This window comes from Pinus tabuliformis, chromosome 8 (genome assembly GCF_031772625.1).
Source record: "Pinus tabuliformis cultivar Carrire ecotype Pingquan chromosome 8, CPIR1, whole genome shotgun sequence".
In the NCBI taxonomy this organism is placed as follows: domain Eukaryota; kingdom Viridiplantae; phylum Streptophyta; class Pinopsida; order Pinales; family Pinaceae; genus Pinus; species Pinus tabuliformis.
This window is the reverse complement of record NC_142294.1, coordinates 426,049,243-426,121,331: the sequence shown is the minus strand read 5'-3', so window position 1 is coordinate 426,121,331 and position 72,089 is coordinate 426,049,243. Positions and strand designations below refer to the sequence as shown.

At 37.5% G+C, this 72,089-nt stretch overlaps 1 protein-coding gene, 1 long non-coding RNA gene and 2 pseudogenes across 2 annotated transcripts; all 4 read right to left on the bottom strand.

Annotated features, from left to right (window-relative positions):
• Positions 1-4,932: 4,932 nt before the first annotated feature.
• Positions 4,933-5,703, bottom strand: LOC149235873 (uncharacterized). The gene is made up of 2 exons (XR_016268352.1): positions 5,590-5,703; positions 4,933-5,510 (listed from the first exon to the last, which is right to left on the bottom strand). It is a non-coding gene; the product is annotated as an uncharacterized LOC149235873 (long non-coding RNA).
• A 25,811-nt stretch (positions 5,704-31,514) lies between these two features.
• Positions 31,515-33,215, bottom strand: LOC149235872 (uncharacterized). Its single transcript, XM_089368696.1, has 2 exons — positions 31,917-33,215; positions 31,515-31,802 (listed from the first exon to the last, which is right to left on the bottom strand). Exons 1-2 carry the CDS (start codon positions 33,213-33,215, stop codon positions 31,515-31,517), a joined length of 1,587 nt encoding a protein of 528 aa, XP_089224822.1.
• A 6,910-nt stretch (positions 33,216-40,125) lies between these two features.
• Positions 40,126-40,710, bottom strand: LOC149235871 (scarecrow-like protein 1 pseudogene; annotated as a pseudogene).
• Positions 40,711-44,864: 4,154 nt separating this feature from the next.
• Positions 44,865-65,803, bottom strand: LOC149235870 (putative potassium transporter 12 pseudogene; annotated as a pseudogene).
• Between the last annotated feature and the right edge of the window lie 6,286 nt (positions 65,804-72,089).

Genomic DNA, 72,089 nt, shown 5'->3' with positions numbered 1-72,089 from the left:
GATAACAATACCTAAAGGTTCACAATGGGAACCTTAACTAAAATAAAATCCCTTGATCATAAAACCCATTATTCAAGTACTTACATAGATAATTTTATTTTCTTCTTTTCATAAAATCACAATTACACATATCATTATGAAGACCGAACCTAGTTACACTTTTCAACAAAGCTGACTGAACATCACACAAGTTGGAGTGTCAAGAGGATGCAGATAACCTGGGAGGGCATTTGAAAGTTTGGTTGAGGACAACAGCAGAGCTCACCCAAGATCTAAGTAGACAATTCATGCATCCCTAGTGTGAGCAAAGAGTACGAGCTGGAGTGAATAGTGACGAGGAATTCTAGCATCGTTGGAGGGAGCTACACTATGAGAGTGCATTCCCAGAGATCTGCCTTGACGCAGTGGTTGAACGAAGTCAAAAAACACAAAGTAGAAGAAGAAAGGAGTTGAGCATGATAGCTCATAAGAAGCTAATAAATAAGTTGCCTTGTTACACCATTGACATCTTTGAAGGTCCCTGTGCACAATCTGACTTTCGTGTCTCAACTAATGGGTGGAGGTAGTTGGACATCTGGAACCCATGTTTCAACTGGCGGATTTGGTTTTAATCCTTTGAGCAAATCCCTCACTCATGCTCTGGAATCTGGCTCGAGGGTGATTGGAGTCTTGGATTGCAAGAAAGACCATAATGTAGCCCAATCTAAGGTTGGGTGGAGAGCTGGAGTCTCAGACTCAGTTGTCGGTCCATACTCCAAGATAAGTATCTATCCCATTTAGCATATGCCATGAAATTTCATGTTATATAACCTATTGTTATGATCACTAAATGCTTGAGCATGGTTTACTCGTGTTGGATTAAATTTAAGGTGATGGTTCATAGACTACTGATAATAGTATGATGGGTTCGATGTATAATGCTAACTTACTAACTTGCCTAGAAATTATGAAACACCCCATATGGAAGGTTATTAGTGTTATGGTTGGATCACATAAAGCAGACTCATGGTAGTAGAATCATAACATGTATATACATTATTAATCTCTACTCTATAGCAAGGATGATCATGTACTCATGGGCTTGGAATCCCTGTGCAATAGTTACAACTTACAACCCTGTGAGCTTAAACTTTGAAATATGCATATGCATTGATATGTGTGCAATTAAGGTGAACAAACTGTACTCCTTTCAATACCAGGGTAGTGACCATATCCCATAACTTGCAATGACTACCATGCTGAATTAGTTATAGGAAAATATATGTGTTTTCCCAATTAGACCTAGGCACATATGGCATGATGATGAGAGTCATGGGATATTATTGTCTGGCCACCGTAGTCGCTTTTATGTTAAGTGATTGGGAGTATTAAGAATCCTCCATTCATTATTTAAATCACGGAAATGATACTAGTAGATCTGAGTGAGATTCTGTAAATTAGACCTGCTTATCCAACTAACCTTGCTATTATTTATTCTCAAGCACCTGAGGATGTACTTCCTAACGGATAGAAATAATACCTTGTGAATTTTTGAAAGGCAGTCTCCCAGACAGGCCTGTTTCTACTTATGTTTTGGAGAACACATATCATCTGATTGTTCTAAACATCAAAACCCAATAGACAAACTCATTCCTATACCTCCTCAATATTTCTCCATTCCAACTAGGCTGAATGATCCTCAATTCAGAGGCAAAGTAGCAGTCTTCTCTTCATGCAATCTCAAAACAACTCCGAGGGCCAACCCACCTTCATTGGATGAACGGAAGGTATTAGCACATCTATTTAGGGTGCATCTTGATGTGAATTTGTGGCTTCTTCAGCACAGGCGTACACCACGGTGATGATTTGGTTCTGCGCTTGTGTGGAGGTGAGACATGGCATTTTATGAACAATGCTGCTCAGTGTTCCTGGAACAGAGTTTAGATTGTTATCATCCTTGCTGGCATGTGAAGGTTTGTCAGACCTTGTATATTCTCATCATGTAGATGTATTGATTAAGTTAGTGAAATTGGCACCTCCCCATTGACATCTTTTCATTACCAAATTGCCAAATGCTATAAAAAAGGTTGACCAAGGTTGCAGTGTGTGAACTCCAGTGTTTTTGCTGAGGCAGAAGCCATGCTTCTTTCAAGTCAAATGTCTAGTGCTACAATTCTCAGGGTACTTCAGGACTTGATCTCTCTTGCTTCCTCACTTAACAAGGCAAAGGATTATTAGTTACTACCTTATAGAGATCATGATGAAAGTGTTATTATAATCAGGAGTCTTAAATTAGCCGCTGAACTTCTATGGTAACAACTGGGTCTCTGCATCAGTAAGACAGAAAAACTGGTCATCTTCATTGTCTATTGTACCTGTGTCTTCTGGTGCTAATGGAGTTTTACTCCCTTTACCACCAGGAACACAGAAGATCTTTCCATATATTGACATATTTTTGTAATATGTGTAAAGTTGCAACCTCATCAAATGACACCTACACAGCTAGAATACACCAGTGCTACCTCTAGTGAGATAAAATCAGCTGCAAGTTCATCTGATTCCTTAGTGCTCAAGATCCTGGCCCATTGATTACACATAATCGAAGGGAATATCCTTCACTTTGACAAGTGAAACAACCAGTAAAATCAAGGCAGCAATATCAAGATGAGTCCACACATGCTATATTATTAGATTCACATGGTAAACTGATATCTTGTTTCCTGTTCAGATTGCTGGGGCTACCTTTAGATTCTTTCTTTTTTATTGTACAGACTTTAAACTAAACACATACCCAACCCATTTCCTTGTAAGCATTACTAAGCATAGGATGATAATATGGGGCATTTTCCTGGATCGGATTCCAGCTTAGCTATTGCCTCTGCTTTTGGGCATATGGAAAGTTAAGTGCATTCTAGGGGAATTTGATTTCTTGTTTCTTTGTGTCAAGATATCTACAAATGTCCTTGCTGACACTGTGACATCAATGTAAGAGAAGTCCTTATAATGAAATGGGTATTGATCCTAGGAGTTTATTCGTGTGCAATCTCACACTTTCAAAGCTTGCATATGTGCTAGAAATCATTGACAAGTACCTAGACTTGGAAGAAAACTCAAAGTTGCTATGTAGCGACCTAACCCAATTCCAATTCAAGAGGTACAAAACTTAATCAATAATAGCACTTGAAGGGTTATGCTGCTACTGAGCTCCATTCCATAGAAACAGAGATCTCAACGAGTTAAAACTCAATCCATGGACCATTGAAGAGTTAGATCCAGCATTCAGTATTGCAATGAGAATATATTAAATACACCAATCTTATCTATGCATTCATAAGCAACATCAGACAAACACCTTTGGCATCTAGCCCTTAGTTTTTACTAGAGATGCATGAAGCATCATTATATAAACAGAATGCAATCTTTTGGGAAGTCCATTCAAATGTGGAATCCAAGTTAAGCATTGATATTAGACCTTGCATGCAGATTTCATGGATTGCTGTAGTAGTGTCATAAAAATGGACTAGGTCAGTTATATCATATATGTCAAAGATAGTCTAACTCAGAGTATGAAACTGCGATCTAATCTATAAACCTGACTAAATGGTCCAAACCTGAAACTGTGACCCTTCTTTGCAAATTGCATGTGCTACCAATTAACCATACTTAAAAGGTTTTAAATTCAATACGAGAGTAATCTTATGGAGTAGCTGTTGTGTTTGGAAAGTCACCACAGAACAAAGGCCAGTGGGTTAATCTCCTGAAATAAGGTGTTAACATAGTCTTCCGAGAGGCACATTTTGCATCAGGAGGTTTGGAAAGTCACCACAGAACAAAGGCCAGTGGGTTAATCTCCTGAAACAAGGTGTTAACATAGTCTTCCGAGAGGCACATTCTGCATCAGGAGGTTTGGAAAGTCACCACAGAACAAAGGCCAGTGGGTTAATCTCCTGAAACAAGGTGTTAACATAGTCTTCTAAGAGGCACATTTTGCATCAGGAGAAACCCTAGACTGATCTCTTTTTATGAGGAAGCAAAAACATGACAAATGTTTGGTTAGGTAGGAATACAGCTTGTCAATTTGGTCTAGCTTGAGTGATTAAAAGAGAAGGTTGTTAGGCTCTCTACCATTTCATGGAGGCTCCCCCTTGAGACTTAACTAGGTCATTCATAACAGTTGTGGTGTTGGTGCCTTAACTTAGCCAGAAAATGCCAAAACTCTATTGATGCACAAAATTTATTACTGAATCGACCTCAGAATATGCCATAGTCACTGAATATGACATGCATGTCTGTACCAAGGAGGCCCTAAACTTTTGAACAATGGAACCTTACATTGGTATCATCAACCTACATGGGGAGAAACAAAAGATTTTAATAAGATGCCAGCAAAACCTAGACACTATTGTGTGAGATTATTGCTTGGTAACTGCAGATTGCACAACGATGTCTGTGGTTGAGCCAGCAAGAAGTGATCCCTTCAGGTGGATCTTACCAATAAAATATACGTAGCGGTCTCCGATTTCCGGGGTCTGTGAACCACATAGACATAAACCAAATGAAAAATAAATAAATTTACAACAACAACAAAAAATCATAGGTCTAACCAGAATATATATATATATATATATATATATATATATATATATATATATATATATATATATATACACACGTCCCATTTCAATGGTGTACATGCCCAAAACTCATGTCCGTCTGTCCCAGTGTTAGTGTCATGTGTGACTTAGATTGAGCATAAACAAATATATGTGAGAAAGAAAAAGCATTTACTATGGAAGCCAAGTTAAGCATTGATATTAGGCCTTGCATGCACATTTCATGGATTGCTGTAGTAGTGACATAAAAATGGACTAGGTCAGTTATATCACATATGTCAAAAGATAGTCTAACTTGAAGTATGAAACTGCCATCTAAGCTTTAAACTTGACTAAATGGTTCAAACCTGAAACTGTGACCCTTCCTTGCAAATTGCACGTGCTAACCAATTAATCATAGTTAAAAGGTTTTAGATTCAATACATGAGTAATCTTATGGAGGAGCTGTTGGGTTTGGAAAGTCACCACAGAACAAAGGCCAGTGGGTTAATCTCCTGAAACAAGGTGTTAACATAGTCTTCTGAGAGGCACATTTTGCATCAGGAGAAACCCTAGACTGATCTCTTTTTATGAGGAAGCAAAAACATGACAAATGTTTGGTTAGGTAGGAATACAGCTTGTCAATTTGGTCTAGCTTGAGTGATTAAAAGAGAAGGTTGTTAGGCTCTCCACCATTTCATGGATTGATATAGTGATGAGACAAAAGAGGCTCCCCCTTGAGACTTGACTAGGTCATTCATAATAGTTGTGGTGTTGGTGCTTTAGCTTAGCCAGAAAATGCCAAAACTCTATTGATGCACAAAATTTATTACTGAATCGACCTCAGAGTATGCCATAGTCACTGAATATGACATGCATGGCTGCACCAAGGAGGCCCTAAACTTTTGAACAATGGAACCTTACATTGGTATGGTCAACCTACATGGGGAGAAATAAAAGATTTTAATAAGATGTCAGCAAAACCTGGACACTGTTGTGTGAGATTATTGCTTGGTACCTGCAGATTGCATAACGACCTTTGTGGTTGAGCCAGCAAGAAGTGATCTCTTCAGGTGTATCTTCCCAATACAAATATTCTGTGGACATAGCGGTCACCGATCTTTGGGGTCTGTGAACCACATAGACATAAACCAAATGAAAAATAAATAAATAAAAAATACTTCATAGGTCTAACTAAAATATATATATATATATATATATATATATATATATAATATATAATATATATATATATATATATATATATATATATATATATATATATATATATATATATATATATATATATATATATATATATATATATATATATATATATATATATATATATATATATATATATATATATATATACACACATCCCATTTCAATGGTCTACATGCCCAAAACTCATGTCCGTCTGTCCCAGTGTCAGTGTCATGTGTGACTTAGATTGAGCATAAACAAATACATGTGAGAAAGCAAAAGCACAACTACTAATTGCAGAGGAAATACAGGGGACACAAAAAAAGGTACAAAAATTTATATTTTACTAATTAACTAATTCAATTGAATTACTTCTTGTGCCCCACAATGATTGATTGAGACACTTAGTATTTGGGAATCTTTGTATATTATTCCTAAAACTGCATTGGTTCATTTTACTGCAGTAGTGATAGTTTATTGGTTGGCTAGGGCACAATGATTGGTGTTATTTTCTAAAATTCAGTCATAAGCTGATGTTTTTCAATATTCCGTGTCACCCGATTCACCAAATTGAGATGAATGCTTCTCATGGAGCGTTGGGTCCCACTCTTTAGGTGATAAGAATTTATTCTTATGTAAGCAATTCTCTACTTGTAAGGCTACGTGGGCTAGAAAGATAGCAAGAAAGTTTCATACCATCATATTTGTCATTTACTGTCGTTACCTTGACATCTTCTCATCCTTCCTGATAAATATGATGACATCATCTTCCCAGCCTTGCTGTAAACATTATAATATCATCTTCTTATCCTTGCTGGAATTTACTTTGCCCAACTTGAGGTGTATTTTTTCAATGGCTTGTTTTTCTAGTTTATTTCAAAATTTTGGAGACTTTCTTCATCCATTTCAAACAGTTCTAAAATATCCAGTTAATTCCTCTCAATGATATCAAAATCGAAACAATCATTGAACTGACCGACAACAGAAATCAAAACTAAACAAAAACCGAAAACAGAATTGGGCCACAAAACCAGTCAACCAAAAAATAGATAAAATATTCAACTTTTGGAAAAATTACAAATTCATGTGCATCCATATGAATCCAAGCCATCATACACAAATATGAAAAGTTTTCATGTATGTAGCAAGCAAGGGTGCATATAACCAAAAAAGCACCAAGTACAATCCATATCTGAACCAAAATACATCAACAAAGATGTTCTCAAACTCTCCAAATCAACCCAAGATACTCAGCTCAAAATTTCCAAATTGCTGCAATGAATTGTGAGTCAAATGGAGGGTGGGGAGCTCTTTAAATAGCATTAGGGTGGGCCTCAGGTTAGGTTTTCATGTTCAACCTTTTTATATTTTATCAATTTTTTTTAAATATTCAAGTCATCCCCATCACCAGCTATATGGCTTTGACAGAATGGAGTTGGACGGTTCTGTACAGAACCAGTCAGTTTTGACATTTATCACCAATTCCAGTATGGAACCAGCCATTTCCAGTGTGGAACATTCAATAGAACCAATACAGACCCCTAACCGATTGGTTCAGGCTAGTTTAACCAAAAATAATCTAGTTCTGATAACATTGATTTCTCTGGCTAATGATTTTGTGTCTGGCTTCTGTCAGCATAACTTAGAACTTTTCATTTCCAAACTTTCAATACTAGGTCTAAGAATTTAGAAAAAGACTTTTTTACTGTTTGTAAGATTGAAATAGTCCATGCATCTAAATCCATGCACATGTGCATGGAGAAATTGAAACTACAGTTTTAAGTTTGTAGGACATTTCAACTAGCAATTCATGTCGCAAGGGTGTTGTTATAGGTTTAAAGATTTCAAAAAAGATAAAAGTTATGTTACATAATCATAGCTTTGGTTTAGAGCACCTGAAACAATCACAAACTATTTTATGATAGTTTTGCGGCATTTGGGGGTGCTCACGGTTAGAGTACTCGCTCTGCAGGGGTTTTTTCTTTCCACAGTTTGCGGCTTGAGTGACATTGGTTACACTTGAAGGGGGTAGTTTACAAACCACTATTTTTTGGTTTACCTCCTGTCTTCATACTCTAACTACAGTTTCCACATTGCAACCAAGGGTGGACTTCTGAGGTCACGAGTTTTCTGCTGAAAGCTTACGGGACTGTGGGTCAGTCTGGCAGGAGCATTAAAATAAACCCTTGTCTTTTTTGTGTCAAAGCAAAATCCGTTTTTTGCAAGAGGGTTTGAAGCAGAGCACAAGGGCATTTTGCCAAGAACGGCGGTCTTGGGCAAGTGTAACCCCAACAGGAAGACGCGGCGGAACGACGCACTGTTTTCTTGGGCAACTGGCTCCCGGATGGATGAACAGCTACTTGACTACACTTCTGACTCCCTTGCTGTTGAGGATATTTGGGTCAATTTCTCCCGACCAGCTCCAACTTTGACTACGCCGGTGATAGCCAGTTTACCGGTCACAGGGGTTGAGGCAGTTATAACTCAAATGGAAGATATGGCGGTCTCTCTGCAAACCCTAGAATCGACTCCACCCCCGACAGTTACGGAAGGAATATTCATCCCGGAAGAAGGCCCAGAGTTACCCTTCCTACCCATTCCTTCCCCGTCGGACCTGAACATATGGTCGCCGGCCTTCCCGGCAACAACAATTACCCAAGGTGGTGCGAGTGTTTCAGGAGAAGGACTGAGTAACTTGGGTCAAACAACACAAGGATTGTTGCCTGAACAAGTAGGAATCCTCAGGACTGCCCCTTTCTATACAGCATTCCAACCAGTCGGCTCAGCCCCTCCTTTAGGCAACTTCATTGGCATTCCCGGACTAGACCACGCTTCGGAAGGAAATCGTTCTGATTCAGAAGACATTGGCCTTGAGGAAGGAGAGCAAGCAGCTAAAGCACGGCCAAAACATCCAAAAAAATCAAGGAATTCAAAAATCAGAGAAAGGGACAGGTGATTAATCTTTGGAGAAGGAATCTCTATGGCTCAAGCGGCCCTCACGGAGAGCACGGTGTTAGTTGGAAGGGTGAGAGGCTGAAATTACTCCCCGATATGCCTTCGAAAGTGGACAGCGGAAATTTGGGGGAATCTCCTCATACAGCTCCCAGGTATCCTCTCGCTTTCCAGGGGTTGGTTTGCTCTGATTTTCGCTCATCCGGACCAGGTAAACTAGGTCCTCATGCGGTACTGGCACATCAAGATGACACCAGTTCTATTGAAGCGATGGTCGCCAATGTTTGACCCAGAAAAGGAAAATCATGGAGCGAGGCCAATCTAGGTCCAATTGCCTGCTCTCCCGTTACAATTTTTGGGGAAGAAATCTTCAAGGTAATAGGAGATGATTTGGGTGTCTATCTAGATCATGATAGAATCTACCAAGACACAGGATGCCTAGCATTAGCACGTATTCTAGTGCATCTAGATACCAAAGAAGGTCTGGTAGAGAGCTACCTACTTCAGATGGGCAACATCACTCGGAGGAAAATTCTAGATTACGAAGGCATTCCCTTCCTTTACCGCAAATGTCACGAAGTGGAGCATTTATACAAAGACTGTCCAAGAATTTCAGGGAAGAATCAGATCCCGACCAAATTGTTGGTCTCAGCCTCCACTCAAACTCTGGATTCAGATTTCGATTCTCAACTGGACCTCCAAGAAAGTACTCCGCCCTCTAGTCTGACTCCACAGTAGGCCGTAGCTCACCATTTCGAAAGGGCATCGGATCGACCCCCTGAAAAATCCAGATCCCGAGACACGGCTTTCGCAGGTACTCCCTTCTCCACTCTTCCTCTTTTTTCTCATTCTATTGAAGGTTCAGTAAATTTATCATCTTCTTTGAACTGTGTCGTCTCTCAAGCTGAAGTTAATAAGTTATGTTCATCGGTTTTTCCTATTCCTGCTGTGCCTCCCCCATTCCCCAACCCTCTGTGGATAAGACCACCTGCCCGCTCGATGATCGCCCACTATCAAGTGGGCCTCACCAATATTTCCTTAGATCCCTTCTTGTTGCTCCCTCTTTGATCTTAGGCCTGGACCTTGACCCCCCTCCTTCAATTACTCTCAAGCCTCCGAGAAGCCATCAATCAAAAATTTCTAAGGCTATTAAAAGGGCTAGTGCTGAAGTAGCCTCCGGGGTCCAATCCCCAATCGACTGGGTTCTTAGAGCAAAGAGCAACCCTCACTCCTCTCCCCCATGATCTGTCTTTCCTTTAATTGTAGGGGTCTAGCCAACCCTGACAAAAAGCTGGCTCTCAAGAGGCTCTGTCTGTCTGAAAAGCTGGATGTTATTTTCCTTCAAGAAACTCTGGGGGAAGGTCACCAGATAAATAAGCTTCTCTTAAGTTTTCTCCCAACCTGGGATTTTCATTTTTTGGATGTGAAGGGTCACTCTGGTGGCTGCGCCTTGGGGTTTAACACTCATTCTACAAAAATCCTCAACTTTTGGGGAGGAGAAGGTTTTCTTGGTGTAGATATCTGGTCTATGGAGCTCGGCAAACCATTTAGGATCATCAACATCTATGGCCCTTGCCAGAACAAAGAATTCTTCTGGAACAAAATCATGGAGGCTAATTTTATGAATCAAGATAATATCATTATTGGTGGAGATTTAAATTTCTCCCCGGATCAGCGGAATCCTAGGGTTTCATGGGTCAAAGTGATCATCTCACAGCATTTTTTGAAAACTTGTTGGATGCTCACGAATTTCTAAATATTGACCCTGTTAAACTCAAGCCAACTTGGAGGAATCGCAGATTGGGGGTAGATGCCCTTGCTAGAAGATTGGACCGATTCTTGATCAAAGCCCCTCTTATGGCAAGTTTAATTCTCTTTCGTCAATGGGTGGGGAGTGGTGGGATCTCTAATCACTCTCCTATATTTTTGGAGCTCAAGGGTAATCTTTCTAAACCCTCTTCACCTTTTAAATTTAACTCCTCTTGGTTGCTAGAGCCAAGTTTCAGGAACTTGGTCTCGACCACTTGGATCCATTGCTCCCATAATGAAACCTCCTCCCTAGGGGAGCTCTTTGCAAAAAATATAGCAGTTCTAAAAGGCAAAACAATAACCTGGGCCAGATTAAAACAAAGAAAAGAAGATGAAGATCTTCAAAGAATTGAAAAGGCTCTACTAGCCTTCGAAGAATCAACTCCCACAAGATCAAACTCGGTAGAACAAAAGTTGCAACTGATTCAGCTAGAAACTGACAGAATAAAGCTTCTTCGCTTAAAAGAAGAAACCTAGAGGCTCAAGAGCAGAGCAATCTGGCTCAAAGCAGGTGATGAAAATTCAAAGTTCTTTCAACAATATGCAAGGGGTCGGAAAGCCATTAACTCAATCTAGGAATTACAAGACTCGGAAGGAAGGAAAGCGGGCAATTTTGAACGACTGGCTGACATGGGGATTAGACATTACTCTAATATCTACAAAGCCCCCATTGGAATAACCCTTCCAAGCATCATTCACACTGCTGAAGCTCTGCCCAGATTCATCGAACTGAGGAAATTGAAGAACTAAACTCTCAAATTACTAGAGAAGAGCTTGAAGCTGTGCTAAAGTGCTTTCATAAGGATAAGAGCCCGGGTCCTGATGGGTGGCCAGTTGAATTCTTCAGTTCCTTTTTAGATTTAATTGGAGATGATCTCATCCAAACCATTGAAGAAAGCCGAAAGTCTGGCAGAATTTTGGAGGCCTTCAACTCGACTTTCCTGGCCCTTATACCCAAATCTGATAACCCTTCCTCCTTTGAAGATTACAGACCCATATCCCTCTGCAATAGCATTTACAAAATCATATCCAAAACAATAGCCCTCCATATTAAACCCTTTCTCTCCCGAATGATATCCAAGGAACAATTTTCCTTTCTCAGCCATCGCCAAATCCATGAAGCAATTGGTACTGCTTAGGAAGCTCTCCACTCGATTAAGAAGCTCCATAAAAAGTCTGTCATCCTAAAAATTGATCTTTCCAAAGCCTTTGATCGTACCTGTTGGTCCTACCTCAGGATAACTCTCACTCACATTGGCTTCCCCTTTGCTTTCATCAATTGGATCATGGGTTGTCTTACTTCAATCTCCTTTAGTATTCTCATCAATGGAGCGGCTTTGTGTTTCTTTCATGCGGAACGAGGCCTTAGGCAGGGATGTCCTCTCTCCCCACTGCTCTTTCTCCTCATCATGGAAGGCTTCAGCAGACTGATAACAAAAGGCAGAGAGGAAGGCTCTTTGGCTGGAGTCAGGCTCTCGGATATGTCCTCTATAACCCATCTTTTATTTGTTAATGATGTTTTGATTTTTTTAAATGGATATTTTCAAGACTCATATGCTTTCAAGGCTATTCTAGATCTTTTTTGTATAGCTACAGGCATGCAGCCAAATATTGCAAAATCAACTATTATCATAGTTTCCTGCCAGTTGAATGAAGCAAGATTAGCTAGCCAATTTTTTGAATATGAGCGTCAAGATCTGGATGATGGTCTTAAATATTTGGGTTTCAAATTGAAACCAAATGGTTATCGCATAGCATATTGGACTTGGCTTATAGCCAAGATTGAAAGCATAATCAATATTTGGCAGCAGAGATGGCTTTCTAGAGCAAGTAGGCTAACTCTCCTCAAGTCAGTGCTACAAGCTATTCCGATTTACTGGATGTCATTGGATTGGATACCCAAAGGCATTTTAAAAAGAATTCAACAATTATGTTGTCGCTTCCTTTGGCGCGGACAAATTCCAGGGAGAACTTTTGCTTGGGTCCGTTGGGACAGCATTGACAAACCCAAAAAACTGGGGGGTTGGGGCATAAAAAAATTGCATTTATTCGCTGAGGCTTTGGCTGCAAAACTGGGCTGGCAACTTATTAATTCCAGAAGTCTTTGGTAGGAAATCACTTATCATAAGTACATATATCTGCTCTCAATTCTGGAATGGATCCATAGGCCTTCAGTTCCTACGGCTGGATCCTCCATAATTTGGAAAGCATTATCTTAGTCTATCTCTCTGATCAAGCGTGGTCTGGCTTGGAAAGTTGGCAATGGAGTTCAAGTGAGGATTGGTTTGGACGCGTGGAGTGGATGTGGGAATGGCCATATTCTCCCCCGTCCTCTTTGCAATTTCCTTCAAGACTCAGGCATCACCCACTTATCACATATAGCAGATGATATTCAAGACAGGTGGCAAAACCAGACTTGGAAGGACCACAGAACGCTCAACATTCCAGCAGTTTGGGTCGATGATTGGCAGAGATTCACAGGCTCATTAGAGGAGGCCAATGTGTGTATAAACGACAATCAAGATGTCCTTATCTAGGCATTGGATCCCCAAGGCAGATACTCCCCCAAATTAGGTTATGCTTATACAATGGCAGCCAGACACACGGGTGATTTCTCTTGGTGGTGGAGTCATATCTGGAAATTAAAGGCCCCTCCCAAATCTAGGCTTTTCATGTGGTGCATTTTAACAGACAAGGTTCCCACTGAACTAATGCTGAGGCATCGTGCAAACTGCGGGCCTTCTAGATGTTGTCTATGTAGGATGTAGGAGGAAGATACTTCTCATCTCTTCTTTACCTGTTCTGTCTCGAAAGCCTTCTGGCAAAGGATCCTCACTTCATTAAATCTACATATTGATTGGTCGGGACGAGATATTGAAGAGGCTTGGCAAAGATGGTGGATAAAAGCCAACTCTCAGAAAACTAGATGCCTTCCACTGCTAATTTGCTGGGGAATCTGGCTTAACAGGAACAAATCCATTTTCAAGAATGCCAAAATAGATTGGGACTCCTCTAGTATTTCACTATTGGCTTTATACAATTCACTCCCGGAGGACCAGGACATCCGACCCCCTCAGTTCATTACCCAGGAATCCATAGACATAAACTCCCCCTGGGGTTATTTTGACAGCTCAGCACTGTGGTGGAGGGGTGGTGCTGCATATGGATAATATAGTGTCTTATAGAATCAAGGTCGGCCTTGGCAAAGGCACCAACAACTATGCTGAATTGAGCAGTCTAAAATACCTTCTCCTTTTTGCAAAAGAACAAAATTGCCAACAACTTCAGATATTCAGAAACTCACAACTCATAATTAACTGGACAAATGAAGTTAATCATTGTCACTTGCACACACTTAGAGATATTATGACTGATATCCTTTCTCTAAAGTCCCAATTTGATTCATTTGCATGCTCACATATATACAGGGAAAGGAATGAGATCGTTGATCGTTTATCCAAAGAGGCAGCGCAGCTGAACAGAGGTCAATGGCAGATACAGGAATACAGGGGCGGCAGTTTCTACAGTTACTATCATCGTCCTTTTATGGACATGATTGGTTCCTATCAGAATGATCGCTAGATCATTCAGCAGCTTTTCTTTTACTTTCTCCTTTTATGTATATAACTTACCAGTTTTCAGTATATTTTTGGACAAAACTCATATTCTCAGAAACTTACTGGACTTCTCAGAAGTTTATTATCAGTAAGCATCATAATAGTTTTTGTAAAGTTTATAATAGCTCTAAACAGTACTCCCTTTTTGCTGACAGCAGTTCATATCTGCAGTATCATACAACATGTAATTTTCTTATCTTTTTAATGAAAATTACGCTTTTTCCGAGGAAAAAAAAGATAGTTTTGCGGCATTTATATTTCTGGATTTACGGATTGAAAGAGTCCAGGACCTATATAAGGCACTAAAATGATGAATCTCACATGATTAGTTGAACTAATGAGACCTGCTAGGTCAAATGCTTAGCAAATAATTCATCTCAAAGATATCAATCAATGACTCATTTATTGCTAAAACACAGTTCAACAAAATGGCCATTTTATTTTTTATGACTTCAACTCCTAAAGTTTTATACACCTTCTGATTTTACTTCAAATATGTGAAGCATGTTGGCAATTTCTGGCACGGAAACAGTGTTCCATGATTTTGATTCCAAGAGATGCATTTCTTGAACAAATTCTAGATCTCTTATTTTGCATTTATTAAAATAGCTCTCTAGCATAATTTTTCCTCTCCTTTCCTGACATAAAACTTTGACAAATAACCCAGTAAAAAGAAAACAAGAATAAAGCCAAACCATAATGGATAAATTATTTCTCCAAGCATTTTGTATACCATGCAAACAGTAACAAATAACTGACATGTTAGGCGGCTATAATATGTTTCACATTGGGGATTTCATTAACACTTCAAACACATGTAATGCTGCAAGACAGTACTCTCAGAAAAACTCAGTACAATCCTACTCCACAAATCACCCAATATATTGGCTCTTACACTCTTAGGATATGATGCAATGACTATCCTGTCACCTGGCTGGCACATGCTAGCCTTGATTTCCCTAACTTCATGCCATGGGGAGTCTGTGAGCCCATAATGGCTAAATCAAACCTTGAATCCAACATTTCTATTGACAAATCTGCTCTAGTTACTGTTGATTCCAGTGTTGTTGCAACTGTGTCTGGACATAAATCCCTGAATGATCAAAATGCCCTAGGAAGTTCATTTTGGAAGTCTTCCACAATGAAATGGATCTGATCCTGATGGAACTCCAATAGTCATGTAGCTTTCTGAATACAATTTTTTGTGTGTTAATTATCAGCAACAATCACTGCTTGGCCATTTCATGGACCACATTCCTTTGTGGATGATCATCAAGGCATGGATGCAGGAGGTAGGGGAGTCTCAGATGGCTTTGGAAAACTACTGGTAGCTTGACCATGGGCTTCTTTTTTGTTTTATTTTTTGAATAAAGTTGTCTTTGATGAAAGTGTTTCCAACAATCCTCGGTACATATAAACACCTTAGTTGTCTTCTCCTGGTGGTATGAGAAACTCTCGGCGAAGAGAAATGCACAGTTATGTTTCCTGTTTGCATCAAGTTCCCCGGGATAGCCATGCAATATTGGCCTTTCCACAAACATATTTATGATTCTCTCACTCACTTTAACTATCACAGGCCTGAGAAACTTTACAACCCTCAGGGGCCAGAAAAGCATGTCTGAAGTTTAACTTGTCCAAAGACCTTAAAGAATAAGTTCTGATTGGGGTTGGCAAAAATATGTTTATATAACTTGTGAGGTACCTCTCTCCTTAGAGCCTATGGGAGGGAAAATTGCTTCCATCCAAATAAAATGTAAATGTTATCAAAGAATAAGGGAATCTATAAGACAATGCCTCCATAATATCCTTTTCAATGAAGCACTTCAAGTCGGGGTGGCCACACTCGGTGGTCATCTGAATATTGTCAAGATTCAAAGTGTCAAAGGGACACAATTCCAGGGCTATCATCCACTGGCTTAAAACAGGCGATAGGCCTACAAAAGGATTTTTAATTTTTTAGGGGCCCTATATTCAAAATAAGGCTTGAAGAGAATCTCCACTATCAAATCAACCAAGGGTAGGCTTACTTAAAAGATGAAATTGAGAAACAAATTACTTCTCAGTTCTCCCTACAAAAGATTTTTCAATTGCAAATACTAAATGAGGAACGTCCATGCAACCCTGTTTTGGAGTTGTGTCACAAACTTTATGAAGCGCAAAGAATATTGTGTGACTAGTCTTTGACTTTGGGTAAGCTAGCTGCTACCCTCTCAAACATGAACAATGATGATGGTAAGTCCTGGGATTAGACAGATTCCAATGTGAATTCTATAATGCCACCTAGTACTTTGTCAATCCAGACATTTTGCAGAGGTTTACAAAGAATCCATCACAGAGCAATCATTGAGAACCAACTTAAACAAAGGCATTATCAAGTTTATACCCAATGTTAAAGATTCCAAAGTGACTATGAGTTGGAAGCCTATCACTCTGTTGAATGTCTCATGTAATAGTCTTACCAAAGATCAACACTCATAATCAAGCATATTCTCATGATTATTATCAAACCTGAGAAGACTTGTTTCACCAAAGGGCAATTTATCATCGATAATATTATTGCAATCTGTGAGGGCATGGAGTGGCCCAGTCATTATGGCCATAACATCTTATTCATCAAAAAAACCAGCTTCGAAAAAAAAATTACAAGATAGTGGGGTATCCCTTTATTCTACCTCTTGCATTTGAGCCAACTTCTCTAAAGGCTACTAAAATATTATTCACCAAGACCTAACTTTGTCTCTCTCTTAATGGGTGTAAAGTTAAACCAGAGTTAATCCTTTTTTGATCAATTTGCCAAACAGAGGCCAGTGTCGGTCTGATAACTCATAGGGTCAAGCAAGGTCTCATTAAAGTGGATTCGTCTGCACAAACCATACCCAATGATGCTTGTGAATGTGCTAAAACTCAATGTTCTAGAACAGGAGTCAATTAATAATGTGCTATGGATTTCTTAGGCATTTTCTGCAAGGCCCTAAGCTCTAAACATTCAGTGAGCTAAAACCTATTGCTACAGGTAGAGCTCACAGGACATGCCATATTGACTTAAAGGTAGAGCTTACAGGACATGCCAGATTGACTTAAAGGTAGAGCTCACAGAAGATGCCAGATTGACTTAAATTACAAGGGCGGGCTTGTGTCAAGTCAAGCCAAATTTTCAAATTCCTAGGCATTTCTTTCTCTTTTCAAGCAACATTTGAGGAACAATGGGACATGCTTATCCAAATACGGGAAAAGAATTTTGGTAAATGGATTTATAAGCCCAAGACTTTAGCAGCATGATTTCAAATCTGCACTAAAAGTTGGCTCCCATGCATGTTATTATTTATTGTATGTGCCCTTGGTTGCTTCTTTGTGCCAACTTTGATGGGGGGATGGTCTTCAACTTTTCATAGATTCAGGAACCTTTAATACACATGGAAGGAATGGAGTGGCTTGGGTATCCGCAGAACTCACACTCCAACTCATCCCTCTATGCTAAGTGGATTGTTTTTGCTCTGGAAGGAAAGGAAGGAAATTGCATTCACATAGTAAAAATTTCTATTGGGGACTGAACCTTCAATCATTTATCAATGAGCATTACCCCGGACAATTTTAAGATTAAATGTACCTTTCTGGTCCATAGCATATGGAAAAATTGGAAGGTTATAAAGCCAAAACCTCCATATAATCCACCTTGGCATCCCCACAATAAATAATTTTTGATAAATGGCTTGAGCCGTGAAAACATATATTCTAGTTGTACCAATTCCCCAACTCTGCTTGGCAATAGGTATTGACCTACTGTAGTCACTTACTTCACATTTCCATCCCGTAAAAGGAATCCCTTCCTTGGAGATTAATTACAATAAACTGTGGACTTCCACTCAACTTGGCAGCTTATGTGAACTGAAAACTTTTTATTCATTTAGAAAAACAGGAAATAATATATTGTTTAATCAAACTCTGGTCATTAGTGACTTTTGTTGGGTTGCATATCATTGTCTATACCTAGAATCACCATAGGTGGCCTCATCCTCTAGACCAGCCTCCAAATGATAAGCTAAACAAAGTCCATCGATAATTTCGAAGGGTGAGAAGCAACAAGAAAATAATCACTAAGAAGTTAGTGCCCCAAAGACTGAGCCAAAAAACAATCCATCAAGAAGCCACCAACATAATGACAAAAGGATGAAATGCCCACATCAGGATCTGATACAAACTGTTATGATGTACTAATGATCAGGGCCTTTAATTTTGGACTTTCCTTGATTTTGGTTTTGGCATGTCATATGGCACTTTACTAGCTAGGCGTATTAAGGTCAAGGTTTGAGACTTTATATGGTTTTCTTCCAAACCAGTTTTGTAGCCCTTAGTAGCACCATTTTTCGATTGAAACACACCATGTATGTATTGTCATCATTAATAATAAAAAGAAGCTTTACCCACCAAAAACAAAAACAAAAACAAAAAGAGGTCACAAAAACAAAAAGGGGTCTCAAGCTTCCATTCCTAAACTTGAACTCAACCTTTTACCAAATAAACACAAGTCTTCAGTAACACATAGAATAATTAACAGGTCCAAAAGGGTTCCTTCGCTTGGGGAGAAAACAAATCAAATAAAACAAAAACAAAAAGAGGTCTCAAGCTTCCATTCCTAAACTTGAACTCACCTTTTTACCAAATAAACACAAGTCTTCAATAACACATAGAATAATTAACAGGTCCAAAAGGGTTCCTTCGCCTGGGGAGAAAACAAATCAAATAAAAAAAATATCACCAAAAACTCGATCGAACTCAGGTAAAAGTCAAAGAGTGGTGTTAACTCCCAAAATTTTTGGAACTCAACAAAGATTTGGTTGCAAATAAAAAATGCTACAGAAGCAATAAGTTCCAATTGACTCAAGAGGCACTCAAAACAAGACATTTTCACACCAAAATGTGAGTACTAGAAAATAAATTTCGTCAATTTTTGCAGAAGTTGCACTGGGAAAGCAGTAGCCTCATTCAATCCCTACTACTACACAAATAATTGTCATGTTTTTTAGTTTTTAATGCAATCAAATCCAGTTAATTAATTTATTTTATCTTTCCATGCCAAAAATTTGCTCCACGACCCATTTCATTTTGGAATGTGATGCTTTCAGAAACATCAGGGACAATTATGGCAATATGTTCGCATCGGTCCCTTGGCATTGTCTTTTCAGCGAGGTGATTGTTAGAAGGTTGGGTCAGTTCATCATCAATTTGAATAAGAAAATGGCTGAATTACAAAAATTGAAAAGCATGGAGGTTGGTGATCCCATAGACTATTTTTAGTCTCATGGACATTAAAATTTCATTCATTCATTCACTAAAACAATGAACTGTAATCAAATAAATTTAAAAATTACTCCATGACCATCCCCAACCAAAAATAAAGATCCATCCCATGGACCCAATAATTAATGAAAATGATATCGTATCTCGGTCACAGGCCTCAAAATTATATATTGACAAACAACATATAACATCAACATTATCATTGGTTTTTTATCTCACTATATTTTTCCATTGCATCACCGCTTGACACTGCGTGTCATGCAATCGTTGTCGAAACCAATGTTTTAAAACTCCGACTCGGCCGAGGGTCGACTCCGACTCCGACTCCGACTCGGTATCGACTCGGCCGACTCGATTTCAATGACTCGGTCATTGTAAAAAATACATTAAATATTTATTTTTTATAAAAACACATAATTTTAAAGATTTTCATTCATGTTTCCAAACACAAAGCATTAGAATATAGATAGAAGACAACATATGATCAAAGTAGGCTCATGAATATATCCATTATATCAAAATGGCACCCAATGCATTGTCCAATACATACACGATGATGATATAGAGATCAAAACAAAAACACATAACCAAGGAGGCTATAAATGGCCTCTACAACAAAAGTCTGTGACCAGTACTACTGGCTACTGCTAGAGTTGCCAACATCATCTGGCTCAGTGTTACTTGGAAGTTGGGAGCAGGAGCGAAAGTGGGGAGTGAGAGCGAAAGTGGGAGCGGGAGCGACATTTTCATAAGCTCCTAGTTTGGGAGCGAATCCCAGAGGAGTTCGACAACCAATGTCACTAACATCAAGGTACATAGAGGGATTGGTGCTCTTGATTAAATATGAGTTCCATACCCTAATACATGACAAAATTCAATGGAAACATTGCAATCCTCCAATCCTGAAATCCTGAAAAACTGATAAGTTTGCTGGATTTTGAATGAAATCTAAAATTCTACTTTCTCCATATGAAATCCAATGAGGCCAAAACCACTCTCAAACATCCTGAGTCATTTCATGGTAATGTTAAAAATTTAAGTAAAAGGATGAAAATGAAGATTAAGGAGAATGTCACTTTTACTTTAAGAATTTAACATTACCATGAAATTTGAATAGCATATCAATAGTAGAGAGCATTTGAGTGTGTTAAATAGGGTTTGGGAGGGGGAAATGGACCCCAAATAACATTTAACTAATTCATAAAACACATTGGAGTTCAAACCAATCAGCAAACACTTCAAAATTTCATTAAAAAAATGTCAAATCGCTGTTTTGATGGGGTTACAGGCCACTGATTATGACTCGGCCGAGTTGGCCGAGTCAGCCATGACTCGGCCGAGTCATTCAATGACTCGGCCGAGTCATGGCTGACTCGGCCTACTGAACCGTTTCCTCCACCGAGTCACATTTTTGGGCAATGAAATGGATCAACTTGACCATTTCCGTTTCGAATCGGCCGAATTTTAAAACTATGGTCGAAACATTATCTATAAACTGAAGGGAATATTATTTTTTGTGGGTCGTTTGGTGGAGAAGTAATCATCAATTCAACGGTTCTACCAGAGTTTACTAGTGGATTGTCGAACTTGCAAACTCTTTTATTTGTTTACCAAGATGGTCGGAGGAAGATGCCACAACAGCAGGCGGAAAGGATTTTCCCCATTAGAAAATAGTGAAGTTGCAACTAGTTGCTCTTCCTGGGACGAAGATAAAAATGAAAAAATATCCTAATCGGTCAAAGAATTTAAATTATCTGAGTTGCAACAATTGGTGAATGAAGTTGTCTAGTAGCACCCAGATTCAATTCAGAAGCTCAAGGTAACAGGAGATTGTCAGGAACAACAAAATAAAGTAATTCAAAAGAAGGTAGATAGTGTGAGTTGTTTGCCTGAAATCCAAGTCTGGGAGTTTTGTTCCTGTCATGTCCCTTCCCCAAAGAATTTGTAACAGGTTTTGTCTCTCCATAATTTTGTACAAATTCTATTAAGGAAAAGGACCTAAGCAATTTTGACTTAGGAACTTAGGAGAAATGAAGGCCAGATTAATTTGTTAGTAGAAGGTGGGGGCCACCCACGTGGGAAAACGCATTGGGCAATTCGAATTGCCTTGGAGGGAAATCGTATGGATTTTGGAGGGGCCCACATGGGGAAAAGGGAGGTCCATGAAGTCATTAGAAGGAAGAGTTCCTCACTTGGGGATTCATTCATTCTTGCATATCGAAAATCACTTGACTGTTTGCTCAAGTTGCTTAGCTGAGTCAACTGGTTGCTTAGCTAATAGCCACGAATCTCTCAAGCAGGAGATTCAACCTTACCTTCGGGGGACTACGAGTGCCACCCTAGGAAGGAATTTTCAGAGCACTTTGAGGAGCACCAGGGAGGATTCATAGCCAACACATTCAGCCACAAACCAGCAGTGCATATTTTTGGGCCAGCAGAGAAGGGAACACGCAGTTGGGGATAGAGCTTTATTGGGTCAGCACTTGCCAGAGGAATCTGAAGAGTTGAGGGACTTTAGGAGGTCAGCACTTGGGAGGAATTTTGGAGCAGGTGAGTACAACAATTGGGCAGTTTGAAACTCATCCTTGGAGGACAGTGCAGAGGGTCAGACTGAGCAACACATGGGTCTTGAGGGAGAGAGCCATAGCACCGGAATTACAGTTGGGAAGGAAGGAAATTCACAAGGGGTCTCATTCTGATGATTTGGGGCAGTTTTGGAGAGCTTTCCTAGCTTCATTCAGACAGGCTGAGTTTGCCAACTTCAGCAGAGGACGGACTCCTTGGGGATTGAATTTCAGAAGTCTGAACTAGGCCAAACCCTTCCTGGGTTTTGGTGGGTTTTTGCTGAGGATCCGGGAGCTGAAGTTTTATAATTTTCTAAGCACGGGAAGCAGTGATTCCAGCCTTTTTGTTCCAGCAGATAGCGCAAATAAGTTCAAAAGCAGCAGTTGGGCAGCTCTCAGATCAGCGTTTGCTCACCTGGGTTTTTTCACGCTTGTCCTTGGAGACAAGCCCAGGCCCAAGGGCACCATTCCATTCAATGTTGTATTTTCCCTTGATGATTTAATAAAATGGCTCAGCAATTCTCTATTTCCAACGTTTTCATAGGTGTATGATGTTTATTTCGCATTTCTGATTGCTGGATTGTCTGTTTGCTTTGGTACCACTTAATTCCCTAGTTAGAAACATTACAGTTCCGCATCACTCCTTCCCCAAGAACTCGACCAGGCGCAATGTGATGCAGAGGCAAACTTCGATGAAAGAAATGGGAAAAAGGTAAATGAAATATCTTGATCCCGGGATCAAATCTCTCTTCCAAGATCTCTCCTTCAAAATTGGGCTTTGAATAGTGGCCCTTTAAGTGTTCCGTTCTCCATTCGTCTTAAAACCCTCTCTACAGGGAAAACACTCATTATAGAGAATGTCATTCCAGAGAATAGGTAGCCAAATGGTACATACAATACCAATGCCAACTTTCATTGAAAGCAAGGCATGTAATCTAGATGCAGAAATTCAAACGATCCATAGGATATCTACAATGATAATGCGACCTTTCTGTTTGTTGGAGTTGAAAGTTTGAATCCAAATCACAGAACTTGTTAAAGAATTTTTTGTAAATCTGAGTGATTGTAGGAAGGCCAGATGCGTACGCTAAGTCATCTGTTTTGGTCTCTAGTGTTTAATGAAATAGGGGACCTGGTTATGGAAGACTATTATATTTATGCACTATGTGCATCACCTTCATGGTGATTTTCATTTTAATTAAACAAATAGAGAGGGAATACTTTAAAACGACTACAAAAAATACAACAATATCTAAACAAAATCTGCAAAAAATGCAATCTGAATAATGCGGCAACAGAGTTCATTCAATGCAGCGACAACTTAAAATTAACGGACATTGAATTCAAAAAGGTATGTAAATCCATATTGAACCCTGACAGATGTGGATGGGCTCGAAAGTTTTCTCACCTGGAGAAATTGTCGCTGGCTGGGGGCTTAGGTGATGAAAATTATGTGAACCAATTTCTGCCCTATGGTCGACGATGTGCTTCCCATACTCGAGGACTTCTGCCCCATGCACCGATTGCCAGGTCCATGAAATTCCATTGATGAATATATCTGGGCATTATGATTATTATTACTGTGATGAGTATTATTACTACCAGCCCCCGCTGCTACTGCCCTCCTCCCATAGGACCACGTTTCACTAGATACCTCAAACTATACGAGGCCTCGAGCTTAGCCGCTGGGAACTGCGGCTTATTATTAAACCTATTAATTTGTTGGTCTCTGTGTAACCTCTCCAGCTTTAAAAGCCTGGTAAAATCTCAGTATTAGAGGAAAATATACCTTGTAGAAAACCTGATGCCAAGGGTCTAACGGTGAAAAAATGGCCAAATCCTGCAAAATGAAAATCCACGGATAGCTGAGGAGGAGGCAAGCTCAAAGATGTGAATGGATCTGAATCGCTTGAATGAATTCCCATAGTAATGAAGCTCCGAAGTCCCTGAATGAAAGTCGAATAATGATTCGAGAGGCCCATGAGTTTGTTTAGTTACATTGTTTATTTTTTTGCAATTTTAGCTGATTGAAAATATTTTAACAGGCAGGGAGGAATTAATAATCTCTTTGTTCAAATTTCATGTGAACAATTAATTTAATTTTTTATGTGTATTTTAATATTATTGAAAATCTCCCCATCACTTATTAGATGACTATGGTGATATTTCTACCTAGGTTCAATTCACTTTAAGGTTTTTTTTAAAGAGTGTGGTTGATGACTTAGGTTCACATGAGAAGAGATTTCGATGTTTTATGAGAATCACATCTTTGTAGTTGTTCTGAGTTTGAATCATGTCAAGGTAAAGGGGTAAGTGCATGGTGGTGCCTTGAATCACAAGGGCTTTCTAGACGACCATAAGTAGGATGCCAAGAAGGAGAAGACATTGGAACTCGTGGCACCACAATCAATGGTGGTTTGAAACGACAGTTCATCAAACTATTTTTTGAAAGATCATTGGTCTCGACCATGGCCCAAGGCATTGGATTGAGTTGGTCGCTCAGGGTATGGGAGCTACTACAATGTAGTTGTCCAATCTGCCAAGTTGCTTCCCAAATCTACAAGTTCTTTGGTTGCTCACACAGTGTTTGAAGAAACACCTGAATGAGCTAAGTGGGGCAGCACTTGGGCCATTTGGGATATGTTTGTCAAAAAATTTCACCATGATGAAGAGGGTAGGCATGAATTTGTCCCTCACTTCCCGTGGAAAAAACTAGTAAAGCATGGATTTTCAAATTCATAACCACCCCTTTTCATAATATTTGTAAAACCTCTCTCACAAGGGACTATCTGTATCACGATGTCAACAACTAACTTGGTAGCCATGCTTGCTACCAAACTCTAGGAACGTATAAGAATTCTAGTTGCGCTTTCGAGGCTTATCTACAAAGGCAGGATGCTACAAGAGGAATTCCTTCTAAGCGACTATGGCATTCAAAATGAGGCTTTATGGGCTGCTTGTTAATACATGTTCTCATGCTCATATAAAATTAATGTGAAAAGTTGCTTTAATTGGTTCCCATGCAGAATTGATATTGATAATGGGGTGGTATAAAAATTGTAATGGGCATATCCGTTACTTAGTTATGATGGGTCAACAACATTGAAACCATCCAAGTGACATTTCACCTTGGAACAATCGTCGCTCATGCGAAAACACAAAGTTTATGTAAATGAAAGTTGTGATTGTAGTGGAATTAAAACCACCAAGAAATATCAGAGAAGACACTGCCTGCCAGTTTTGAAAGACAACCAAGGCATTGAACAACTATTTACGTTAGGATGTAGTGAGGGAATCAAAGGAAATTTGGCAGCCCTAAGCTGCCATTACTATTGCCAATCACACATTCAATAGTAACCATAAAATGTATAAACAGAACCTCGAGGTGTTGACAGTTAGAATCTATTGTAATAGCTTTGACATATATACAGTTTTGTGTTTAGATGAGAATGAAGTGGGCTTCATCCAGGGTTCGGCTCAATCTTCGTCCATTCCATGCAGTGGTGTTTAATTCACCAAGCAAGAGAATATTACGTGAGAGTTAAGAGTTAAATCAATAGAAATCGAAGACGTGTGATTGTCGAATTATTGCTTCTCCCTTATGATTGAGCGCTTGATGCGATGGTCATTATCCTTGGGTGATACTTTTATTCCCCATTTGCTGTTGAAAAAGTAGCGTTATTTTGTTCAATTATGATAGGATTTGATGAACGTCGGTTTGGGTGGATGTAGACCCATGTTTTTTTGTGGTGATCTTCAAATGTCTTGAGGATAAGAAAAAAATCCTTGACCAAGGTCCATCGTTTTGGGGATGAGTTGGTCTTCTAGTGAAGCCATGGTTTCCCAACATCAATCCTCTCACTATGTTGCCGATGAATACTCCAGTATGGGTAAGATTCCTAGTTTTCCTATTCACTTTACCCATCTAGATCTCTTAGAAAAAGTGGGCAATTTTATTGGAAGATTCGTCAAAGTAAACGGGAAAGACTTTTGAAAGGCATTTTTACCTATGTCTGCATATGTGTTTAGGTAGATCTCAATGAAGTTTTGCGAGATACAATTGAGCTCAAGTGGATGGGCATTGTGTATTCCCAACCCCTGGGCTATGAAAATACAACTTTTTGATATAGGAATTACCAACAAGATAGACACCTTCAAACTGTCTGTCCCTTTCCGAAAGGGGCTTCCTCCTTACAGTCATCTAAAAACTCTAGCTGCAGTTGGAGGGATATTAAGGAAAGAAAGGGATCCAAAATGTAACACCCCTCCCTTGTGTGTCAAACTTTGCAAACCTAAGCTGAGAAAAGCTAGGTATGATGTGTAATATAAAAAGTAAATACATTATTAATAAATTAATCACTTGGAAAAGCGAGACACCAAGAGATGAGATTCTTGCCAGATCACATTGGTGAATGGGAAAGGATAATTCTTTCATGATAAAGCTTCTAGACTTAATTCTAGACAAGTTGGATGGATTGGAGATGAATATCCATCGAGAAAAACATAAAAGTTGTGCGCGAGAGAAAGGCAATCTTCTATGAGGAAAATTCTCACGGGAGAGAAAGGCGAGCTTTTCTGAGATAAGTCTAGGCAAATGGATAAAAAGATCCATAAAAGCGGGACGCCGCTAATGGAAACCATATCATGAAAGAAGGTATTAAGTACCCATTGCATAGATCAATTGGAGGTAGTTGATCCATGGCAAGAACCTCGACTCGGTGGTGAACTGAAGAGTCATTTCTAGGTTGGGTGGCGGTGCTCTGTTTTCCAAGTGTCATTCTCTCTTTTGATCTAGTTTGACTCACTTGCGTGGGTTGTTCTGTATGTTGGTTTCTTACCCTCTATGTTATAAATTCCTTAGCATATGAGAGAATTTGCTTGAGTTTTAAATGAATTGCATGTGGCCTTAATGAGATGATTTTATGGATGCACATAAATGAAATTCTGATTACGGTCACAATATGTGGATCTTATGTAGAATTGGTGTTAACCTGTCTTTTGTTAATATAGTGAATAGTCGTGCTTGAGCTGCTATGCAAATTTGTTAATTGTGGCTAAGGCTCAACTGTATAAACTATGGTACAAGTTATTTATGCTATGCATCCAATGCTGCTCTTCTGATTAATTGTGCATAATCCCTAAGATACACATGTTAACATGTCATGCAACTATGGCAGACGGATTATTGATTATTTATGATAAATGATTTTGTTTTGAAACGATAGAGCCTATGGTTCGGGTTATCTAATATATGCATTATGCATTATAGGATGAATTGCATCCATTGAGGTGTTCTAGTTATTTATTTGTATTGCATAAGATATATGTTGGTGGTACTTTCGGCCATGACAATAAAAATATGAACATGTTGTATGGCAAAGCTAGTTATTGTAAATGGATGACCTAATCTCCAGAAATGTTGGATTGAATCCTCAAAGGAGGGATACTCGAATGTGGGATATTGAATAATCTTGATTGATTCCTCCTCTATGATGTGATGTAGGCATGGGTAGAAGTGCTTGCGTTAGCTTTGTTATGAAGTAGTTGTATATGAACGCATGTGACAACCATTACATCTAAATTTATTACAAGCTAAAATTAGTAAAGGAACCCAATATGTTGCCTTTAATACTGTGGCTAGGAGGTATCTGCTAGTAGTTGGTGAAATTTAATGGGGTTTCGAAGAGGTATGTTACACAAAAATTCAACTAGACATGGAAGAGACAACCCACAACATCCTAATGAATTGAACAATAAATCCTAATGCATTCAGAGCATATTGTTTTGGATTAAAGATTCCTCTAGACGTTTCACTATAGAAGTAGATATGTCCCTCTAAAGTTGATCGAGTGTCTACTGAAAGAGGACCCAAAGTTGATCATAATTCATGGAACAAGGTACCAATCAACCTTAAGCACAATGCAAGAATAGGATGAAAACCTTAAGCATGACCACCAACTCATCGAATGGCCCTGAGGCTGCGATATGCAAGAAGAGGATGAAAAACATTGACTTTGAAAGCTTTTACAACCAGAGAACCTTAAAACCCCAACTCCATCCTTAGGACAAGTGTATTTGATTTTACCAAGAGTTGGCTTCCAACACACCCAACGCTCAATGCCAAACATGACATGGTACGCTAAAACACAAAGACCGTAAAACCTTTCAACATATCGACAGAGTGCACATTCTTCCTTGAAATACACATTCTAAGGAAACCCACAAATGACTTCTCCTCATTTTGAGGATGGTACCCAAGTTAAATTGGATTGCATAGGGATTTCTTAACACGGGGTTCAAAATTATTACAACAATATACTCATTAACCACTGAATATGTCATTTGTAGGAATTGCAGTTAGGTGGGGAGGATAACACTCCTATCCATTGTTAAAGCTACACCCAATTAATAAGTTCTCCATGTCCCACAATAAATGCAATTTTTATGACTATAGTGACACATCCCTCAAGATTTCCTTCCACACCAACACTTTTCTCCATGAACTAAAGAGTGCCCATTTCATTATTATATTATACATACATGTTAATATAAGCATTAAAATTTGTATTCCTTTGTAAAAAATGCTAGTCCAAGAGATACATTTGATCACCTTGTCTCATATCCAATATCCAATGTTGACCCCTATATCCTTAGATCTAGAGTGAAGGTTTCATTTCTAATGCTCTGTTTGAGCTTAAATTCTAATTAAATATTTAGGTTAGCCAAGGTCATTACTTCTTCTTCTTATTTTTTCTTTTTCTTTTTTTCCACTGGAAAAATCCGTAATTTTTCATTAATCATAGAAAAATTACATATTGTAGATGTTGTTGCATATGCTATAACCTGAGTCACCACGGACTGATTCAAAAAAAATGACATAAAAACTATAAACTGTCCAGATACACCACGCAGGGCGATCTGCCATAATATCAGTTGTAGAAGTCTGTTATAAGCCTGTACATAAGCCACGCAGGGCCCTTTCAAAATAGAAACTATTATATATGTCTATGTACATTTTACAAAATTTTCATGTTTTTTCAGTAGTATCAAAAAATAGACATTGATCAAGGGCTTATGACCCTCTGGTAGTGCTGGTCTATATATGGACGATGGAAATAGCAGTATTCATTTGACCCCCGCTGCTCTTGTATCATCCACTCTCCTTTGGGTAATGCCGAGGCCTCCTTGGATAGTTGGTCAGCACTGCTGTTATGCTCCCTGTAGATATGATTGCAAGAGATGTTGTTAAATTCTGCCTTGAAAATATTAACTTCATTCAATATATTACTGAGTGTGTGTATGTGACATGCAGTAATATCATTGAACCAGTTTATGATGATCTTTGAGTCTCCAAAAATATTTAAATTGATGCAATGGTGTCCCAAGGAGAAATGCAGTAGGTGTCGGAGGGTAATGAGTTCCGCGAAGTTATTGGTTCCAACTCCTAAACCCATCTTGACTTTGTAGAAATGTTGATCACTGATATAAAGAATGAAACCTCCACCACAGCCCCGTTGATTAGCAGCGCCATCAAAAAATGCCCAAGGAGTGCTTTTGTCAATGATAGGAGGTGCATGTGGTCTGCGCTCTCTGGGTGGCAGAGGGTCGGGCATTTCATTATAAGCTGAGACTATACCAGCCACAATGTGAGGCCAACACGCTGGTCTATTATCAAATATGAATCGATTACGGGCCAGCCAGATATACCAACTGACAATCAAGGGGAGGCTCTGTAGTTTGGATCCCTTGTGTCTATTAGACCAGTCATCCCAAGCACTGCCAAGATCATTGCCAGCCCATTTCCCAGTAAATCGAATGGAGGAGGATAAGATTTGCCAAAGCGTATGCAGGGCGGTGTAATGCAGAAAGAGGTGAGTAGTCGATTCGGATGAGCATTTGCATAGAATACACCAGGTTGGCCCATAAAAGGATCTGTGAGAAAGGTGTTCCCCCGTGGGTACTTTATCTCTAAGAATACACCAGAAGAATAATCTGATTCGAGGCAGTGCTGTGAGTTTCCAAATATTTCTCCACCAACATGAAATCTGTTCCGGCCTTTTGTGGTGAATCAAGGATATATATCCTGACTTTGGAGAGTAGATACCATTCTCCGCATGACACCATACTAGTTCATCAGGGCCCTCTTTTATCCTGATGTGTGATTCAGATAGTGCAGATATGTAATCCTGCCATTCTTGGTGCCAACGTGGGGGTAGATCAAGTTGACGAGCAGATTTCCATGCTTGGGAAAATATACCTGTGTTTTGTTGATCTGCTATATTTGAAATTACCCTGATCTCATGGGAGTGAAGATATTGTATGAGGTCTCTAGATAGCAAATGTCTTCCTCCTCCTCCAATCCAAGGATCCAGACCTATACGAGCCAGGGAACCATCATTAATTCTCCAAACCAGATTGTCCCTAATATGAGGAAGGGAATGAAGCAGTGCCTTCCACACTGATGAGATGCCTGTGGTCGGCCAACTAGGCAGTCGAACCCAATCCATAATGTTCTGTGGCCAGATGTATTTATGATATGAGATAGAGGTCCATAGATTCTGACCAGTCAGCAGAGTCCAGCCCATTTTTGCAGCAAGGGCTTGCGCAAAAAGAGGGAGATCTTTTAATCCCCATCCTCCCCATTTCTTTGGCATTGCAATCTTTTTCCAGCTAATCCAAGCAAAAATTCTTTTGTCTTGATTCCCGTTCCAAAGATATCGATTGCACAGTTGCTGCAAACGAGATAGGATATTCCTGGGAATCCATGCAAGTGCCATCCAGAAAACTGGGGTGGCCTCCAGGACAGATTTGATAAGGACAAGCCTGCCCACCCTGGATAAATATCTATGACTCCAGATGGACAATCTTTTCTCCAGTTTTGTAACAAGCCAGACCCAATCTGCAATCTTCTGACAGGTAGGTTTTAACCAAAATCCCAGATATTTGAGACCTCTATCCAAAGGGTGGATACAGTAAGGAAAAAGCTGATGTGCAAAATGGGATTCATGGATGGAGGTTCGAGCAAAAGTGATGGTAGATTTTGATTGATTAGCTAACATCCCGGTGGTAGACGAGAAAAGGAGGAGAATCTTGGAGAAAGTATAGGAATCCCGAATGCTACCATCCAGCAAGATAAGCACGTCATCCACAAAAAGGAGATGAGTAAGAAAGCAATCATCAGAAATCTTGAGGCCACAGAGGTCTCCATCCCTCTTAGCCGATGCAATTAAACGACTGAGTCCCTCCATGACAATCAGGAAGAGGAGAGGAGATAGGGGGCAGCCTTGTCTTAGCCCCCTTTCAGAATGGAAGAAATGAGAAGCCGAGCCATTTATGAGGACACTGAAAGTGGGGGTAGTAATGCAGGCCATAATCCAAGTGATGAAATTATGAGGAAATCCCAAATGGGTGAGAAGCATCTTAATGTAAAGCCAGCTGACCCGATCAAAAGCTTTTGACAGGTCAATCTTGAGAATGATGCCCTTTTGGTGTCTGGTCTAGATAGAATGGATGGCTTCCTGAGCCGATCCAATGGCTTCATGAATCTGTCTGTGTTCAAGGAAGGAAAATTGCTGTGGTGCAATATGCCGGGAGAGAATAGGCCTGAGTCTGTTAGCAATGATCTTAGATATAATCTTGTATAGGCAGTTGCACAAGGATATAGGCCTATAATCATCGAAAGAGGATGGAGAATCAGACTTAGGAATGAGAGCAATGAAAGTCGAGTTGATGGCATTGTATATAGATCCTGTAGTTCTACTCTCCTCCACAACTTTCAACAGATCCTGCCCCAAGATCTCATAGAAAGCAAGATAGAATTCAATGGTCCAGCCATCCGGGCCTGGACTCTTGTCCTTCTTGAACCATTTTAACGTGCTTTCAAGTTCCCCAGAAGTAACCGGTGCAAATAGCTCTTCTGCTTCTTCCTCATTGACAAATCTTGGGAAATGGCCAGCCACATTGATAATATCAACAAGATTTGCTCCAGGAGGGCTCTTATAAAGGTTCTGGAAGTGAGAAGAGCCAAGGTGGGAGAGCTTGTTGAAAGAGTCAGCAAAGCCTCCCTCAGGTAGAGGAAGATTCCAAATGGTATTAGAAACCTTTCTCCCCTTTGCATAGTTTTGAAAAAACCTAGTGTTGTCATCACCAGCTTTCAGCCATATGGCTCTACTCCTTAATCTCAGGGATTCCTCTTGCTCCTTTAGTATGTGTGCCTTCTGGTTTTCCAACTCAATCAAATGAGACTTATCTTCCGCAGAAATGAATCCCAGACTTCTTTCATCAAGCAAAGAGCTCAGCTCAGATTCGATTTGGGCCAGTTGTGAGTTCTCCCTTATAAGCTTCTCCCTAGCCCAATTAATAGAAAGGTGTTTAAGCTTGGATAGATTATTACAAAATCCTTTTGCCAAAGATTCAGCTCTATTAATCGGGTTGGCAGCCCAGAAATCTAAAACCAAACCAATGTAGGCAGGGTCCTGTAACCAAACATGGTTGAATTTAAAGGGGGCTTTAGGTTTATGGTGAGGTCCAAGGATCTCCAGATAGATAGGGGAATGATCCGATATGCCCCCTGAGCCCACCCATTGTTTGTAGTGGTGCAGATGCTGTAAGAGCGGGCTCTTCATTAAAAATATGTCTAGTCTACGAGCCAGAGCAGCTTCACCCACCCTTCTATTTCTCCAAGTGGGAAGAGGTTTGTGCATGGGAACATCTACAAAATTGGTCTGTTCCAAAAGATTTGTCATGTACCCTAAGATAGCATCCACCTGTGCTGAAGACCCCCAAGATTCACTGAAACCCAAGGAAAAATTTAAATCTCCTCCGATGATAATGTGATCAGAAGCAAGGATCGAGAGAGTTAACAAATGTTGCCAGAAATGTTCCCTCTGATGACAGGGTCCATATACATTAACAATCCGAAGGTTATTTCCGAGCTCAGCCGAGAAAATATCAATGCCCATAAATCCAGAGCCCCCCCATGATGCATCAACCCTGATGGATCGAGGGTTGTATCCAATAGCAAGTCCCCCAGATCTCCCTACAGCATCCATAGCCAAGAAAGTCCAGCTCGGGGCAAGAGATTGCAGGGAGCGGGTGATGTGATCAGCCGGACCAAGGGTTTCTTGTAGCAGTATAATATCAATCGATTCTACCTCAAAAAGTCTCTGCAGGGCTAGTTTCTTGGAGGCACTAGCCATGCCCCTGCAGTTAAAAGACAGACACTTCATGGGGGAACTCCTCTCGGGGTATTCACAGCTCTAAGGACCCCGTCAAGAGTGGATTGACGACCAGAGGCTACCTCTGCCCCAGCTCGCTTTATGGCTTTGGAGAGATCAGACTTCCTCCCCCAGGATGACAATGGAACCGAGCCTGGAAGGGTGAGGCCTAGTCCAGTCTGTCGAACCAGGGTACCATTGGCTAGGGTTCTGGAGCGGAGGAAATAATGATGTGAAGGTGAGACCCCGGAGGATGATGGCGAGATGGAGGAAGTAGAAGGTGATAGCAGAGAGGGGGCAGTAGTGGCGATAAGAGGAGGGGTCGACATAGTGCAGTGAGCCATGGAGGTATAAACAGAAGATGCAACAACAGATGTGCTATAATCTAAAGATGAGGTAGAAGGGATCAGAGTAATACCCGAAACTTTCGCGGCTTCAGCAGCAGCTCGAGCCCTGGTCAGCGGCGGCGAGATTGGTCTGTGCACAGCCTCCACTGACTTGAGAATAGGAGAATTTGCCGAAGGGGTAGGACCTAAAGCAGGAGGGCGTGAAACGGTCGGTGAATTAACCCTAGATGGAGCAGGTGTTGTCTTTGGGGTATCCTCTAATTTCCTGTTAAGCGGGCAATCTTTGAAGATATGCCCCACCTTGTGGCATCGTCAGCAGCGAAACGGAACCCCCTCATAGTCCAAGATCTGGACCCTGATGTACTTTCCCCACTGAAGTGTTATCTTCTCCTCCAGACCCTCGCGGGTGTCCAAGTGGACCAGAATACGGGCGAGGGTTCGATTTTTCGATTCCACAAAAGTACGGTCGTGATCCAAATATGTGCCCAGAGCATTTCCAATCCTGATAAAGACTTCCTCGCACCAGTACTGTAATGGAAGCCCTGGCAAGCGAACCCAAAGAGGTCCTGCCCCGATTTGTTCTCACTCAGGGTCAAATAACGGACTCCACCGCTTGAGAAGGACCGGAGCCATCTCGATATGCCAGTACCTGGCAAGGACCAAATCAGTGTAGTTTTCCTTTGCAAAGTGTAAAGAGAACCACCCCCTGGGCAGGATATGAACCTCAGGCAGTTCCTTCAGCAAACCACCCCATATCTCCTTAACCCATTGGGTCAGTCTGTTGGCTGAGTACGCTCTACCACGCACATGCCCAACAAGCACCATACTAGCCATAAAAGCAGCCTCCCCTATAGCAGAGGTCTCGCCGAATCTGATGGTGATATCCTTTGTAGTAGCCTTCACGCACTTGGTCTTCCTCTTTCTCGTGCGAGGAGCGGAAGGGTGGTCCACCAAAGGATTTGGGACGCCTTCCGGGGGAGAAAGTTTTGTAGATTTAACTTTCACCGCAGGGGTCTCAAAGCAACCTGATGGCAGATGAGCCAAGGAAGGAGGGTTTGCAGCTTCAGAAGCCGGGATGTCCACAGGGGGCACAGTGAAAAATGTCGAAATGGACGGATGAGGGTCAAATGAGGGCGATGGGGGAGTGTTCACGGTTAATATGTGCAGGGTACCCGGAGAAAGTGGAGGGACATCCAAAGCAGATGATTCAATTGAGAGCGACCTGGAGAGAGGAGGCACAGAGCAATGCCCAGGGAATGAGACCATTGGCGACGATAAGGGCAGTGCCGGTTCAGGAGAAGGAAGTGAGGCAGATACCGGCGAGGAGAAACAAGGGTTTCCAAAGATGACACGGTCCGGAAAGGGCTCCTCGGAATAATCGACCTCTTCAACCTCCATAGTGTCCCCCATGATCCCAGCCAGAAATCGACAGCCGAAAGCGACGGGCAAGAAACGGAAACGGCGGGCAGCAACAGTCGGTGACGGTACTGGGCTCCAGCAGACTGCAGTAAATTTCAGTAAAACCCTAGGGTTTTACCCTAAACCCGCACGGACGACCGAAAACCCCATCCTTTTGAGGCGTCGCCAAGGTCATTACTTAACTTAATGGCTTCGCAATATACAATGTATCATTTTTTTTTTTAAGTTCAATTGGTAAGACATGTCTAGGGGATTGAACTTTCGATCACTTGGATACACAAGGGCTTGCCGACATGCTTTTTTCCAATTGTGCTACTACCCTCAGACAATATACAATGTATCATATTAACATCCACTTAAACCAAATTGACTTTTGGGACACATGTCTCTTTGATGATGAAGGGAGACCAATTATGTGATGTCAAACACATTCCCTCACAAACACTCACAAAGGCCCTACACTTTTTAGGGTTCGAACCTAGGTTGTCTGTTATGAAACCAACTCACAAAAAGATAGAAAAGATAGATCAACAACTTAGAAATCAGCCTCTTCGAGGGGGCAACCTCCTTTACATTACACAAATGAACAATTATTGGCTGATACAAATGACAAAACCTCCTTTCTATATATAAGAGTCTAAGGGGTCACAATATAATCAAAGTCGACATAACAATAATAATATAAGGGCACAAAAATAACAATAGTGGGCTTCTATGGGGCACAATAATAACAATATGGGGACAATAAGGGCACAACAATAACAATAAGGGCTACAATGACAATAGTAATAGGGGAATCACTAGTATTATAGGGACCTAACATTGTCTATATGGAAACACTTTATAATTTTGAATTTATCTATTGTAGATTTGTACATAGATGGATATTCCTTTCTTTGCATTTATCTTTTAGACTTCTTTCTTTCAACCAATTGATTTAGAGCTTATGGAGTCTCAAGTAGCACCAATCCCCTTGCTTCTATTGGATTGAATAACAAGATTTCTCTTTTGAAATCCATAATATCTCATTCACATGCTTCCTATTTCTCCCATAAGACTTTAGCACAGACTCCATGATCATGTTTGTGTCCCTCTTAATAACACACTCCTTGGAAGGGGCCATAAAATCTTTTATTAGGACTAAACTTGGATGTATCTTCTTTCTTTCCCTTTGATTCTTCATTCAATCATACCACCCATCAACTTGTTATTTTTCCATTTTTCTTATAATGACCTTTGTTGTTGGGAAGGTGCCTTTCAAGTATTTTGTCTTTGCACATATATACACATAAAGTATCATTATTTTAATCTAATGGACATGGTTGTTAAAATCACTAATTTTTAATTAAATATGCATTGTTATACCTTTGCTCAAGTCAACTTCAATGCAAATTCTAACACATGTGTGTATACCCTTCCTTGCTTGGTTTGTATATTGTTGCAAGTCCCCAATATATTTATGTTGGCTTTTGAAAGATCATCTCATCCCAAAATAAGTAGGGGGAGATGCAATATTCAAATCCAGAGTGGGGCTGAAGAAATGGACATTGAAGATGGATTCAATTATAGAAACTATCTTTTGAAAAAAGGTTAGTTTTGCCCCAAAAAGAAAGTCCCTCCTTCGAGACCTTGCCACAACTTCCATAGTTGTAAAATTTTATAGTAATAGAACCTCTAGAGTAGAGGTTTACCATATACTTAGAACTTAGGTTGGAATTGATTTGATTCTTGAACTCTTTAGATGATGACTAGAGATCATTAAATACATAGTTTGAAGTGTTTGCTTGTAGTTATTAATGAAGTTGTTAACCATCCATAAATGAATACTTCCCTTGCACATGTACTTGATTTTGTCAATAATGAAAGAATCCTACTATGTTTTTGGTATATTCGACAAGACTACATCTTTAAGATAAAGAAGATTCAATTCTTAATGCTTTGCAATCCTGTAAGAGGGAGGGACATTCGAAGTCGCAGAAGAGGAGGTATTCCCTTTGTTTAGCGAAACTCCATAGAGATAAAGCAGTAAATGCAAGATTAACCCCTTGTTTATGTGATAATTAGGGAATATATATCTATTCTCTTAAAGATTAGTCTTATATATTCAAAAAGAATTTCTCATTTATTCTAAATAACCCTTAACACTGTTTATAGAATAATTTCTCACCATCACAATCACAATAGTCATTTTTTAAGGCAAAAACGACATCAAAACTTTTTGAATATGCAAGTAGATAATCTCCACAAATGAAGATGAAAACATATTTTGAGCATGTTTAAAGTGGATTAAAATATAATAATAAAAGACACAACAAAAATCTTGATACAATAATAGCTCAAATAATTATCTTTAACAAAAATCTATTAAAAATTACTATAAAATTATAAAATAAAATGAAATTAACATTAATAAATAATCAATTAATTTATATAAAATCCCAATTTAATAATGAATAATTACTTAATTGATTTATGTAGAATCTTAATTTATATCAATTTTGTGGCTCAAAAAATTGAGATAAACCATTATTATCCCACACACTTAGGTTTAGGCTCATTCCTTTGTCTTCTTAAATTCTATCCATCTACAAAGCCTAGGACTCTCATAATACTTCAAAGAAAGTACTGACACATCAGCTAGAGAAAAGTGCATTATTGTTTTGTTCTATGTCCGGATGTGGCATCATTATTTTATTTGATGTGCCCAATTATTTTTCCAAGTAAAAAAATTATTCAACTTAAATAATAAAATATATAATATTTCAAATTCTTTAAGTTCTACTTCAAAGAAAGCACTGACACATCAGCTAGAGAAGGGTGCATTATTGTTTCAGAGTTCTATGTCCGTCGCATCAATATTTTATTTGATGTGCCCAATTATTTTTCCAAGTAAAACTATGATTCAGCTTAAATAATAAAATGTATAATATTTCAAATTCTTTGAAAATCCGTTTTACTGAAACACAAATATATGGCCGTCGATGACATGATCGGACGGTACATATTCTATCCCACCTTTAAATTCAAATCCTCTTGGTAGTTTGGTGCCATTGCGCATATCCCTCTCAACGAGCTTGGTAACTCACATTTGAACAATCATGGTTTGCAATCGCATAAACATTGCCCCAGAATCGATCCACGAGCCACCAGATCTCTCTCTGCACGATTTCCAACAGTTCATCTGCGTTTCTTCGTGGTCAAAACGAGTTCAGAAAAGGTATTTTTCTGCAAGAGAGTGCTAAAATTGCAAAGCGCCATTATTTTCTTATCGTCGTCATGAATCCTCTACGCTTTGTCCTAACGAAATTATTTAGAGTTCTTGATTGGAAAAATTTGCCATATTTCGACTTTCTGGAAATATTTCATTAAATAAGCTACCGTATTATCCAAACTAAATCTGACGAAAGAGGCCGTGCTCAAAACAATGTTTTAAGCAGCAAATTTCACAAGGGTTCTTTCTGGTTCAGTTATTCTGAGCTTTCAATGGAAAATTTTGACTCTGTTTTGGCTTACAGGCAAGATTTCATAACTAACGCTCTCTATAAATGGACTAGACAAGGTTGTGCTCAAAATTTTGTTTAAAAAACGGCAGAGTTTGGGAAGAAGTTCTTTGAGTTAATGGATCAACATTCAGATGCATTTCGAGTGGTTTGATTGAATGATTTCTGTCTCAGTTCCACACATTTCAAAGTTTTTGGAGAATGGGAATTGATAATTCTGGTATTTGATGGTGTTCTATTCAAATTACACAAAAGAAGATAGAAAGCTAGGGCTTTTAGAGGCTAAGCGTACACAATGCCACAATCTTTACAGGTTTTCATGAGATTTTTAAGACTGGCAAATAGGATAGAACATTAGGGAATTCACTAAGCCAAGAAAGCTAATGCTACATTCTTTACAAATTTACTTCAGAGTTTTGAGACTAAACATTTTTTATGTTCAAGTGGTTCGTAGATATCTTCATGCGGTTTCTATTTGCATGGAACCAAGAATTTGATACCTCAACATGAAATACTATGCTCCGAAGGGTTTTCCCTTCCAGCTCATCTTTGTGCAATGGAATAGAATCGTTAATGCTCTTTAGTGTCTGGAGAAGTCAAAACTAATGGATCAGGAAGCAGGGGCTATTGGAACGGTTAGTAATTGCAGGAAACACTATCTTTCACAATATAACAACGTAGAGGAAAACTCATGGTACATTTTTGTAGTTTTGGTTAGATTGGGCCATCCAAGCACGCCGTTAGAGATTTCAGAGAGAAGCTCTTTGTTTTCTTTAGCACCGGCTGAAGGGGATAACTTTTGCCACATTCCGGGGTCATCTCTGTTCATTATAGAAGGAGGTCTTGTAACCTACTCCAAACTGCCAGTTTCTCTCTTTGAAAGTTTGTATTGAAAACCAGTGCCAGGTCGAAGGTTTACTCATATGAAGGATGTAGAATATGAGAGTCCTTTAGTGAGTCCATGAAAAAGGCTTGGCAAAGATTTGGTGCAAAATGATACCTGCAACATAGCCAACCAAGTTCTAAAATTAGAGCCAACCTCACCAATTAAAATCTACAAACAACCTGGAATCCTATATTTAGGACGAGATTGTTTGAAGCACCCCGAAAACTCAAGTATGTTATTACTATGCTACCTTTCTATAGACTGGAATTATTTCTTTTATTGTTGTAATATCCGTGATATAGTCCTGGTTCAAGCATTTGAAAGATAGACTTGATTTTTCATCTAGTTGATTATGAGACTCTGTACTCAAGGTCATAAGAAAAATAAATTCCAAAACTTTTTAGCTAGTGAAGCATAAGTTCTTGAAAGTTAAATAGTAACTATCTCTATCCAATTACCCGTAGGCATATCACTGATTTTAGCAAGCCTTAGCATTTTCTTGTCTACCTGGATAAGGAAGCAAAATACAAACGAATAACTATCACTATTATCCCTGGTTGAACAGAGGTAAAAACAATTGTTTCCCTAAATTAGTTTCATCTTTTACCCCTATAATAAGTTATTGTGTCAGGTTTCTGAACTCTTCCCTGACACACATGAAAGTCACATGCAGTTTCAACAATGGTATTGATAAATTGTAAGAAATTCTTGTACAAGAACATTCTTATAGTCCTTGCCTCTCAATGCCAAGCAGATGTTGCAATGAGAATTTGTCCAACCATCCAAAATAGTAAATACATAGCTCCTCCTTCTTCCTTAGTCTTATAGCTATTGCAATATGATTAACAGAGCAAAGATTTAACTGTGTCCTTAACATTAGCACTGAGATGATATACACTAAATCCTGCCATAGTCACTCTAGCTCTCCATTTTCCTGTAACTTCATACCTCTCAATCCTTTCTTCTCCCTCACAAGCAATTATGTTCACTGTGTCTTAGGCAAGGCATTGTTTTGCAACATTCATACAATTTCTGCTATCCCTTTTAAGTGTAGCATCTAGCGACTCAAACACTGATGAGTAATAGTTTAATGCTTCCATGGACAGGGGGATGAAAGGTGTATTATTAGTGTTAACCTCTTGTTTTACTAGTGTGACTACTTTAGGGTGGAGAGACTTCACCATCCTCAGAAGCCGGTCACATGGGTTCTTTGTGGACACACTTTGATTGAGCATGTGATGCAGTTGGAATGCAAAGTTTACTACTAAAACCTCATATGGATTTATCTTAAGTATCCATGGTTGGACATCTGATTCCACATCCATATAGTGGCTTATCCTTATGTTGGGATCTAATTCCACATTAAGACTCCCCTCCTAATTATGTGTGTATGGACGAAGTGGTTTATAAGGCATTACATGTGCCCAAAGTTTTGCCAATCTGGAGGTTCTCGGTATGATGCGATAGCATCCTCCTGCACTCTGTTATTAACATCATCAATGGTTTTAGTGTTATGCCTTGTAAGCCCTCTTTGGTTTGTGTTTGTTAAATATGGTGTCCATGATAATTACAGTTCTTAGGTCTTAGTCTTAGTCACTGTCTTAGGCTGATTTTATTTATTAATTTTTTCCGATCTGGAAGTTCTCGGTATGATGTGATGGCATCCTCACGCACTATGTTATTAACATCATCAATGGTTTTAGTGCTATGCCTTGTACGCTCTCTTTGGTTTGTGCATGTTATTTATGGTGTCCATGATAATTATAGTTCTTAGGTCTTACTCTTAGTCTGTCTTGGGCTGATTTTATTTATTAAGTTTGAAAGTCGATGAATATAAAGACGATCAATTGATAGTTTAAGTTTGTGAATATGAAAGAGTAATAGATATGTGTGTACCTGCAAGGCTGCATTAGTTTACATGCCATGTTTCACTGTATTTTTCTTGGAATGTTGTTGAATGTGAACATGCCTTAAATGGATAAATGAATGTGTGTGTCCTGGGTGGATAAAGAAATGTTTGCCAAAATGTTGCATTTGTGGAAATAGCTCCCAGCGCTTGATAACAACTCTTAAAATTGGGGGGTTGTTACTGTTAAGAACAAGATGAATATAATGGTTTCTAAAGGAGTTATGAGGTGATGAATTCTATGGAAAAGTTGATAATCATTCAACCAACGATAGTTGAATAAATATTAATATAAATAACAGTAGAGAGGCGTGTTAATTTCCTTGACATTGTCTTGTCCTGAAAAAGAATTGTTGATAGAAGGTTTGAAATAATGACCAGAAGTGGATTTAATCACAGATAATCCAGAAGAACTTGATACCAAAACCTATGGTGCCGCAATGAACTACTATTGCAGCTGTGACTTACAACACTGGAAGTTATGAAAGCATGTGAATTTGTTACATAACCTATGACCATTGATATTTACAAGGGTCAATGAGAGAAGTGATGGAACCAAATCTCATCCAAAATATTGAAATAGCCTCCTCAAAAGTGCACCAGAGAGAGCAAAACCCAATTACAATTGTGCTGAAAAGTTAAAACATAGATGCAAGAGTGTGGGAAAATTCCAACCACAAGATGAGATGAGACAAATGAGAGCTCGAGTTGAACTCGAATGAGGCATCCTCTCAAAAGGGGTTATTGGCTCACATAACAAGGGCACACACAGCAAGAGGGTTATGAGCCTACACAATGAAGGCATACAACACAAGAAGGTTATTGAACCTACATATCAAGTTTTCCTAGGTTGGAATTAACCACAAACCTAGTTTCAAATAAATCAAATTAAATATGGCCTTACCCATAATTACAGGTATGATACCTAAAAATGATTTGGGGCCAGACGTACAGATACACCAATAAATTTCAACCAAAGACCTGTAAATTTCATTTTCCTTCACACCATGCATCTAATTTGTATTCTGTATGAGAATTAACAAAGGAATGATACACTTTTTCCTCTTTTCCGCTTTCCACAATATTTGTTGTTTTTTTTGGTGAGTTTTCCATGTTCTAGATCCCAGTTTGTTCCCACGCACTCAAATTTTAGTTGCCTTGCTCTGCCACAATAATGCTTCAAATTCTTAGTTCCGGATTTGCTTATTCTTATTTCTAGATTCGCTTTAAACTGAATCTTTACATGTAAACTGAGATGTAAACTTAGAGTTGTGTTTATAGATTCAGAAATAAGGTTGAGTTTTTCAAAGTTCTCAAATGAGAGGCAAACGTTTTAGGCTAAGCACAACCATACCCTTTATTTTCCTCCCTTCCTATGGATTATAATTGATAATCTAATATTTTTTAACTTCAGTTGATTCTCTGAAATTGATTCCCTTCCTCCATTTTCATTAAAATCATCATGTTATAAGGCAAAAGGGCATACCTTTATATGAAATTTTGCCAGCAAAGGGTCCAAAAATAAATTTTGGACAATTAAATTTTCATGCAACTAAGCAACATTGCATTTTAACAATACTCTTGGTTCAACATTTTTTGACAATGGTCTTGGTTCAGTACTTTCTTACGAGCAGAGCCCTCTCCATTCCTTCAAGCAAGAGTGGTCTTCTTGGAAAAACAATAAATCTGACCATTTTAATTTTTTCATAATGTAATACCTGGTACCAGATATCTTTGGTTTATGCCTTCTAAAAGCTTGGATACCTCATCAATTTTTCCCTTAGAGAAACACTGTTTTACAGAGTCAAAAAGTCAGTTTCACAACCTCTTCTAATTATTTTGTCTTCTAATTGTAATGATTTTTCCACTTCACTAGCCTGAAATAGAGTAGACATTACTTCTGTGTATACTTTAACATGTACAGATAATTTAAAATCTATCACTTCCTCAGGAACTTTTTATGCCTCATTTTTTTTTCCTACCTTCCCAAGATGATGCATGCCATAGATAAAACTTGCATAACTCGGAACAATACGTTCCCTAAGCATTTGGTTCAGTATCTGGGCAGTGGCTTGAAATTTATTTGATTTGCAGCAAGCTTTGATGAGTGAAGAGTACAGAGCATATGTGGGTGAGAGAACCTTTCTAATCATTATCTCTAGTTGATTCACTATCTCATCCATGATACCCATCTTGCATAGGCCTCCAATGAATGCCCTATAGCAAACTATATCAGGATTTAAAATTTTTCATCTCCATTAGATAGTTCCTTGCATGGCCCACTCTACCAGTGTTGCACAAAGCATTGATCAATGCATTCAAATGGATTGTCCACTCCGAGAAAGGATTGTCCCTAATTTTAATATATAGTGTGACAGACCGTATGTGACAGGCAGGTGGAAAATTTTTCTTGCAATTGACTAAGCAACGTCCTGCGAGCCAGACTTGAGACGGAAACCCTCATCAGAAGTATATGCTTGGCTCTTTTCCAAACAAATGAAGAGTCAATGAGGTTTTGTGTGATCACTTCTGGTATCGTATTGGGTTATCGTTAGAAGCGATAATTGGATTCTCATCGAGTGACTTGTTCTGCTTTCTCGATTTGAGAGGGTTTGTTTAGAGGGAAAAACGAAAGATGACATACAAGAATAGTGAGGGGAAAGATGCAGAGGAAGAGGATTGAGAACATCACCAGCAGGCAGGCAACATTTTCCAAACGTAAGTGGATTGCTGAAGAAAGCTTACGAGCTCTCGGTGCTCTGCACTGCAGAAGTTGAACTTCTGATTTTCTCGCCAGCAGGAAAGCTCTATGAATTGTCTTTTAGTGCAAATCCTACTATTTTGATTCTAATAATCATGGCTATGCAAACCTCATGAGATTCTTACTAATAACCTCGGTGGTGCAAGCCCTAGTAAGATTCGTACTAGTAAGCTCGATGTTGAAAAACCTAGTGTAAAACCTCCATCAACAACATAATCAATACATGATGTCAAAAGAAATGGAGAAGCATCCAATGTTCTTAAGCAATGATGTAATGAATGAGGTGGAGAACCATCCAAAGTTATTGAGCGATGGTTAGCTATATGAGGAAACAAGCAATGTCATCTTCCTCTCATTTTCATGGATATAACCTAATATAACTTTCTTATGTAGAAAACATGGCTTATCTTAGGCTTAACTATGCATATAAAATGCCACCTATCACCTTCATCGAAAAAAGAATGGTGTCTTTGTGCATAAATATCAGTGATTAATCGTAGGAATGGCTATTATTCTCTAGCAAACAAAATCAAGGACTAAGTAATGAAGATCTTGGTCGACAACAAAACTTATGATTATTAACTTCACATTAAAATTCACTTCATCTCTGCCACCTTCAAGGAAATCTTTGTTATCCATCACCATATTGATGTTGTGACTTGGTTCTTGAAAAACATTCAGCATGTCTAATTCATGGAAACCTTCAAGTTAGATAGTATATGTCATGCTAACTTGCAAGAGATTGGTGTGAGGTACACTGAGGCTTGCAGGGCCTGCCCTGCAGTTTGCCCTCATGAAAGCATAGAAGTAGATTATAACCAGTTTCTTAAGAAACCATGAATCCTTTCTAGCCTTGACATCTCCGTGACCAACAAGATATACAACTCTTGATAATTCAGGACACTTCCATAGTTCCAAATGTACATCACAAGAAGGAAGCAGGTGGCAAAAACCATTTATCCAACCATTTTCCTCCACTTTCATCAAAACTGCAGAAAAATAAATCAGCTCAATTGATCCAAATAGAACAGGAAATCCAATCACAAGGAATATATTTTTTTGCCCATATAAGAACCATGACAAGAGTCACTAGGCTTGTAGTCACCATCATCATCCCTACCTTTGCAATGCCATATGCATTTGATATCTTGGCCGTGCTCCTAAAACAATCACATAACAAGACACACACTATCATTAGAACCCAGTTGATGACAAGAATGTAGATTTGACCCATGAACCGTCGGGATGTGTGAATTATTTTCAATCTGGGAAAGCATCCTAGGGCCATGGACATTTTAATAGATGAAATTGTTGCCAAGATCATTGCCTGGCTTGCAATCATGGCAACAACAGTAGCTATCATGAAGACTGGCTAGATAAAACCATCTGGAATTGAAGCATAGAATACCTTCTCCACCATAGAGGGATGCTTCATAAGATATGCAACTTGATCCATGTAAGCCAATAGTAGGCATGGGAATACTACACATGTGACGGCTATCTGGATGGATCTTACTGAGAAGTGACCCAAATTAGCAAACATAGCTTCAGCTCCTATTATGTATAACACGCAACCTCCTAGGGACATCCATGCTTTGATAGTGTTCCTCTTGAAAAAGTAATAGATATAAACAGGATTGAATGGCCTTAAAATTGTCATGTCATGTTAAATAATATTGTAAAGTCCAATAGAACCAATAGAGAAAAACCATATCATGAGTGTCGGAGAAAATGTCATGCCTACTTTGCTTGTACCAAACTGTTTTATGCTGAACAAGATCACTAGGAATATGATTGAGACAATGACCACTGTGTCTTCCGTAAAGCTAGATATTTCATCTTGCAGGCCACTCACAACAGACATGACTGATATTGCAGGTGTAAGTATGCCATCCCCAATTACCATGGAAGTACCCATGAGAAACAAGAGTAGCAGTAGGGTCTTCAATTTTGTACTTCTCTGAAGGCTTTCTTTGATTCTTAATCATCTTTCCAGTTCCGGGGTGGGCAACTTGAGCTTGAAACTAGAATTTTTTTCATCTGATGGTTGCTGGTTGGGGAGAAGATTGACCTTTGCATATATGCAAATCAAAGAGTACAAGGAAAATGTCCCCCCTTCACCATTGTCATTGGCTTTGAGCATCATGAACACATATTTAGCCAAAGGGACAAGGTATATTGTGTACATCACTAAAGCTAATGCACCCAAAACATCTTCCTCTCCTTTGGTACGAGCTTGGATGAATACACTAGTGAAAACATACAAGGGGTTGGTACCCATATCACCATAGACCACTCCAAGTGTTTGGAATGCCAAGCCGAGCATCCATCCTAATGAAAGGTCCTTATCATGGCCCTTATGAACACCAGGCACCTCCATGGCCTCCACATCAAAGGAATCCACTCACTTGGTCTTCAGAATGATCCCATGCCTCATTTTGTGTCCTGTCTGATCATCGTCAACAGACCACCTTGGGGATTCCCCTTCCATTTCATTGCCATCAACCCACTTGGACTCTGATGACAACAAAGAGATTGAGCCCTCACTGATCCCATCCCTGTCTTTCTCATCCCATACATTGTTATGATAATGGGGTTGACAATGACAAGAATGATACGCAAAAGAGAAATCAATAAAAACTTAGGAGAATCCCCACAACTGTTTATAAAAAAAGAACAAGTTTATCATCCAGAGAAGCAATTTCTGCATTCAAAGACCAGAATCCTCAATCTCATAATTTTATCATCCATAGAAACAACTCCTGCATTCAAATCCCATAATCCAGAAAAAGAAAGAGCTCAATCTCTTCAACCCACATCATAACATCGCATCCCACATCCAGATTTCCATTGAAATCCTGAAAATCCTCATACCCAAATGATTTTTTCCAATGATTTCTATGAATACATTACCATCCTTCGATCAGAGCGTTTTTCTTATCTCATCAAAAAAATTCTCCGAGGTCACGTTAATACCAATAAAATTATACAGAGCGATAACCCGTAGTTATGAAACAAAATCGACACACTCGAATCTCAGCTGAAGCAATATATGTTATAAAGATGATAAGCTTGTGGAAGATGTTCATTGTAGTTTTGTTGGATTATTGAATATTAAATCATAAATAGTTTAAATTGATTTAGGTGATAATGGCTTCATCATAGACCATGTTAAAACATTAATACTAAATCATAGATAAAATTTTAACCTTTTTTATATAGCATTAATTGTGTAACAATTTACAGTGTTAATTGTTTATTTACTTATAAATTAATAAAATATAATTATCTATAAATTAATAAAATATAAGTGATGGCTTTAGGTACCAGGAAATATCTGCAAATAAATTAGCTCCTCTACGAGTATGTTAATTTTTTAAGTTAGATTACAAATATAAAATTTAAAAGTATATAATATTTGTTTTATGAATTTTTCTTACAAATTTTGTTTTTGTTTTTTCTTGTTTTTTTATTTATTTTTTATTCTCTACATTGGATTATTTTTCTATGTTCTCTCCATGTGATTTTTTCTCACTAGTTAACAAACATGGTATTAAAAACTCACAATGATGGGATAATGTGTTCTATCATATCTCAAACTATTCCCTCACTGTAAACACTCTTGAATGATCATTTTCATGGTATTAAAAACTCACAATGATGGGATAGTGTGTGCTACCATATCTCAAACTATTCCCGCGCTTTTTAGATGTAAACACTCTTAAAATTATCATTTTCAAATTGCCTATAAATATGAATTTTTTTATTACTATATGAATAAACCATTAAAATGTTATGAATAAGATATATGAAATAAAAATTCTTAATTTCTTTTTTATTATTATGTAAAGCCAAATTATGTTGAATTGTCAAAATTTAGACTTTAAAATTGTTAATATTTTTTTATTATATAAAGCTAACCTCTCCTAACCCAAAACATCACTTAAATCAATCTCTTATATCATAAAATATTCTAAAAAGTGAGATTTTATATTCTTTTCAACTTTAGTATTTTGTCAAATATTAAGAAATGCGAAACATAATATATATGTTAAAGAAGAAACATATTATATATCTTCAAGGAGAAACATATAATGGTAATGCAAAGTTTTAAAAGGTATGCGATCCTTGGGCTTATTGGACAGTATATAAAAAAATTCACGCCTTTTTATGAGATATGGGAGGAAAACATGTTAAAGATTTTTAATGAATATAAAATTTCCAAAATGATGCTAGTTACGTGTGATTCTTTTTTCATTGTTTGTGATTATGAAAAATGAAACTCAATGTTTTTTCATTAGTGCACACATATTTCATTATATAATTGCATATAGAAAAATCATTCCAGAGCCGATAACAATAAAAGTGAAGAATTTATGGTCCAACGTTATATTTAAGAGAGATGTTTAAGGATGATGTTTGAATTTTGTTTTGCATTTTAAGACATTTGGAGGAAATATTAGGAAGGAATTTGAGAAAGGATTGTCCTTGATTTTCGAAAATGGAGCTGTTCCTTTCCAGCCATATGCCCCAAGTGACCATTAAAGGGAGAGCTCATATCTTTTTTGGATGTTTTCTTTATAGCCATTTTTTTACACATATCCATAGAGTCCCCATGCCATTGATGTGAGTTACCAATATACTTCTGAATTTCAAGCCATACTCTGATAGTGAAGGGGAAATTTATGAAGAGATGTGGGATGTCCTCAAGCAAAGTGGGCATCTACTGGGCATAAAGCAAAACCTTTTTTGTAAGATATCCCATGTTGGCACTTCGTTTTTAAGGAGAAACCACATGAATAATTTAGTTTTAGGTGAATAGTTTTGATTCTAGATCTTTTTAACCCACCAGGGAGGAGGGTAAGCCTGAGGTTGACGGGCTAAAGACAAATAACCAAACTTGTGATTGCAGCTACTCGAGGGGGTGTTTGACCAGACTAGAGTGTCTTTAGAATTTGAGAGAGATACCATATTATTACTAAGAGCTTCAATATATTTGTTCCATTCTTCAGTTAGAGCCCCTTCCAATAGTAGGTCAACGAATTGCCTCCAAGCTAGGCAACCCATCAGACCCATATGATCAGAGGCCTGATTTAAGAAGAAGATTCTTTGAGTGTGAAGGAGCTTGGATGAGTTGATCAGAGAGTATATGAGAATCCCCACAACCTATTCAGGGATCTTTCCCTACAAGAAGATTTGTACCATCTCCAATTTGCCATCTGAGACCTTGTAGTATGACTGAAGCGTAATTTTTAAGAGCTTTCCAAACCAATGATCCAGAGGGTGGAAATCACCTGGGAGTATGAATCCAATCCATTGTTGAATAGGGGCAAATATATTTGTTTGCTATGACTTGCGGCCACAACCCCGTAACTTGAAGCAATTTCCAGACACCTTTTTTAGCAAGAGCCTTAGAGAACCAAATGATATTTTTTAAGCCTCATCGTCCCATTTTCTTGGGAATGGCTATGGAAGACCATGCTGTAAGTGAAAATGGGTGACGATCTTGTTCCACTGCCCATAAGTATCTTAGATAGATTTTTTTAATTTTGTGTATTATTTCCAGAGGAACACAAGCAAGCAGTGACCAATAAACAAGAATTTCTTCTATTACCGCTTTGCAGAGTATCAACCGACTTGCTCTGGAGAGCTACTTGTTGCACCAATGCCTAATTCAAAATTCTATTTTTCCAACGAAAACATTGCAGGGTAAAACAAATCTAGCGCACGATAGATTTGTTTTTAGTACAAACAAAAGCATTAAAGGGTAAAACAAATCTAATGCTCGCTAGATTTGTTTCTAGCACAAACAAAAACATTGGCGGGTAAAACAAATCTAGTGCACACTAGATTTGTTTCTAGCATAAATACAAGCATTGTAAGGTAAAGCAAATCTAGCGTATGCTAGATTTGTTTTTAGAATAATCACAAGCATTACAGGGTAAAAAAGTCTAATGTGGGTTAGATTTGTTTATAGAACAAACAAAAACATTGCAGGGTAAAATAAATCTAGCGTCCACTAGATTTGTTTCTAGCACAAACACAAAAATTGTGCTAGATTTGTTTCCAACATAGACCTAGTCATTGTAAGGTAAAACAAGTCTAGTGTAGGAAAAATAGAAACAAAAGCATTGTTAGGTAAAAAAAAAGCACAAACAAAACATTGCATGGTAAAACAAATCCAACACACATTAGATTTGTTTCTAGCACAAACAAAATCATTGTAGGGTAAAACAAATCTAGCGCACGCTATATTTGCTTCTATCACAAATACAAGGATCGTAAGGTAAAACGAATCTAGTGTAAGGCAAATGCAAAAGAACTGCAGGGTAAAACAAAAGCACAAATACAAGCATCGAAGGGTAAAACAAATATAGTGTGTGCTAGATTTGTTTCTAGCACAAACATCAATATTGCAAAGCAAAACAAATCCAACATGCACTAAATTTCCTTTTAGCATAAACACATGTATTGCAAAGTAAAACAAATTGAGCGTGCCACTAGATTTTCTTTTCGCACAAACACAAGAACAATGCATGTGTTAGATTTATTTCACCTTACATTTTGCTTTTGTTTCCTCTAGAAGGAAATCTAGCATGCACTGGATTAGTTTTACATTGCAATGTTGCTATTGACAACATGCTTGTGTCTGTGCTAGAAGTGAATATGGCATTCACTAGATTTGTTTCACCCTACAATATTGCTATTTACTTCTCTTTACGCTATAAGGAAATATTACACGTGTTAGATTTATTTCACCTTGTAATGTTGTTATTGGCAATGTGCTTGTGTTTGATTTAGAAGGAAATCTACAATGTTTTGGATTTCTTTTGCTCTAAGGAAATCTACAATGTGTTGGACTTCTTTTGCTCTATAATGTTGTTGCTAGCAATATGTTTTTGATAGAATTAAATTTAACACACATATTATAGGGACTATTCCATGTATAAAATACAATCTTTGTCCAATGTTGGAGTTTATGAATAAATATATTATTGAAGTATGTTGTGTTTTTGCTTTCAATGCACAAATATGCAACTATAAAGTGACAAGCACAATTTTTTTAGCAACGTGTATTGTTTTTCTTTCATCTCTAATATATAGCTATGAACTTCCAAAATCAATTTCACTAATTTCTAGATGCATAAGGTCACTTTTTCTTCATCGACACACACATCTGACAAAACTCAAATTTACACTTTTTGGGGACCTAGAGGTGTTTAACATCCCTATGTATTCATCCTAAATAGTACGTCCTCATATATGTAATGGTAGGAGGTCCTAACATACATTTCAAAACATTCAAAGTAAAAATGAGAATTATCTAGTATATATGGTACTAGAACTTTTATTTGGAAGAAAACTTCTAGAATGACTTCCAAATATCAAGTTTATACATCAAATATCCTCACTAAGTGAGATATAAATACAATTTGTGTTTCACTTTTAACTTTTAAAAATCTTAAGTAGCATCAATTTTGGACATTCTTTGATGTTATGAAGGACCATGTTGTAGTTCTCCAACAAGTTCTCCAATTTTCTTAGGAGCATTATTTGTACACATACATCAATAATACAAGTGCCATTTCCAAAGTCAAATAGGAACTCGGTGGTTTGATATGAGTTAATATCTATCATTCTATAATGCTACATAGATATCTAATTGTTAGGACTTCACGCACACTACACACATATGTAAAGTACATTTTTGTACCAAGCACTAAATGATAGAGAACAATGTTACAGTGAATACAAAATAGCTACCATAATATCTTAAATTATTTCATCCATATTATTTTTTTGAAAGTTGTGTTTTGACTAAAATATAAAATCACACTTTACATGGTTTAACCTTAATTACGAACTACAATTGATTTTTTACATAATTAATAAGAATTACAATGGAAAAAATAAAATTTACAAAAGGAGAATGCGTTGACCTCTTAATTAGTGGTCAAGTTATTGGGCTCGGAAGTGTTGAATCTACATAATTTGGAACTTTTTATGCATGAGAAAGGGTTAATGTAGACTATGATACAATGTTGATAATTGATTTCACTCAACCACATTTGATTGTGGAGGATGTTGATGAAGGGTACATTCATCAATGGGAGATCATGGGTTTGATACCCAACATAGGTAAATCAAAATATTGAAGCATGTGTTAATTATTATCGAGAGTATACTAAATGTTTTGTTTGAGAAAATACTAAGCTTATTTACTTTGTTTTATAGGTGCAAATGGTTCTTCTACACTTTCTCTTGGAGGCAAGGTAGATCATTAGCAAGATGGAGTGAAAGTGGGTGAGGGCTACATCCTCAATACAGAGTTGGGGTATAAGGTGCATGAGAAGATGGTAAATAAATGATGCATAATGGTTAGAATTGAGAAGGTGTTAAAACATGATGCTTCTATACCACATCCAACAGGATTTGAGCATACACTAGGGGGTGTATTGGAATCTTATCAGATTTAGCCAGAATCAGATTGGGAACCTCACTATCATGATTATGCCATAAATATTCCCCAAGATAGGGTTACCTTCATATGCACAAATGTTTATCTTACACATGATTGCAAAGAAACAAGCATGTGCATTGCCAAAGGAATAATAGTTAATGTCTGTGAGGATGACATGGTTGAGGGTGAAAGACCATGTGAAATGGAATTTGGTGTTTTTGTGAAAGAGATAGAAATTGCCAAATATGTAGGATTGGGGATATGTATAAATATTTATTGATTAGATCTTTGGTAAATTTCTAGAAAATCTCTTCCAAAAAACACTAAATTTCCAAATATGTATAAAATTCTTGATCTACTTGAGAGAATATCTTGAGGTTAGGTGGAGATGATTCATGAATGTAATTTTATCTTTTGAATGATCTATTAATATATTTCAGAAATAATTTTCAATGTTTGTTGTATATCAAATATTCCATTCTTATTATTTTTTGAGGGTTTTTATATTATTTAGTACACATGCACATTTTGGTTCAACTTCAATGTAATCATGTGACCATACTTTATGTAAATTACATGACACTTTCATTCAACTTTTACATTTAAAGTTTTTTTTTTTTTTGGTTGGAAGGATTTATAGAATGCACTAGATTTCTTTGTTCTTGTGCCAAAATGAAAACTATCAAGATTTCACCCTCACCAAGGTTAGTACTCTGAGATTGTTCTTGGTAGTGCATATGTGATTATGCAAGAAGGATACCTAGTAATTACTAACTTTCTTCTAGACACCATTACAGTTATGCAACCAATGCTCTAGGAGTGACATTGTCTCAATAATCACAATGGTTAGAGTTATATCTTTTGATGTGCACTTTTATTGAATTTGGAGCAATTTATGAAGATAAATGGTAGTGCAAAAGAAGTGTATATAAATATGTGATGTTGTTGGCACTACATTTGTGCTTGAGTTGGAAGGAAATATAATTGTATAGCTTTCCTTTTGGCATAAACATAATAATCCAATCATAATTATTTGATCCATGGAGAATAATGTGATCTTTGTATAATTTTGAAGTTTATGAATAAATGTATTATTGAGGTATACTATATTTTTCTTCCAATGCAATTTCTTTGCTTTTAGAATAAAAATGAGAATTATCTAGTATTTACAGTACCAAAACTTTTATTTGGAAGGAAACCTCTAGTTTGGCTTTCGATTATCAAGTTCAAACATCAAGCATCCTCACTAAGTGAAATATAAATATAATTTCTCCTTCTCATGGTGATTTTAGACATTATGTAGCATCAATCTTGGAATTTCTTATATTTTCCAAAGGACCATGTTTTGGTTCTTCAACTTCTACAAATTTCTTATGATCATTATTCATACACATACATCAAAACTACAAGTGTCATTTCCAAAGTTAAATAGGAAGTTGGTGGTTTGATATGAGTTGATATTTGTCATTCTATGATACAATCTACATCTCTAATTTCTTGGTCTTCATACGTATTTTTTTTGTGTAATTTGTATGTAAAGTAATTTTTAGTAGTACGCACTAAATGGTGGGAAACAATGTTTCATTACATACAATGTGACTACCTTATTATTTAAATTATTGCATCTATATTACTTTTTCGTAAGTTGTGTGTTTTTGTGAAAATATAAAGTCACACTTTACATGGTTCAACCTTTTAATTACAAGTTACGATTTAGTTGTTGTTACAGAATTTATACAAGCTACAATGGAAAATATAATTTTGGCAAAAGGGGACTATGTTGATCTCCTTATTAATGATCAAGTCATTGGGTTAGGAAGGGTCGAATCTACAGAGTCTGGAACTTATTATGTCAGAGAAAGGGTTAATGCAGGTTCATGTTACAATTTTGATAATTGATGTCACTCAACCACATTTGATTGATGAGGATGTTAATGAAGGGGACATACATCCATGGAAGATCATAGATTTGAGACACGACATAGGTAAATCAAAATATTGAAGCACATGTTAAATATTATTGATAGTATAACAAGTGTTTTCTTGAGTAAATACTAACCTTATTTACATTCGTTTATAGGTGCAAATGTTTCTTCTACATTTTCTATTGGAGACAAGGTAGATCTTCTGCAACATGGAGTGAAGGTGGGCGAGGGCTCCATATTCAATACAGATCTTGGGCATAAAGTACATGGAAATATGGTAAAGAAATGATGCATAGTGGTTAAAATTGAGAAGGTGTTAAAACATGATGCTCCTCTACCACATCCAACAGGATTTGAGCATACACTAGGGGGTGCATTGGAATCTTATGAGGTTTGGCCATAATCAAATTTGGAGCCTCACTGTCATGACCATGCCATAAATATTCCCCAAGATAGGGTTAGATTCATATTTACAAAGGTTTCTCTTACAAATGAATGCATGGGAACAAGAATGTGCATTGCCAAAGGAATGCTAGTTAATGTCTACAATGATGACATTGTTGAGGGTGAAACGCTAGGTGAAATGGAATTTGGTGTTGTTTTGGAAGAGATAGATGGAAATTGTGGGATATATAGAATTGGGGATAAGTCTATACATTTTTTGGTTATATGGCCAATAAATAAGTTGTTGGACCAAAAAGGTGTGATATTAAGGGTCAAGGAAAAGTTCAAGGAGCCACCCAAGGAAATGGTGATATGGGATGTTATAGAGGACACAAATCCCTTAAACAAATGGGATGGGTATCTTTGTAATGAAAAATATAGAAACTCAATTGATATGCATGTAACAAGGTCATATAAAAGGATTAAACGAGTTATGGCTACAAAAAAAATGCAAAATGTCAAACAAAAATAGATGAGAGAAAGAAATTCAACTTTTGGCAGCAGATGTATGTTGTAGAAAATATTGTTTTCAACATGTGGATAGGAAGTCCATTGCAGGTGCTAGAAGGGATATGATACAAATAAATAAAAATGGTATTAGGGAATTTGCCTTGAATTCACTCATGTCAAACACAGTCATGTCAAAGGGCCATGGCCTACCACCTCTTGCTAGAAATGTAAAGGACATGAGATTAAATGGGAATATTATTTGTAAGAAAGCATGGTATAAGATACATAAGATTCCTCAAAGCACATTCTATAACTACTAGCATTATTTCCAACATGGACATATCAAAGCTATTCATGGTAACACCAACACATGCAAAGCACAAGCTCACACAGTGGCAAACATAGAAATATTACACAAAATTGTAATGGATAATTCAGATTTTTCACCAAACCAAACACGTCAAGTTGAATAAGATGGAACATATGCTCCTTTAAGATTGCTTCCTTCGACTTATACACAAAATTCTTTGTTAAAAGAGATCAATGAGGCTCTTCAAAATCTCAATTACCCATCAATATCATAGTCAACAATGAGCAAGATATGGAATTCTAAGTTTCGAGATGTGGCATTTTCAAAGAACACCAACTTTAGTAAATGCAGTGAATGTATTGCATTGAAAGCACAAATGAAGTCAGCAACTACAAAATAGTTGGAAGAAAAGGCATGAGGTAGGCTGAACAAACATAACAAGATTGTTATGTGTGGAAGATATTGCTACTATGCCCATAGAATTATGTCAGAGCAGTTTCCAAAGGAGCATTTGAGCATTATGCATGATAAAATGGACAAAACAAAGACTTCGATCTCAAGGCTACGTGTCAAATCAAAATCTATTGTAGGAACAAATTTAGGTTTGTCATTGACAGGTATGCTTACACATGAGCATAAGACAAGAGGTTTTGGTAATTTCTCCCTACCATTTGTACATATGGGATCAAAATTTACTATTACATCCCTTGTAAAGTGCTTAAGGGATCTTGAAGACCCATAAATGGATATGTATGGTGATCTACTTTATGAAAGTGGAAGTTCAAGAAACCCACTTACAAATGCATTTCTTGACACCACTATTTACTCAAAATGTCAAGTGTACAAGGATGATTCTATATCTAATGGAAGATCAAAAAGTCAAAATGTTGATTTTAAACCTCTTCCTCCACATTTTTTGTTACAATTGGACAATGCAGCAAGTGATAACAAGAATCAATACCTTTTCATGTTTCTATCTCTTTTAACTAGATTTAGTGTCTTCATCACTATTGCGATTGGGTTCTTGCATGTGGGGCACACCCATGAAGACATAGATGGAACCTACGGAAGAATGTCTTCCAACCTAAAAAGTAAAGATATTTATTCTTTATCGGAAATGATGGATACATATCGCATAATTGAAGAAAATCGAGTGTTTCCGCCTACACTTATTGGCAAGGTCTCTGACTTCAAAAGTTTCCTTAATGGATACATCAAGGAGGGAAAAAATGCACTAGTTGGACATCTTAATGTCCAATACTTCCAATTTCTTGTACTCAATGATGTTCCAGTACTAAGGTACAAAGAACAATTAGAGATATTAAGTGGTCGGAACCAGTTGAGTTATGGAATATAGATGATGAAGGTCAAACTATAATTCCCATAAGGAAGCCATCTTTCTTAGCTTCCAAACATAATGATGTCTCTTTAAAATAACTAAAGGAAGGGATAACATCATACATAAAAATGTGGAAATACACTATTGGGAATGAGGATTCACCAATTGTTACAAAGGAATGGAAAAATAAAGTAGTGTATTGGGAAAGAGTTCTTGATACATTAGATGGAATCTCTAATGATCATCAAATAATAAATGGATGTGATTCATCTTCTGAGGATTTCTGGCCCAAGACAAGGCACATTGTTGATGTTGATCGTAATGCACTCCAAGTAATATCAAGTATTATGGATGGAGATTTTGATAATTCGATAGATGAACCAATATATGTTGGACCCAAATGCAAAAAGCCAAAGCCAACATTCAATTTGATGATTGAGGTTGAGAAGGAAAGATGTTGCTAGTTAGATCAAGAAATGAGGATGCAAGAGAGATGATTTGGATGGAAAAATCCTTCTAAGATATCTTTACGGATAATGAAAGTGAGAATCTTCATGTAAAGGTTGACTGGTGGAAGCTTATGTCAGGGAAATACAATGGAAATTTTTTAGAGCAATATTGGGTACCAAATCTTAATGACATAGAACTTGGCTCTATTCCAATTAATACCACAATGTGGGCATGGATGCCAAAGAAAAAACTTTGCAAGAAGACTAAGATAAATAAATATGGTGTAGAAGCCATTTTTGATCTACTTGAGTGAATATCTTAAGATTAGGTTTATATGATTCATGAATGTAATTTTTTTTTGTTGAAGGATCTATTAATATACATGTAGACACACTTTTCAATATTTGTTGTATATCAAATATTCTCTTCATATTATTTTTGGAGGAGTTTTCTATTATTTAATATTTCAATGTAATCATGTGTTGATACAAATTACATGATAGTGCCATAAAATATTTAAGTTTTCAAAGCTTTATTTGACCAACATGACTTGTCACCATATCAAATATGCATAATCATATTCAATAATGCACTTAAAAACATATTCTAAACTTGGTCTATTAAAACAATAGTGGAGTACCTAACTAGTATTCTATTTAATATAAGCCATTTAAACACTTAATAAATAAATGCTAGACACTTGTAATAATGTTTGAAGTGAGTTTTCCTTAATATTCCTTATTATAATTGTTATAAATCAAATTTGCTATTTTGTTGCACTCTAATTTATAAAAAAATTATTTTGATCATTGAACAACACAACTAAAATTATAAAATATTTCCTCTTATAGATTTTGAAGTGGTGCCAACATTGTACTCGTATAATAAATTTGTACTCAACGTAGGAAAAGTAGTTAGTGTCAATTTAAAATGGTCAATAATAGTAAAAAAAAACAATATTAATATATTGTTAAATAACTTTATTGGTAAGAATTTTTTTACAAAATCTATTATTCATGAGTCAAATTTAATACATAAATATAAATATAACTATTAATGATAATAAAATTAATGTAAGGAATCTAAGTTTTAGATTAATGTTAATATGTTCTTTTCAATATAATATCCTTAAACACTACATGAAAAAAACTAAACATTTGTAATAATAGTTTAGTCAATTTTCTCTCTTTCCTCTTGTATTTGAAAATAATCAAATTGTACTACTTTGTCACTATTCTAATTCATGATTGATTTTGATCATTAAAACAATTAGTAATTGAGTCGAGAGGCTCATTCTACAACCCAGTATGAGGGGGTGTGTAAGTTTGTTTGTCCGTCTATGCCCCTTTAAAATAAAAATTATGTTCTAAATAGAAAAATAAAAAAATAATATGTTTTAAAGTAATTAGAAGTAAAAAAATGTGTGAATTAGATGTTTGAATCTTATACTTTTCAAAAATATTTCACTATAGATTCAGATAAACTATTTGAAGATCTATGTTAACTAATTTATGCCAATGTCAACTTCATATATATATACATACATATATATATATATATATATATATATATATATATATATATATATATATATATATATATATATATATATATGTATATGTATATGTATATATATATATATATATGTATATATATATATATATATGTATATATATATATATATATGTATATATATATATATGTATATATATATATATATGTATATATATATATATATGTATATATATATATATATATATATGGTTAAAATTTTTATTTGGTCTTATATATACTCTATCTAGCATTCAAAAATACAGTTTGAACAATGAAAAATAACACATTGTATTTTGGACTCTAAAAAGTTTGCACGTGAATAAATTTGCTCCCTACATCCACACTTAAGATGGATCTATGATGGTATATATTGGACACATTACTATGATCATTTGTCATTAAATAACTTTATACTTAATATATATCTTGCATATTAATTTATTATTCATTAAGTAAGCCTCAATCAACTTAGTTTTTAACATAAAAGTACAAATAATAAATAAAAATAAATTATGCTACTACTAGCATTCAACATTTACTTTGATCCTAAAAAATATTTTCTCCTCAACTCTAAAATGGTGCAAACTTCCTACAATAGTGTGTAATGATGATGATGATAATGATGATTATCATCCACTAAGACCAAATATGGTATATAAGAATGGCAAAAAGATATTACTCAAAATTATTTCGAATTTTATTGTTATGCTAAAAAAGAATTAAAAGAAGTGTTTCAAGAGCATCATAATTTTGTTTAGTTAAAATATCAAGAAGGTTGGTAGCGTCACAAATATTTTGAAATTTAAATCCAATATGAGCATAAACTAGATGATCTATGAGAGTTTTTTAATCTTCAACCAAGTTAATAGTGTTGCAAAGGTGATAGACTTTTAAATTGTGCCAACATTGTCTTAGTAATAATCGTAACTTAACAGATACATGATATTTACTGTATTGGATTATAATTAAATGGCTTAATAATAGTAAAATAGACATCATTATTTTCATAAAATAACCTTAACAAACTTATGTTTTAAAACAAACCATAAAAATATTAAAATAGATAATGTAAGGAATCCAAGATTAAGATGTGAAATATTTTCTTTTGCAAGTTTATATAAATTTGGTTTATAAATTTTATCTGGATAATGTTTACACAAAAAATGGTGAATATATACATTAAAATTAGTGAACTAAGTGACTTTCTAATTTCGCATTTTGAAAAAACTTTATCTAGTTAAAGTTCTAAATTCTAGATCCATTCACTACTTCCAAATTTAATGAAATATGTGTTTTCCCATCTTGACTCTTTTTCTTACCTCGTCCTTTCTTTTTCCCGTTGGAATTTTGATTTCCTTTGGGGTTGGCAGATTGGACGGCATTAACCGAAGAGGGTTGGGAAGATGAAGGGTTAGACAATGTGACCTGGTTGTTAGGAGCAGTTTGCAAAAACAACTACTGTAATTGGCTCAATAGGTTCACCGCATTTGTGTCTACCAATCCAACGATACCATCCACATGGAGACCTAGCTTCGACTTGGCTATATCAAGCTTAGTCCCGAGAGCATCAGGCAAGATTTTTTGTAGAATCCTTGATTGAGAATAAATCAATTCTAATTGCTGGGCCCTAAAAATAGCTTGCTCCTCAGAATAGACTCCAGACAGGGAGACATCCTTAGAGATTTCAGGTTGTAAAGATTCCAGAAACCATTCGAGACGGTATTCTGGAGGAATTTCGGCTTTAATGAGCCTCTTTCTCCATCTCCATTCCTGAATGTGATCAGAAATGTGAGTTGCCGTATCCTGACGAAAATTGGCCATAAGTTCAATTTCGGAATCTTAACAGACGGGCAACTGGAAATGATTTAAGAAAATATTAGCTAAATTGGTGAAAGATGTAAAGCTGCCCCCTGGCAACTCTATATACCACTTGGCTGCATTACCAATCAAGGTACATTGAAAAAGTCTCAACCTAATCGAGTCATCAATAAGGGAATTTGATGAGCGCCACAAATGGAATGTGGTCACATGGTCACCCGGGTCTTCACTGCCCTTTCCCTCGAACTTTGGAATGTCCAAAGGGAGTTTGGTTGGGACTGAAGGCCAGGCTGGATTGTATTTGATTGGATCATTCGTTAATTTCGTGAGATCTGACAAGTTCAATGTTGCCAGAAAAGGAAGCCTAGGAGGACCTTGAGGATTCCACCCAGATTGGGCGGAGCTCCCAAAGTTCTAAAAAGATTGGCCTGGATTTTGGAAGGCACCAGGCTGCCCGAAGTAACTAACAGAACCAGCTAAACCAAAAGGCGGACCTTGTGATCCAGCAAAACTCGGAGTTTAACTAACTCCGGCCGAAAAACCTCCATAACTAGCGAAGCTCCCTCCTAAAGGATTATAAGGAGTCGATAACCCTTGATAATGATTCCAAGTAGAAGATAAGGGAGGAATACTTTGAAACGAACTAACTGTGGAGTACGACCTATTCCCTTATTGGCCGAAAAATGGATTCCCAGTTCCCATGCCACTAACAGTAGGGTTAGTCCAACCTTGAAAAGGATTGTTGCTTTGTCCTGTAGAAGAAAAAGGCATAGATCCTATTATTGGGTTGGAATGTGGTATATGACCACTTCCAAAAGGAAAACCCTGAAATGAAGCCGACCCACCCATCATGGATGTGGAGACATTAAATGGAACTGACAGAATACCCTGTGAATGGTTGTCGAACAGGAAGAATCCAGAACTAAAAGCATTGGCTTGGGAATTTCCACTTGTAGAAGGAATGGAGGTAGACCCAACTAAGGATGTGCTAGCAAAAGACCCAAATAAAGATGCAGAGGGGATGGACATAGTTCCTCCCCCTTGTACTGATGTTGGAGTCTGCATAGTTGTAGCACTTGTGGTAAAAGCCATGCTTCCAGTAGTGATCATCAATGGTAAGTGCGTAATATGACCTGGACTTGATGGTCTATGTGTCGGAGTCCCAACGTATTGTAATATGTTTGGATAGCTAGAAGGTAGGGGCGAATTTGGAGCCGCTAGCGAATCTTGGAGTTCTTCTACCTCTATGTTATCTTCCGGTTAAAAGAGAATTCGAGAAAGAACTGGAGTGTTCCTCTCTTGTTTTGTGGAAGTACCAGGCCTGTCTTGAACACTAATGCCCCCGAGGGGATGATCAATCCCCGATGTGTCAACTTCCACGAAATGAAACTGACCGGCAGTATTACCTCTGCGCCTTCTAGGAGAAGGCTCTAAGCTTGGTGGTGAAAGACCACGAAGCCTTTGAGACCATATAGGTGATCGATCAGCCACTTTGAATTTTTTGTTAAGATCTAATTAAAGACTCAAGAAAAAATGAAAGCTAGGCCAACTAAGAGCACAAAGCACACACTAAAAAGTCCCTAAAATATGTCAGCCAGTTAAAAAACTTTCAAGTATTTCTGCTCCAGGTGATGAGGATCGGACACCAAAATACAATAAAGTGAAGTAAGGAGCCCTCCGAAGATAGTCTGGGATAATGACGGCCCAATCCCACCAGTGAAGGTAACAGAGGAAGTTATGCTGACCTCCTAACAACAACTTGCGCCGGTGCAAGCCCCCAAGCTTCGCAAGGGTGCCCTCCAGTAGTACCATTGAGAGTGACACAACGTTGACCTAAGGTGCCATGGGATTCCCCTCCGCAGCCACCTATGTAGATCCCTAGGAGTAGCAACTAAGGTTACCAACTCGTGTCAGAAGCCAAGCGGAACAGTCTTGAGGTAAGATCCGACAAGTAGGAGAGGGGGTATCTCTCTTCCTTATCTTCAAAAACCCTCGTGCTTAACTCCCAGATCCAGAGCTTTCCTGGTCTCGCTAACGCTATTGGATTTGCACTCACTATTCAGACTCCTATGTTTGACAATTTAAATGGCATTGGAGAGTTTTCTCTTCACTCGCCTAATCCAAGGCCCTAAAATATCCTAAAACTTGTTGGTGTGTCTAACTTGACAATTATAAAATAGTTTTAGTGTATTTTAATTAGTGTTTGTTTTTAAATGGGCTGTTCTTAAGTCAAGGGATAAGCATAAATGAAACTTGTGGTGTTTTGACGCAAAAGAAATTAATAAAAACCAAACTATATACAAATGCACTCGTTTTGTTCTTTGATGAAAGAAATTTCTACTAGGTTTAGAGGAACTTCAAAGAAAGCAACAAATTTTTCTTTTCTTTTCTTTTACTCAAGTTTCACACTCACAACAATTAACAAAACTATGGATGCCCTAAAAGATGCACAAATTTATCATAATGCAATGAATACATGGTGATGCAAAACTTAAAACTACTCTAAATCAAGAAATGAAAGTAGCTTGTTTATCAATTCTAATTTGCCACTTAAGATGTTTAGATAGAATATAAGTTGCTAATTCTCATTTTCATCCAAACATTAAAAGCAAGTTTCAAGACAAACAAAAATGCATTTTCACTCGCAAAAAGGAAACTAAATTCAAACAAGGCCAAAGAAAGAAAAAACCAAGTTTTCAAGAAGTTTTCTTCAAAAGCGAAAACAAAAATGACTTTTCAAAAGTGCTCCAACTAAGACTGAAACTTTATGATTGAAGAATAGGCAAAAAAACACTTTGCAAGTTTACAACACAAAACAAGTGAAAACTCAACAAAAAATGTGTTTCAAGATGCTCTTAACAATAAAAAAGCAGCAACAAGAGCTTGGCAATAAAGACCAAAAGATCGAAAAGACAACTTTCAAGAAAGTGTGAATCAACAACTTTCGGAAAGTAAGAAAAGCAGATGGTCATAAAGATGTAGTTTTGACATGAAAACAAAAAAGTCACCAAAACAAGATTTGACACAAAGATTGAGATCAATCTTTCTGCCCTGGAAGACCAGAGCAGCCAAGATTCCTAGCAAGAAATCTTGTGTGCTTAAACAAAAAAGATGACGCTTGCAACAAAACAAAACAAGACCAACACTTTCCACAACCGGAGAGAGTTTGAAATCATGTACTTGCTGTAAAAATAAAGACTAACACAGAAAAGTAACTATTCAAGATTGTTTCTGACTAGCAGAAAGATCTACACACATAAAAATATTTGAAAAATCTTTAAAATTTTAGGGTATACGTGACTGCGTTGGTGCACAGCTGCGTGTATATACTATTCAGCCTAAGGAAACCTGCGTATACGTGGGTTCACTTAAGGAAACATGCGTATATACACTTCTGTAAACAGGAAAAACAATGTATATAAAAGATTACAAGAAAAAACAAAAAACAATATGAGGAAACTGATCAAACTTACAATTCAAGTTCCTACGGGAACAGACTACATAGTCACAGCAAGCAAATAAACAGCTGAGCCCTGATTGGCTTGAACAAACCCAAACTAGGAACAAAAATACTGTTTTCCCCAGTGGAGTCGCCAATTCTATTAAGGGATAAATTCCCCTAGGGTCTTGGGTTAATACCCTAGTAGATCGGAGGTTATCTACAAAGAAAAACACACATTCCACACAACCATGATGCTAATATAAACAAACTACACGAAGAGAGGTGCACCTGGGGGTCCTTCATTTGGGAAGATCCAGCCAGGGTCCAAACCCTCTTAGAGTTCCTTTTAGTCCTTCAACCTGCAAAACAATCAATTCCAGAAAGCACAGCAGTATATTGACCAAGCATCATAAAGAAATCATCTTCATAGCATATTGAAAGGTAGTTAGTTATATAATTAAAACAACCATTCATATGTGAATCATAACATTGATATCATAAACATGAAGAAGATTTGTATCAAGAACAAGACAAGTGTTTTTTTTATTATAGATAACTAAAGTACAGAAAGGAATGATTTCACCTGAGTCTTCCTTTCGCAGGCTCCAAGTGGAACCGTTCTCCGGATTTGTCCAGTCTCAAGCCTTCAACAAACTGCTTCCATGACTTACTCCAAGATATCTCAAGTAGTATAAAGACATCATAACATAAGGAAACAAGGGTTTCCTATAATGGGGGAAGTGTTGGAAGCACAAAGATCTTCAGAGTTGGTCAGGGAGAATCTCAGTAGAGTGATCTTTGTCTCTCTTCTCCTCCCTTAGGCCTTCCCATTGAAGCCTTTTTATACTTCTCCCAAAGTATTTTTTTAGTTGGGAATTCGTTGGGAACAGTTGGGCCACAGGCACTAATAGGTAATCAACAGGTAAAACTCATGATCTCCACCCAAAATTTAGGAGATTTAATTTTTTTTAAGTGTTTTAAGAAATATACGCAGGTTGGGAATACACAGACCCGCGTACACACACGTTTAGCTTAGGGAAATGTCGCGTATAGGGAATAAAACACTATTTTTTAAGTATCTGGACCAGGTCTGGAAGGAGGAGTTGCCCTAGGCCATGAGTGCAACATCACAAACATCAAGAGTGAGATTTGGAGCTATAACACTCCCTGGTGAGGTGCTCCACCTATTGCAGGATGGAGTGATTTCAGAGCTGAGGTCTCGCGAAAACTATGCTTTACAGGTGATCAGTGAGCAGAGGATTGACAATGAGCAGATGGCCCTACAACAAGACTCTGCCATCACCACTATGACCAAGGTAACCAACCAAAACAAGCGCATAATTCAGGTTGTGGAGGAGGCATGCTGAATGGTCCTAGAGTTGGCCATTATTGAGAAAGAACCGGTCGAGGTGCGCATCTGCAAGCTTGATACAAGGGTGTGTGACACTCATACACAACTAGCTAGGTTTTAGCTAGATCTGAATCTACAGATTACAGAATTACAGTTGAAGGCCCAACCTTCAACTCCACCAGAATTAAAGCAGTAGCGTGCAGCCATTGTCATAGAGGCTTATACCTTGTTTTGTGACAGTGCAACCCTTAGGTGTGGCAGGAGCGAAGCCACGAACCACTTACAGTGTTGTCCATCTGTTAAGTTCATACTAGCTTCGAGGATTTTACACTTCAACCTCTAATCCAATTCCCAAGGTGTCTCGCCTGGTTTCATCGCAATTTCCTTGAACCCCATAATTGACCATGCCTCGGATTTAGGCCTACTGAATTCTTTATTCAACGGGGTCTGGATATCCGCCACTCCAGTGTTTGGGTTATCATTAGAGTACTAGATGTACCAGGTTAGTGCACAATCTTGCAAAGCACTAACCAATGTTTCCTTCTTCATGTTATCATCTATAATGCCCTGAGCTTCCCATACAACTTTCATGACAAATCAAAATTGGTCCGGGTCCTCATTTCCGAAGCCTTTAAACAAAGGCAGTTTCACTGAATTTTCCATGCTGAACTGCGGTGGAGGTGGTGGTGGTATGGGTGAAGTCGCAGGTGATGGTGGTGAAGTTGGAGGTGGTGTATGTGGAGGTGGCAGTCGTGCGAATCCCTATTTTATTAACTGAATTACGCTTCGTGGGGAAGACTACACTACTCCCTCTTCGTCACCCAACGACGATGAGATCAGTGGGCTATACTCAGGACCCTTTCGTCCTTCATTTCTGTAGGTCTTTCCATTTTGCGTAGCTCCAAACATCGAGGTAGCTGCATAACCTATTTTTCCCACAATAACATCTTAATCCAGGGATTTAAAGACTTCAAGTACTTACCTTGCGGACCTTTGAAAAAGCGTCGCTCTGCCTCACTGTAACTAACTAAAGTATCGACCATGAATTCAATCAAAAATCCTCCTATGATGCGATCGATCCAATTATCGACAACAAGGGTGATCTTATCCTCAGAGGCTTCCAGTCTCTATATTGACTTTGAGGTCTCGACAATAGGACCATCAAGTCTCCACCTTCCTTGGCTATCCGCTAGCTTCGCAATCCACTCGTATAACTCAACTGGAAAGGAACAAAAAAAGATCGCGTGTATTTCTGTATATAAGTACCTATCCAACCACTGTTCCTTTGTCAGTCGCGGATTTTTGTTCTCCTCCATTGCGAATTCGTGGATCTTCCTGTCCAACCAATCTTCAACCTCTTTCTTAGTCATTTTATACCCTCTGTTCCTACTTTCATTGATGACCCTTGTTGTTTTCCTTTGTAGCTTCTAACCTTTCTCCATTGATGCTCCAAAAAAAACCAAACAAGAGATCAAATCATAACATATATCAGATATTCAATCATAAACCATGTAAGACATGAAGGAGCCTTACAATAAACATTATAATACATGCGTATGAGATGTTTTGTTTGTTTGTATTAATGATAAAGAGAAGGAAATTTACAACTAAGTTCCTTGATGTTGGAGTCTCCTTGCAATGATCCTCAACCCAAGCCTTTGAAATAAAAAGAACTCCAACGGAAATTTGAGCAACATATATGTAAGTTCAGAGGTCTGAAATGGCAAACAAAATCTCTTTGAAGGAATTGTAAATATAGGAAGGAGTGGAAGTTTAGGGATCCATGAAGGGAACAGAGAGATCCATAATGAGTGGGATCGATTCACTATTGGAGGATTGAGGCACAGGATATGGGGAGATCGAGCTCAATCTCAACCAATTTGGGTTAGATACCAACCACGAGGCTTCTAGAAAAGGAAGCTTCATTTAATTTTTATTTTTTACATTAGAAAGAAGATCACCATGACCTTAACATAGGAAAAAGTGTGATGCCATCAATTTTTATATACTATGCAATCATTGATTGTCATCACAACTTATAAACTAAGTGCCCGCAGCGTCCTCCAAAATAAGAGTTTTTTTAGATATTTATTCCAGGATTCTTGTACACCATTGAAAGGTATTTCTTCCATATTTTAGGGGGGCTTATGCTCATAGTTCACCAGATTGTGTAAGACCTATATTTGGTATTATTTTCATAAGAGTGAAAAATTGATGTGTAACATTATGCCCTCTTTAATTATGTACATGTGTATTTTATGGTGCAATTATCATTGTCTCTTTTTGTGGTTGTGTGAATCATGACCTTCATGAAGACCTATGATGTGCTATATTTTATTTGTACATTAGTTGATATCAAAGGACAATAGGATGGCTAACATACCACAATGGCATTGAGAATAGTTGAGATTATTTATATGTTTGATAAGGAACTACCTAGAAGTTTCATGTAGTTGTAAGTTCATCTTCTATTGCACTTAGTTGAAAAGGTTAATTTAGTTAAGATGATCCCATGTTGTTAGACATCCTTCATAAAGAGGTTCCTGAAAAATTTGAAGTGTTTTGTATGAAAAATAAAAACATTAAAGAGTATATAGTAAAGAGTTATAGTGTATATGAGTTATTCTATTATGCCAGTGAGTAACATCAAGAAAATCGATAACACATGTGGAACAATTTGGAATGACTATTGGTATGAGGATAAATGGGAAGGAGAACCACTCCAAATTAATGAGAAAAACTCATGATAGAGTATGTTCCCATCTTTAATTACTTTTCAACATAATAATTATTTATAACAAATGGCATAGTATTTAGTTAGTCTCATATTATTTATTTTGATTTATGAATGCATCAATTAATCTAGAACTTGATGCCATCAATAAATGTATTCCTTACAATGCACAAGCGACATGACCATGGGTCATGTTATATGGTCATGTAATTATTATTATTAATTATAAAAAAATTAATATATAAATTAAACACATATACAGTTTAAAAAAACATGGAACAAGATTCTTAACCATGGATATTTACACCAATTTACCATGGAGATACTTAATCTATAAATAAGTTTTTTTATAATACCATTGGCCAATACCATAGCTTATCAATACCACATGTTCAAAAAAATATAACTCACTTCATATGACACTTGTCTATATGATATTTTTTAATTAATCAAGTTAATTGAAAGGACAAAAATAGGTTGACTACTTTGAATTATTTTTTTTGTAAATATATATACGTTTTATATCATTTCAAAAGTATAAATAATACATAAGAAACAAATACATAGGCATATCCATTTAGACTCCTAGTCAACTAAACATCCAGAAAACAAAATGACAGTATCAACATCTACAAAAACATTCAAGTTTTAGATCAAAACCATGATTCGTGGCTAGTGATCACTATAATAGGTTTGTGCACTAGAGGAATCAAACACCATATATAAAACAACCCATACAAAGCCATTGAATGAAATTATGCGAGACAAAGTTTGTAATCTCTAGAGCCCAGGCTACAACCCTATTAAAAGGCCACATAAAAAGCTCCAACAGACAAATAACACACCAGAGAATAAAGCCACTTCATCTAGAGTTGAGCCAAAACCACCTATGTATTATAGGGCCACTAAAACTACACAAAATGTAAGCAAGAAAACTAAGGTACAACCCCACGTTCCACCACGCCTGAGAGAGAAGGCAACAAACGAACACCCCAGAGAGTCGCCCAACAAAAATAGATCCAAGTAACAATGTTAAAAAGGAATGAAAAATTACCTGAAACCACCATACTAGTCATGGTTTGAAGAAATCAGAGTAGGAGTTAAAACAATATTTGTTGAAGGGTCAGCAATATATCCAGAAGTAGAATCACTAATAAATAAACTCTCCACCCACGCCAGGTGAGAGTCAACATTCCACAGACATAATCTCTAGTTACAAAGCATCCATTTAATATCCACTAATGAAGAAAAAAAAATAAAAATTTCAACTAGTCTATCTTTGAAAATGGGATGCAATAAAGTCGTCATCTATTGATTCAAGGCCAAAGAAATCATGAACTACAACCTCATTTTCCTGAATCTACTAGGAGTTAGGAGTCATTTAGCATCCTCATCCACCAATTTGAAATCATAATAAGGATGAACCCCTTCCTCTTTGTTTTCAAGAAATAATATCTCCTTCCTCACTTCCAGAGGAATGACATCAAAATCAATAGCCACAGAATTGTAGGCAAAAGGGTGAACCATTTTGTGCCCAATGTTGCCTCCGCCCCCTCTACGACTGATCATCCTTTGTCTTGGAGGCATGATGACTACTGTAAATAATCAACGAGTACAATGACTAGAAATGCCTTGAATAACAAAACATGATGAAGAATGATAAGGGAGCCCTTGAAAACTAGACCTTAAAACAAGAAGGTCATCACCCAAAGACCATACTAGAGGCCCAAAACCCAAGAGATTATCCAATTCACTACAATTCAAACTCATAACCTAGCATGAAGACTTTACAACCTCCTTACGACCTGTTATCAGTCAATAGTCTTCCCTAGAAGTTATCAAAAGAAGGAATAATCTGAGGTAACCACAAACCTAATATTTTAGACTCGGGTTCTAGCCAACCTAAGTCCAGAGAGGGCTCTCTCTTTATAATTTAACTTTGTTTTGGGTGGGATTTTAGGCTACTTCTTAGTGTTCATAAGGTGTTGAATTTGGTTGGGTGGTGGAATTCTAGGAACAGATGGATGGAGCAAGGCCTTCAAGCCATTGGGCTATGGAGTCAATCAAAGGGTGGCTTAACTGGACCAGATCACTAAAGGGAGTGTTCACAGGGCAGGCTAGCAAAGCAAAAGGCAAATCTTCAGGTTCAATGGATGAGATAGTCCTAACCAGGGTGAAAGGGTAATGAAGAATCCTTAGACCGACATCAAGATGAAGAGCAGGAGGTGATCATGAGCAAAGGTCAACTAATAATCCTTTACTATAGACCGAGGGGGAAACTACAGAAGTAAGAGAGAATTTAAGAATTCCCTAACTAATATAGTTTAGCAGAAAACATTAAGAATGTAAACAGTCAAGACAGAGAGCATTAAAGCCAGTTCTGAAATATCATTCCTAGTTTACCATTGAGATTTCATAGAAACACATATGATTATTAATAAACATAAAGAAAAATGATAATACACATGAGAGAGAGAATACTTATTTCATTTCCGCTTTACACAAGAATCCTGTGAAATATCTTTATTTTATTCCTTGATCTAGCAAGCCAATCCAGTCTTGATACAATAACACTTTAACTTGAGTAGAAAATGTCTACAGAAATGTCTTTGAATCCACCCCAAATACTTTGAAAGGTGAAGTATTTATACAAAAAATATTTACAAAATATCTCATAATAGTTTGAGAATTAATCTAGGAAATCAAAATGTCTTCAAGCACGAAGATAGAGACACATGGAAAACTACATCATGTTGTCCCTTTTATTGTGATGGTGCTGGCTGTTTGTAGTTCGAATTTGAGGTCTTTAAGTTGGCTGATATTTGTACGCTGGAATCACCTTTGTCTTTAACCTTTGACTGATACTCTTTAACCTATTACTCCTTGACCCTGTCTATCTATCCTTTCACTTGCCTTCATATTTACTGTGGTAACTTATAGTAAATCTGTCATTTCTTCCCACCATTCATCTTTAGGTAACCTTACCTTGAGCATCCTTCTATATATCTTGTCTGCCTTAGTGTATTTGGGAAAATTTGGCTTGGTGGCAAATAGATGCTTCACCTCATGCTCTAGGAAGAATAGATTTTCTAAAGTATCATATAATAATTTCCCTATTTGGCAATGCTTTGACTCCTGAAGTGCTTGCCTGTTCCTTGGACGATTTCTCTAATCTGTCAACATAGTCCAATTGGGTCATAAGTTTTTCATTGATTACCATGGGATTGGGAAGGCCTTTATCCCTTAAAAGTTGAAGCTTTGCCATGAATCTGTCAATGCCAACCTGCAAGTCATGGCATTTTTTCTCTAGGTTAAGCATGAGATTTCTTTTAGAAAAAGCCTTTTTAATTTTAATGATTGCTTCAGTTCTGTCCTCCACACCAAGCTCATTTAGTTCATGCCTGTCCTTGTTGTTCAAGAAATGGATGAGTTGATTAGCCTCCTTAGGCTGGTCTCCTAGCTCTTCCTTTACCTTTTGTGTTGCTTTGGTGGCCACTTTCACTAGTTTTATTTGCTTAAATATTACTTGAATTGATGGCCAAATATCATTGACAGAGTCAATGATATTGGCCGAGAGCATCTCCTTAGTCTATCCTAGTGGCTTTTGCAATGTTAGATCCTTCTCTAGGACCTTTATCTTCTCACCTATCCTTTGGGCTTTCTGTGCTTCTTCTTTCTGATGTGTTGGGGCAAGCTTACAGTCAGCTTCTAAGCTTGCCACTTTCTCCTTAAGCCTCTTAAGCTCTATTGTCTCGATGG

What these genes read in the sequence shown, in the direction of transcription:
- LOC149235872 (XM_089368696.1), bottom strand. Translation starts at nt 33,215, where the DNA reads ATGGCTAGTGCCTCCAAGAAACTAGCCCTGCAGAGACTTTTTGAGGTA. An exon ending in CAGAAGAGCTATTTGCACCG is followed by an intron (nt 31,803 to 31,916) that starts GTTACTTCTGGG and finishes ATCTTGGGGCAG; the next exon opens with GATCTGTTGAAAGTTGTGGA.